Source organism: Papaver somniferum, unplaced genomic scaffold (assembly GCF_003573695.1).
Source record: "Papaver somniferum cultivar HN1 unplaced genomic scaffold, ASM357369v1 unplaced-scaffold_21, whole genome shotgun sequence".
In the NCBI taxonomy this organism is placed as follows: domain Eukaryota; kingdom Viridiplantae; phylum Streptophyta; class Magnoliopsida; order Ranunculales; family Papaveraceae; genus Papaver; species Papaver somniferum.
The window spans coordinates 8,491,054-8,563,142 of record NW_020631041.1 but is presented as its reverse complement, the minus strand read 5'-3'; the positions used below and the strand labels follow the sequence as shown (position 1 = coordinate 8,563,142).

Below are 72,089 nucleotides of genomic sequence, written 5' to 3'. Positions count from 1 at the left end.
GTTTGACATGACTATGGAAAATATGAAGGATAATACCCTTGCTCTTTCTAACTTATGCGAAGGTAGTCAGCTATAGTTGACTACCTCATTATTCTTTAGTCATTTCTTCGCATCTTGTTGATGTAGATTTTTTATTTAATATTGTTTATTACTCTTTGCAGATTATTAAAGATTGCATCAATCCATTGTTACCCAATTGAGATCTGATTTATCCAAGGCTCGCAAAGAATGTACGACCCTGGAGCTTTCTTTTTCTGCTTCTCGTGGCAGAGCGTGAAGAAGACTCGCATATCAACAAAAAAATTTGGAGATCAATGCTAGAAACCTTGAAAGAGGAGATATTCGCAAGGCTCATGCAAATTCTCAATCTGTAATCAATGAAATTCTTCTAAGCAACTCTCTTCCTGCTGTAAAGCTCCCTTCTCTTACAATAGGCGAAGATGAAGAATATCCCAAAGCAGGCAGTGATTATGAATTTGTGAGTGATGATGAAAGAGAGCAAGAGGGTGAAGGAGATCATCTTGAGAAGGACAAGCCTGTGAGCAAAACCAATGCTGAAATTGGGGATCCTAGGCCCAGTATGGATGCTGAAAAGTCCTTGGTTGAGCAAAATGTCGTTGTTGAGCATTCTTAATCTTCTTTTCATCCAGATTTCCCTTCTTTGTTTCGATGTATACTTCAATTCCCATACTTGCCTCTTATTATATTTCTTGTATGAAACAAGTGTGCAGTATTATGTCTTTGAATTACCTGCAAAACGATAATTAGCTTACATAATTTTTCTTATGAGGTCTTATTTTGCCTTCCTATGTAAAGGTCTTAGCTTGCCTTATTTCTGTGGGACGAGATCGCTGTCAGTCTTTACACTGTAGTGTATCGACCCATTGATCCCGTATTACCTTTTTCTTGTATGACAAGTCTTAATACTCTCGTGAGTAAAAAGTCTCATGACATTTACGTATTTTGACATAATTCAGCTCCCTAATGGAGGGTGTCGTCCTTATCTTCCCCTCTAATTTCCTCTTCAAGGAAGCTTACCTCTACCGGGTTAAGGTTATGGATATTCCCATCCGGTAATTCAACAACCAGTTGATTTCGCAGTCTCGCATACACTACCGATGAGGTTTATGGTTGCGAGACTGCACCCTAGGTGGGGTGTCTTCAGACCGAGTGCATCATAGTCAGGACTTGTCAAGAGTGGCAAGGTACGCTCCAGACGCCCCTGGCACTCTTGACTCAACCGGGTACCTCGGCGCCCTGATCGAGTTTCTTCACTCCTTGAGAGAGAGTTTCTCACCTGAGGCTCTCAATCTAAGATTATTATCTTACACTAAAAATTTAAGGTATCTCTCCCGGATGGGCATTTTCGTTTATTCTCACCCCAAATCTCCACAACTCAAGTTCCAGGGTCGGTGTTGATTTCCCTTGAGTCATGCTTTCTAGGTTTCTCCGACTATGACGTGCAATAGGTCTTATTTTTATATATTCTTTTGCCTCTTGCATGTATGATAGACACATTTTTGTGTCTAAGTTGTTCTCAATTTTCTCTATGTTGGTACTCGATTTTGTACTTATTACGGTGTTTTTTGTGTTTGTAGGTGTTTTTAGAGAAATAAACTTGTGTGGAAAAAGTCGCTCGAAAATTGCTATTTGTACCCTCGGAGGAGATTTGCTATTCGGACCCCTACTTTGGATAAGGGGCACCCACATGTTATTCGCACCCAAGCAGTTGGATAAGGGGCACTCTTTTCTTCCTCGTTTGGATGTTAGTTTTGGCGGGAAATCATTTTTTTTGAATATTTTCAACCTGCGTACATCCTGTTTTGAATTTGAAGGAACACTGGTGAGATTCAATCACCGAATCCAATTGGAATGGACTTGACAGGCCCAACAAATGCTGGTTTGGATGTTCGAAAAAGTTAAGTTGGGATGGATAATCGTTGGGAAGAAAACAGGACAATATATTCCCGTGAGTTATTCGATGAATTTTTTATCATCTGCGGAAGGTTATCTTGAGTCAACATCGTTCTTTTCTTCATATTAGGAAATTTTCCAACGCGTTGGAGTGTGCAGAGATAAAGTTAACGCGTGAAGGAGCTATAAAAGGGAATTATTTCCCGTGAATGGCAGAAGAGAATAACGAATTTATTGGAGGATTATTATCAGTTATGGGGAGTATTATCGGTTCTGGGAGGCTATATAAGTTGATAGGGTGAACATAGAAGGGAGAAGAACAAAGCGAAATTCAGAGTTGCAGAACATTTTTTTCTGTTGCTGCACAAGGAGGAAGAACACGAAGAAGAATGACGCCATAAGGCAGTCGCATAGCAACAGTAACAGCGACACATCCTACATATCGTTTCCTGTTACAGTTATTTGCAACAACTTTTGAGCAAATATTTGATGTCCCATGCTTTAGCATCCAAGTTTTATTATTTTACCTCCCTTTAATTATTTGTAAACACCCTTTGAGCAATGAAATCAATTTTTGAGCGTGTTTCCATAATGAGAAGCTAATCCCATCCTCTAGGGCGATGGAGGAAGCCGAGTTTCACAAATGTGGTAATTTTATCAATTCTTGTTACGACTATTTGCACTGTTATTCAATTAATTTATGAGTTTCATTGAATGGTTGTGATTACAATTGATGGGTCATGCTTAGATTAGATGTTTTGATGTCACATGCTTTAGTTTTACACCCATTACTTTCTAAATCTACCTTAGGCAATGAATTGGAGTCAATAAAATTTTATCGTTTGATCTTTTATTGTTTAGAATTGATATCTGAACCATATGAGTACGGAAATTGGTGGAATCCTAGCCCTAGTCTCTCCATAATATTCACAACACATTTTAATTGTGTTTGTTATTTATAAAAATTAAATCTAAAAAAAAAATCTGCTTTCACAAGTCTTGAACGAACCATCTTACTACAACATCATTGAAGAATATCATCAATTTTTGGCGCAGTCGACGCGGACTTGTCTTTAGGCTAGAGTTTTTAGATTTTTTTTAGGTTTTTATTTGTTCTTCTTTACGTTTTTGGGTTTTTGTCTTTTCCTTTCAGATTTGGAATTTGGAGCGAAGGAAAAAATTTCCAAAGCTTTTGGTGGATACTTAAAGATTTGGAGTAAAAGCAAAGAGAAAGGAGCGAAAGAAAAGAAGAAGAAAATCTAATAAAAAAAAAAAGAGAGAGACATTTTATTTTGTTTTTATTCTTTAGAGTTTTTTTTTATTTTTTTTTTAGACTTTCATTTTCTTTTGCACTATATTTTTGGACTGTAAACTTTGAGACTTTATTTATTTATTGTAACTCGGATTGATTCCAGAGGGGTTTTCTTAAATTGTAACGAATTTCCTTTCGAAGGATTAGAAGCTGGTCTAGAAACAATCTAAGTGGAGCCATCATGCTTTTTGTTTTCTAGAAATCAGTAGGTTTTCTGTGGTGGAGTCATCCTTGTTTGTGTTTGCATAGAACTTCCCTTCCTTTTAGGATTTCTTTCCTTTTCTTTTGTTTTTCTAGTGTATGCCCGAGGTTATTAGAGAGCGGGCTTGGAAAAGAAACACTCTAGGTCGTTTGATTAGTGATAAACCTAGTAGTTCTTCTTGTGAAGGCGGGGATCTCGAAGACTCTTCTTTTGAAAGCCTTGTCTTCGGAAATTTCAGCTTTGAAAACTTGACAATTAGTAAAGAAAGTACTCCTAGTCCTTTGGTAGTGCCAGAAATGGCAACTTTGAAAGCTTTATTAAACCCAGCTAGGACCTCTCGTCCGTCTTGTATCAAGTTAGCTGAAACCGAGGAAAATTATCAACTCAAACCTGGGACTTTACAAATTCTCCCAATCTTTTTAGAAAATAAAATGAGAACCTCTATTTTCATGTTAGGGAATTTGAGGAAGTTTGTAGTACTCTGAAAATTAAAAACCTTAGTGATGATGCGTTGAAACTTAGGTTATTCCCCTTTTCTTTAAAAGATAAAGCCAAATCTTGGCTGTATAGTTTGGATTCTGAGTCAATTAAAACCTATGACCAACTTCCATCTGCCTTTATACAAAAGTTTTTCCCAAGGAACAAAACATCGTCTATTAGGACACAAATCTGTACTTTTACTCAACAAGAGGGAGAATCTTTATATAGGTATTTAGAAAGGTTCAATGACTTAATATCTCAATGTCCTCATCATGGTTTAGAGATGGTTAAGTTAGTTCAGATCCTCTACGAGGGTTTAGATTATTCAAAAACAACCATGATTGAGTCTTTATGCATAGGTGGGCTTGAGAATAAAACTGTTGATGAGGCGATAACATTTTTTAATGAAATCGCCGATAAGACCCAACAATGGGAAAATAGTAGGGAACCCCAGAAAATAATTCTTATAAGTAAAGGAAATGTCAATAGGTTAGAAGGATCTTATGAGTCAGATGTTAAAATAGCAGCCATAGCCAAAAGGTTAGAAGCCTTAGAATTAGGTCATTCTAGTGGTAATAGTGGTAGAATAGACCCTTTTTGGGAAGGCCATATTTTTGAGGAGCAAGCCAATGCTCTTTATAACAACACTAGATAACCGTCAGAAGTTTGACCCATACTCAGAAACCTATAACCCTGGCTGGAGAAACCATCCCAACCTTTCTTGGTCTAAGGGCCAGAATCAAGGTCAGTCAAGTAACTCTCGGGTTCCCCCAAGTTTTGGCTATACTAAGAATCCGTCAGCTCCGGCACAATTTCAGATCCCTTCAGATAAGAAAATCATGAGTTTAGAAGAGTCTCTTGCCTTGTTAACTCAAAACTCTCAGGCTATTTCCGAGTTGAAAACCCAGGTTAGTCAGATAAATGAGACATTGAGAGAAAAAGGAAAGTTTCCTAGTCAACCACAACCCAACCCTAGGGGAGTCCATCAAATATCTTTAGCTGGTGAGAAATCATCAAACCATGTGAACTCGATAACAACCCTTAGGAGTGGTAAAACGGTATACAATAAGGTAGCCATGCCTAGTGGACATAATGTAGTTCCACCGTTTACTTCCCAAGAAGAGCCCGTATACGAGGAAACTGAAACAGTCTCTAAGGATTCCCAAGAAATTCCTGATAGGTCTATCTTTGTGCCTAGAGCCCCATATCCACATTTGTTAGCCTCAACAAAGAATGAGTCGACTTTCAACGAGATAATGGAAACATTTAAGCAGGTGAACATCAACATTTCGTTATTAGAAGCAATTAGGCAGATGCCTTCTTATGCCAAGTTCCTTAAAGATCTTTGTATACGAAAGCGTAAGCTTAATGTCCATAAGAAAGCCTTTTTAGCTGGTCAAGTAAGTTCCATCCTTCTGAACCAAACACCCCCTAAGTATAAGGACCCTGGATGCCCCACCATATCTTGTGCGATTGGTAATCACATGGTCGATAAAGCTTTACTTGACTTAGGAGCTAGTGTTAACTTACTCCTGTATCATGTATACACCCATCTAGGTCTTGGTAAGTTGAAACCGACTAAAATGACACTACACTCAGCTGATGGGTCTGTCAAAGTCCCTCGTGGTGTCATAGAGGATGTTCTGATTGAGGTTGATAAGTTTATTTATTTAGTGGATTTCATTGTTCTAGACACCCAGCCTGTTCAGGACTCAAGTGCTCAAATCCCAGTGATTTTAGGTCGCCCATTTTTAGCCACAGTTAACGTTGTCATCAACTTTAGGACTGGGCTTATGAACATACTCTTTGGTAATATGACCACTGAACTAAATGTCTTTAATGTTACTAGACAACCTTCTGAGAACGATGATTTAGAAGATGATTAGCACTTTAGTTCGGGATTTGGTTCAGGATAATTGGCTTGACACTTTACTGTTAAATTCTTTAGATGATTTTGAGGAAACCATTCTCTTAGATCAGATATGTGATCAATCTTTAGAAGAAGGTTCTTGAGTATTTTAAAGATTCTACCCAAAAATTCATGCAATAGTTTCAGGTTTTTCTAAGAATAATGATGACCCTAAGTTTGAGGGTAGATAACTAGAAGAATCTCTTGAGTATTTTAAGGAATCTGAAGATCCGGAAATTCAAGCAATAGTTAGAGGTTTGTCTCTGAACCCTAAGTTTGGGGGTAGTAATGGTTCTTGTGATTGTATCGTATTCCTAATTAGAGTCCCTAACTTGGGACTCGAGTCTTGTGCTTCTGAGATATTATTTGAGTCTTTTTAGACTCCGCAACCCGATCCTCCTGATACTGTCCAGGAGGTAACCCAGGTATTAGAGACCCGTTTATCGGATGAATTTACTTATCGAGACACACATATGAAGTTCAATTACGCGTCGGGGATAAACCCAGTTGTCTTGATAGAAACCTTAGATGAGGACGTGCTCATTCTTTTCATTTTTCTGAACCAGTGCAGTTGTCTCATACTGGTGTCAGCTCTATTTGGTCTTATGGACCCACAATTGTTTCGACTATTGATATATGATTTGGAAGGTGACAATACTTTTTGAGGTATTTGATGTCTAGCTAAAGACTTTAAATTTAGCATTTCCTGGGAGGCACCCACGCTCATGCTTATGGTAATATCCTTCCTTATTTCTTTTCCATCCATCAAGTGGTAACAGTTTCTTCTTGTTCATGCTTTTAATTTCATCTTTAGAACATTGAGGACAATGTTAGATTTAAGTTTGGGTGTGGGGAAGAAACTTTTTGTTAGCTCTTAGCTGCAATAAATAAACTCCAGAGCCTAGAAATTTATGTTTCTTAAGGTTGGCACTAATCAATATAAGTGGATGGGAACATCTTGGTTATAGGAGTTGAGGAACCAATCTGATTAGATGGAAACATCTAAAGAGTTTATTCATAAAAGCACAGAGCTCAGGTGTTAGAATTAAGAAAAAAAAATATGGTAGTTTTGCCATATCTCGTTGAATCCTAATCCTTCAGTTTTTATTTTTTTAAGTGATTTAGTGGGGCAAACGATTCAAGTTGTTACCATTGCTAGGGTGAAATTGAGTTATTGAGATACCAAAAAAAAAAAAGACCAGACCATCAGACCAACTGGAATAAAGTTAATAAAGTCGACCATTGGTGCCCTTGTATATGCCAGTTGTGTTGACCTAGAGTTAGGTTTATCGACCACTGGTTCCCTTATATTTGCCAGTTGTGTTGATATTAGTCAGACCTGTATCTCATTCCATTAGGATAGGCTCATCTTGGCAGAGGCCTTCAGACAGATATGGAAACACCGTTCACTTTAAACCATCTACTTTTCTCTTTATCCATCTTCTTAATCTTTCCATATGATTGGTTGACTCCGGTTATGATGTACAGAAACTATCTGAATAGAGCTCTGTCACTTATATGAATTTTAGTATGCTTGAGTGCGAACTCGTGTATAGCAATTGGAATTTCACATCAGGGTACTTCCTCCTGTAGTCAATGAGAGTATGCCAACCAAGGAGATTCTTTAGTGCCTTCTAAGGTTCTGCGTAGATAGCTAGGGTATGGAGTAAAGGTTTTGTGGGTACACATCTGTTAAACCCTCCGGACACACACTTCGCCGCTAGGGCCTCCTAGCGGTTTAACGGCTTGCTTCACGTGCTAAGTGTAGTCATTTTATTTTCTAGATTAGATTTGCTCGAGGACTAGAAAATAATAAGTTTGTGGGTATTTGAAAGACACCTTTTTGTGTCTAAGTTGTCTCAATTTTCTCTATGTTAGTACTCGATTTTGTACTTATTACGGTGTTTTGTGTGTTTGTAGGTGTTTTTAGAGAAATAAACTTGTGTGGAAAAAGTCGCTCGAAAAGTGCTATTTGTACCCCTGGGGGAGATTTGCTATTCGGACCCCTACTTTGGATAAGGGGCACCTCAATTGATAAGGGCACCCACATGTTATTCGCACCCAAGCATCTTGATAAGGGGCACTCTTTTCTTCCTCGTTTGAATGTTAGTTTTGGCGGGAAATCAGTTTTTTGAATATTTTCAACCTGCGTACATCGTGTTTTGAATTTGAAGGAACAGTGGTGAGATTCAATCACCAAATCCAATTGGAATGGACTTGATAGGCCCAACCAATGTTGGTTTGGATGTTCGAAAGAGTTTAGTTGGGATGGATAATCGCTGGGAAGAAAACAGGGAAATATATTCCCGTGAGTTATTTGATGAATTTTTTATCATCTGCGGAAGGTTATCTTGAGTCAACAGCGTTCTTTTCTTCATATAAGGAAATTTTCCAACGCGTTGGAGTGTGCAGAGCTGAAGTTAACGCGTGAAGGAGCTGTAAAAGGGAATTATTTCCCGTGAATGGCAGAAGAGAATAACGAATTTATTGGACGATTATTATTAGTTATGAGGAGTATTATCGGTTATGGGAGGCTATATAAGTTGATAAGGTGAAAATAGAAGGGCGACGAGGAGTGGGGAGAAGAACAGAGTGAAAATCAGAGATGCATAACATTTTTTTCTGCTGCTGCACAAGGAGGAAGAACACGAAGAACAATGACGCCATAAGGTAGTCGCATAGCTACAATAACAACGACACATCCTACATATCGTTTTCTGTTACAGTTATTTGCAACAATTATTAGGGTTACAGAATCCAAGTTTTATTATTTTTCCTCCCTTTCATTATTTGTAAACACCCTTTGAGCAATGAAATCAACTTTTGAGCGTGTTTCCATAATGAGAAGCTAATCCCATCCTCTAGGGCGACGGAGGAAGCCGATTTTCACAAATGTGGTAATTTTATCAATTCTTGTTACGACTATTTGCACTGTTATTCAACTGATTTATGAGTTTCATTGAATGGTTGTGATTACAATTGACGGGTCATGCTTAGCTTAGATGTTTTGATGTCCCATGCTTACCCATTACTTTCGAAATCTACCGTAGGCAATGAATTGGAGTGAATAAAACTTTATCGTTTGATCTTTTATTGTTTATAATTGATATCTGAACCATATGAGTACGGAAATTGGTAGAATCCTATCCCTAGTCTCTCTATAATATTCACAACACATTTTAATTGAGTTTGTTATTTATAAAAATTAAATCTAAAAAAAAATCTTCTTTCATAAGTCTTGAACGAACCATCTTACTGCAACATCATTGAAGAATATCATCAATGTATGCGAACTAGGTTGCATGCCACATTCGGATTCCTAGTCTATCTGATAATAAATATCATTTATGTTGCCTTACATCAAGGTCTTATTTTTCTTTTAAGAAAAATTTCTTAGTTTTGAATGAAATATGCGCATTCATTTATTAGATTCGACGTTATATCCTTGCTTAACTTTGTATCTGTGCGATTTATCTCGCAAGCTTCTATGGATAATACTTCTTTAAGTATAGCTTATTCCAAGGTCGATCTAGTTTACGACCTGTATCTCTTCCCTCTGGATCCATTAACTGGTAAGCTCCATTCCAACTACCCGTTTTATTATATAAGGTCTATCCCACTTCTTTTCTAACTTCCCATCTCCACCTTTCTGGTAAATTAGAATTTCGCGTAACACTAATTCACCTGGATGAAACTCTCTTATTTTAACACGCTTGTTGTATTCTCGGGCTAGTCTTCTATGATAATTTTCCATATGTTGTAAAGCGACTTCTCTTGTTTCTTCCAGATCATCCAATTTTGTTAAAATTAGATATGCGCTTAGATTCTTCTCCCAAGCTTCTTTCTTTGTGGTAGGCATAATGACTTATGTTGGAAACACTTCCTATACCCCATATGTCAAACAGAAAGGTGACATTCCTGTTGCTTCCCTCCTTGTTGTTCTGTAAGCCCATGCTACATTATGCACTTGTTCGCACCACCCTTTATTATGCCCATCTAACTTCTTCTTCAAAGTCTCTGCGATCGTTTTTGTTTGTTGGCTCTACTTGTCCGTTGCTTTGTGGGTATAAAGGAGTAGATTTTCCACTTTGAATTTTGAACGCATTAAGCAACATTTCTATATTTTCGCCCTCAAAATGTTTCCCGTTATCAGATACCAGTTGTGCAGGAATGCCAAATCTGCATATAATATTTTCAAAAATGAATGTGAATTTGTCCCTGTCTCGAATATGTTGAACCGCCTTTACCTCTACCCATTTTGTGAAGTAATTTGTTGCGACGATTAAGTAACTCTTTTGTCCTGTTCCTGGTATGAACGTTCCAACAATGTCTATTCCCCATTTTCCAAAGGGCCATACGTTTGTTGATGTATTTAACATTGCTCCGGGTGTATGTATCTTTTTGCCATGACGCTGACATTCTTCGCATCGTCTTGAGACTTGTTTTGCGTCTTCATGCATGTATGGCAAATAATATCCTTGAATCTTTGATTTGTATGCGAGTGACTTTCCTCCACTATGATTGCCAGCATCTCCATAGTATAATGCCTTTAAGATTTCCATGCCTTCTTTTCGCGTAAGACATCTGAGAGAAGGTCCAAGAAATGATCTTCTATAAAGCACACCATATCTTAATTCGTAATTTGTCGCACGACTTTTTAATTTATGTGCTTCTAATCTTTTTCTTGGTACTTCTCCCTTTTCTAAATATAAATGGATCTCAGTTCTCCAATCCTTATCTTCACTCACATTTTCCTCATCCGTATCTTCTACTAGCATCACATTTATTTGTTTTTCTTCACCTTTTTCTATAGATGGTAAAAGAAGTGTTTGTATTTTGATGTCCCTTGCAACCGGATCTACTAACATGGATGGTATGAAAGCCAATGCATCTGCGAGTCTATTGTCCTTTCTACCTATATGTGATGTAATTTTGTAGTGGTAAGTAAAGTGTTCGTTTCTCGGACTTGTTGAGACTGATTTTAGATTTAAAAATAGAAAACAATAAAAATGAAGAAAATATATACACAAGGTTTGTCACAATGTCGAGAGAATACTGAGACTCGGGATTCCACCAAATCTCATATCATGTGGTTCAAAAATCAATTCTTAGACAATTATAGCTCTTGTTTATTGACTCTAATTCTTTTCCAGGGTATATTTTAAAAAGATTAACTGAAAATCACTAGCATGATGCATCAAAATCACTTAGACCAAGCATACATCATCATACGACTTCACAACTAATTAAGAAAAATCATAAAACGATTAAATTAATGCAAAAAGTCATAAAAAGAATTAAATATAATTACCACACGCATGAAATATGGCTTTCTCCGTTATCCCAGTGTTGGGGTTTAGCTCCTCATATTATTCACTGATAGACACATTTTTGTGTCTAATTTGTCCTCAATGTCCGTATTATTAGTACTTGTTTTTGTCCTTATTATGGTGTTTTGTGTGTTTTTAGGTATTTTTTGGAAATAAACAATTTTGGAAAAATCAGCTCGAAAAGTTGCCCGGGGCAACCTTGAAGGACAATTGTTATTCGGACTCTCACTATTGGTTAAGGGGTACCTCAGTTGGACACCTGCTATTCGCACCCTAGTTCAGGATAGGGGGACACCCTTCCTTCTTCTCAAATTCAAATAAACTTTTTGCCGGTAAAATATTTTTACTCTCTGGAAGATTTTCAATCAACAAAATGAAGGTGTTATAGGGAGATTAAATCGCTGAAAATTTGTGGTATTGTTCCTGGGACATTTAGAAATCTATTGCGAGTGTTGTGGTCGATTAAATTTGGCTAGAATTGGCTAGGGAAGCCACGAACTGGAAACAGGGGAGAACGTGCAGAGAAGAATTATTCACGGGATTTCTTGTGTTTGCGTATGGCTGAGATGATCTGGGAGAGTTATAACTATTGTTTGATGCGTATAAAGTCTAAAAAAGGGAAGAATCAGAGCTGGAAACGCGTGGAGAAATAAAATATCTCAAAATATTCTCTCTTCACTGCCCGAGTAAAGAATAATTATTTGGAGTTATTGTGAGGGATTTCAGCGTGCATGTGAGTATATAAAGGATCCTTGGGTCGACTACCAGGGGGTCGAGAGTTGGGAGGAGAAGAGAGGAAGCTGCAGAGGAAGAATCACGAATTCTCTCTGCTGCTGCTGCTGTTCGTGATGAAGATGAAGAACATGAAGAACGGACCAGCAGAAGCAGTCGTTTATAAACAGTGAAACGACTCGCGAACGTGGGTCGTAGGTGTGGGTCTTAGAGATACAGCAACAATAGCACTTCTTTTGTGTCGTTCATTTTGGACGCTTTCTGTGGGTCGCACATCCACTGTTTTATTATTTCATCTCCATTTTCATCCTTGTAAAAACACTTTGAGCAATAAATAAATACTTTGAGCGTGTTTTTATCATGATGAGCTAAACCCAACACTGGGACGACGGAGGAGGTCGAGTTTCATCCATGTGGTAATTTCATTAATTCTTTTATTTACTTTTTGCACTAATTTTAATTGAATTAAGATTTTAAATTAATTACTTGTGATTTCATTTGATGGAGTATGCTTAGTCCTAGGGATTTTTGATATGCTATGCTTAAGAAATACAAGTAATATTTTATAAAATCTATCTTGGCAATAAACTAGAGTTAATATTTGTTTTGTTTTGAACTATAATCGCCTAGAATTAAATTCTGAACCACTTGAAAATGAAAAATGGCTGAATCTTTAGTCCCAGTACTCTTGCCCATATTGTTAATATTTTTTGTATATATTTTTGTTTTTAAAATCTTTTCAAGTCCGAGAAACGAATTCTTATTTACCGCAATCGAAATACTATAACATTCACGTTCTCAAAATAGGTGTTTATAACTCAAAAGTGTGAAAAACAAGAGAAAACTAATAAAACAGACAGTTTGCAACGCTAGAAGGCGTTACAAACAGACTGTTACAATGGGTTTTGAACTGTTACAGAGAAAAGATGACAAGCTTGTGATATATGAGATCTGTTGAACAACGATACTCCTGTTGTGTTGTTTGAATAAGACTGCCTCTGCGACTGTCCTCCTCTGTCCAATGTTCTTCAGCTTCTCTTTTTCACCAGCAGCAGGTGAATATTCCTGCAACTTCACCTGCGCTTCTCTTCTCCGATTCTATCGACCCAAAACTCTAGACAATCCCCAGAGAGTCCAATCGATGCTTTAATGTATATCACATGACCTAAAAGTCCGAGAATATTTTTTTCTCTTTCACAGGAAGTTACGGCCTAAATTCTTTCCTTCATTATCTCTTATACGCGTCCTCCAAGTTATCTGATCTTTCCATCCTCTCCGTAGATTACCTACGAACTCGATAGACTCAAATCTCCTCATAATATCTTCTTCCATGCCGAGTACTTCATGCCATGTTTTATCGAGGAACATATAAAAACTTCCCTTTTTTTCACGATTCTTACCCAACTACCAACCCTGTTCGGACATAACAACTCCATCAAATCAATACCAGTCCATATCCACGTAAAAATCCAAGTATAAACCAAACTAGCACCCGACAATATTTCACTTTCCCCTTTTTTCCAAGCCGGTGAATTATCCCTATTTTATCGAACATAAAACATTTATCTTTCATGTATTATCTCCAACAACTAACCCCAAGACAGTCCCATGAAAATCTCCAATTAAAACTCGACGAAAATCCTGCCAGAAATCAGTTTAAACGTGTGGAAGAAGCTATGCCCCCTATTCCAGCAGTGGGGTGCATATAGCCATAGGGTGCCCCTTAGTAACTGGGTGCCCCTTATCCAAACTCGAGGGTCCGTATAGCAGGTTCCTCCGGGTGCTTTTATCAACTTTTCGATCCACATTTCTCCGCACAAGTGTATTTCTCCAAAAACACCTACAAAGACATAAAATAACCAAATAAGCACAAAATCGAGCACTAACAATATATACAATTGTGATCAAAATAGACACATAAATGCGTCTATCAATATGTCTCCATCTTATTTTTGGAATTCGCACTGCTAACTCCATAACCAGATTCCTATATTTTTGTAAAGATAGTTCATTTGTACTATATGTACCTTCTATCTAACGAATTACCAATTGGGAATCACTAGTTATTCGTGCATCTTCTATCTTCATTTCAATGGCTAGTTTTAGTGCATGCACCACTGCTTCATATTCAGTTTCATTATTTGTGGATCGAATTCCAACCTGAATGAGTAAGCCATTTGTGCTCCTGTTGGTGAAATGAATACAATACCAATTTCATTCCCTTCTCCATTGGATGATACATCGACTAATATCTCCTATCTATTTGGATTTCGATCAGTTAATAACTCTTTAAGATTTCCATGTTCTTCAACCACTTCCATCATATCCTCTACATATTCATTTTATTCTATTGGAAACTCTGCGATAACTTGAGATTTTGATGAAGATAAAATTTCATAACCAATTTCATAGTTTCCTAATTGTGTATTCCACCTTTCAACTCTCCCTGATCTTTTTGAATTCTTCATTGTGGCTTCAATTGGTACTCTTGTTAATACCGTTATCTTATGAGCTTGGAAATAAATGCGAAGCTTGAATGATGCATACACCAGTGCGAGAATTAGTTTTTCAATTTATGAATAATTTTTCTCTGCTGAGTTGTATGTTTTACTTATATAATATATTGGTTTTTCTATTCCTTCATCCGAACATAACAATACTGCACTTAATGCATGCGATGTTGATGCTAAATAGAGTAACAATTCCTCTCCTGGCTTCGCCTTTTGCATAATGGATAAATTCACCAAGTAATTTTTTATGCTTTGTAATGCTTTATCACATTCTTCCATCCACTCAAATTTGGTTCCCTTCTTTAATATGTTGAAAAAGTGTTTACACTTATCCGAAGAACGCGAGATAAACCTTCCCAACGATGCTATCAACCCATTTAGTTTTTGAACATCCTTCACCGTTGCAGGGGGTGGCATATCTCTAACTTCCTGTACTTTTTCTGGATCAACTTCTATTCCTTTTTTGGATACTATGTAACCCAAAAAATTTCCTCATGATACGCCAAAGACACATTTTTATGGATTCACTTTGATATTGAATTGTCGCTTCTGTTCAAATATTTCTCGCAAATCGTCAACATGATCCTTCGTATCTTTACTCTTAATTAGCATGTCTTCCACATAGACCGCTAATGTTTTGTGTATCCATTTTTCAAATACTTTCTCTACCATTCTTTGATACGTCGCACCCGCATTATTCAATCCAAACGGCATTTTCGTATAGCAGTATAAACCTCTTGGTGCGAAGAAAGCAGTATGTTCTTGATTTTCTTCAGCCAAAGGGATTTGATTATAGCCTTTATACCCATCCAACATCGAGACTCTACCATTTCCCGATGCCGATTCTACCATTTGAGAGATGTTTAGTAAAGAAAAACTGTCTTTAGGACACGCTTTATTTAAATCGGTGAAGTCTATGCAGATCCTTATCCCCTTATTCTTTTTTGGTACGACTACCATGTTTACTATCCATTCTGGATATTTTACTGGCCTTATAATTCCTGCATCCAGCATCTTCTGCAACTCCGCTTGATAATCAATTTCAATATTCTGTATTCTTTGTTTGAACGACTTTACATTCTTATTAATGTCCAATTTATGGCATGCGACAGACGGATCTATTCCTGACATTTCTTCCAGACTCCATGTGAAGATATCGTTATATTCTCGCAAGATATTTGTCGTTTTTTCTTCTTCTTCTTCTTCTTCTTCTTCTTCTTCTTCTTCTTCTTCTTCCATTTTAGTTCCTATTCTTAATATCTTTTACTTGTCTTCGGATCCAACTTTTATCTCTTTCGTTGGTTCAACTGCAATAAAGTTTTCTTTTGGTTCTCCCATTGGTGTTGGTCCTTTAATTTCTTTAATCTGTTCACCTTCCTTCACTGGTAATTCACTTGGTATTCCTTTTCCCTCCTTCGCTCTGATCATATATGTCCGAAGCTCATCCTCCTTTTTTAGTTCTTTTTCTTTTCTCCATCGTTCTTTTCTCTTTTTTTCTCTTCCTTCATAATTTCGTACATCTGTGCGATTGCAAATCTTCGCACTTATAACATCTCCTTTAATTTCACCTATACCACTTGGAATTTGGAATCTGATGCATTGATGCAATGTTGATGCTACAGCCTTTATCACATGCACCCATGGCCTTCCCAATAACATGTTGTATGGTGATTCTATATCAATCACACATAGTGTTATCTTTGTTTCTATTTCTCCCGGTAATATTCGCATCACAATTTACCCTTTTGGTTTTGTGACTGCTTTATTGAATCCATGTATATTATAAGTTGGACGTGTCATATCTGCATCTTCGTATCCCATTGCTTTGAATGTGCGATAAAATAAGATATCAACTCCGCTTCCTGTATCTATCAGCGTTTTATAGATCATCCATTCCTCTGATTTCTTTTTGATCGCAATATTTTTTCCTCGTTCAACTGTAACTGTAATTACCAATGGATTTATTTGGTTTAGATTTTCTTCTGGAATTTCATCTGCTGCAAATGTAATCTCCACTTTTTCCCATTCTTTTAATGGAGACTCCTTTTCTACCGTTTCCACCTTCTTTCCTTCATGATTTCTCTTATCCTTCCAGTTATTCCCGCTTGAAAATCCGCATCAGAGATTGATTCTTTGGTAATAGAATTACACTGCATATCTCTACCTCTTCTTTGTATTGTTACGATTCTTGCTTTTTCCATAGATTCTTTATTGTTCTTTCTTAGTTTTTCTAAAATCTTCATATCTATCTTCTTTTTCAAGATTTTGTAAATTTTCTAACAGGATTTATCTCCCTGTTTCCAGCGCCAAAAATGTAGTTGCAAGTTTCCTCACAACCATATTCCACTATAACTATAATCAATATTAGGTAATCATCATTAAACTCTTCATTGATTATCAAGACTTAAGTCGGTTTACAAGACGGATACAAGTATTACAGCAATCTTATTTGCTCTTAGATTTACTTTCTCTCTCCTGATTTCTTAACTAACACTCACTAAAAGAATCCTCCCACAAGTAATAACCTCTCCTCTTTATATAAGATCTTACATAGTGGATGACAACTAAGAGATCCTTTATTTTTGGAATCTCTATGCGATACACTCGCTCATGTACAATCACTTGTTCTCGCACAGATCATACTTCGCACAGATATTCACATTTAATTCGTGACTTTGCTGATATCATCCACTACGTCATCTCAACCTTGCTGTGAGCGATCTCCCTCGTTTAAGTTATATAGTCTTCACTTCGCATACTTACTAACATGTGCGATATCTCACTCCTACACTCCTTGCTTCGCTGTTGTGTAAAAAGTTTCGTGAATCTAACAGTGTAATATATCTAGATAGAGAGATTTACAATCGAGGATATATGTGAAATGTATCGCAATATAAAGGTGTTCTCTTCTGCTTGATATCAAAGTTTATGGCGACTGTTAGCTCATCTATCATGATTGAGAAAAGTGGAAAACAACCCCCACTCTCCTATTTTTTGTACATATTTCTCTCTGTTTCTTGTTTGAAGCTCTATATTGATCTAGACTAGTTGTTTTGAACAAGTACAAGCAAGGGCCAATCAGTACACCAAATATTCAAATTTTCAAATGAGAGGCAGTTTTGGACGGTCCATCGGGTTGGTAAACATTATACTATTTCTTTCTCCAAAAAAGAGTTGATATCATTTTTTTTCATTTTAGTTAAAATAGGTGAAATGAAAAAGTGATATTAACTCTTCTGTAAAAATGGGAGTGAATTGCTTACAAGCGGAACTAAATCAAAGCAAACGCACCTATTTAGGTTCATGGTCTATTGTCAGAGAAAATCAAAATGAGTAAAAAAGGAAAAACCTATTCTTATTGAAAAATGGGAGAATGGAGATGCCCAAAAAAAATATCCGAAAACAATCAAGAATACATGAATAAAGAAGGCAATAAGCACAATGATTTGCGTCTTTAAGTAAAAAAAATTTAACCTCCTGAACCGATTTTCAAATCCCAATATTCCCCATTCTTTTGAATCGTAAATACTTGGTACGAACGGTAGCAACTAGTCAAAAAAACAAAAAAACAACAAAAAATGGTAGCAACCAGTCGTATGAAAGCAAAGGGTTTAAATTGGGTCGGGCCGAGCAGCCCGACCTGATTATTAAATGAGACGGTATAGGACGGGCCGGAACATCTCTTACCCATGAAATTAAATGGACCGAGTGGGAAGGGTTATTTTTCTACAGTTAGTACTAGAGGTGACCAGCACGCTAAAATCTGAACCCAGCCCAGTCCAGCACGTGATTTGGCCCAGCACGACCCAGCACGTTAGTTTCGTGGGCTGTTCTGGGTTAGCCTAATTGGCACAGTAGCACAGCACAACACACGGCATGGATAAGCACGTGGCCTAGTCCAGCACATCACATTAAGAAAGCACGTCATAGCATGCACAAGTACACCATATAACAAGGCATAATACATCATACTTTGTGCATATTTCACAAAAGAATCACTATTCTAGCTAGTTTTTGACATTTTATGCTTGCTTATTTTTATTATAACACATATAATACCTAAATATTTGGAAAAGATATTCCAATATCGTTGTTATAATGTCGTTACCTATATTTGACTAGAACATTAATTTACTAGATAATTATCCAATTTTATATTTGATGGGCTATTTTTTTTTATTGATTAAAATTGTTAATTTTACTTGAAATAATTTCAAATGTTATGTTGTCTATTTAGATTCTCGTGATAATTTCAAACTTAATGTATACCATTAAGTGATTTCAAATTATTTATAACACGTGTGCCAGCACGACACAGCATGGCACAACACGTTTATTCGTGTGATGTGTCCGTGGGTTGTGTTGTGCCTAGCTTTTGACTAGTAAAGCACAACACGACACAACACGTTTAAATCGTTGGCACAGCACAACACGGCACATGGAACGTGAAGCACGCGACTTCGTGTGCCGGGATGGTACATTTTACACCTCTAGTTAGTACCCATGATCTACCCAAACCTGTTTTGTAATTTGGGTTCGGACGGGTAGGGTAGGGAGGACCTTGAATATTACAAACAAACAAATATATACATATATATATATATATTATTAAAAATAAAAAGAAAGTAGTAATAATACACAAGTTTTACATAAAACTAATAATCAAATACGAGATTGAGATTGGAACAAGATAAACCAAACTTCCTATAATTTTTCCTTTTTCCTGAATTGAATCATCAGAAAAGGAGACCGCCTTAGATTTTGCTCGATATTTACTCATATGGTTAACACATTTAGATTCCTATGGAGTAAAAATTAAGAAATACATATGAGAACTACGGAGATTAGATTGATTGTATTAAGTATATGTACCAAGTATATTCTAGGATAAAACAAGTACCAAGTATATTCTAGGATAAAACAAATGAGAACAGTCACTTAGGCCAGGTAAATGGATAACATTGGCGGGCCAACTAGGGGTGTACATACCCTACCCATACCCGCCAACCCTACCCTACCCGCCAGTATTTTAACCGTATCCTACCCTATCCACTATTTTGCGGGTAGGATGGCGGGTGAAGATTTTCTTAACCGCCAATAAACGGGTAGGGTGGCGGGTAAAGCTCGAAATTATCCTACCCTACTGGTCTTCGAGCAATTCCTACTAGGGGTGCACATACCCTACCCATACCCGCCAACCCTACCCTACCCGCCAGTTTTTTAACCGTATCCTACCCTATCCACTATTTGGCGGGTAGGGTGACGGGTAAAGATTTTCTTAACCGCCAATAAACGGGTAGGGTGGCGGATATAGGCCATATCCTACCCACCCTACCCGTTGTGCAGCCCTAGTGCCAACAGGACGAGTAACATTGACGGGATAATAGGGAGGATATTAGACCGGACAAAAAAATTTGACTTGTAGTTTGTGCCCGTCCTCTTATTTAACTGGGCTAGGTCGGGCCACCCGTAGAGGTACACGGTCACCCATGATCTGTCATGAGACAGGGCGGACAGTGCTGGGCCTCACGCTGCCGGACAAAATTACACCCCTAATGAAAGCTAACACTACCCCAGTTTTTTTAATTAATATAATATGCATGAAAGATAACACTCAGCAAGACAGGCCCTATCTAGGTTGAACTAACGATGCTCTAAAAAGTAGATAAACCATGTATACCCATTGAAATATGATTGTTATTCGGATTCCGTAACTTGGATCCCTTACCCCTAGCGGTATGTCATGGTTCCCAGGTTCAGAAAACTAAAACTCTTAAAGAATTAGATAGAGCAGTCGGGTCCGGCCGTGATGTCTACGACTTCTCATGTATGTTGTAGCCAGCAACATCCTGTGTTTCATCTCCTTGCTCGAGTTGTGGTTGTGGTTTTCAGAAGAGAAGACCCTTTTGCATATATGCAATTCCAAGATGGGACAAGTAGCAAAATGCTCCAAAATCGAACCCATGTTTGTGAAAATGTCCCGGAAATTAAGGAAAAGATTAAAATGTCCCAAAATCTTATCAAAATGCCCAACAGTTACTTTTATCGTTAGAGATGACTAAGTGGTCAAAATTAGCACGCATGTGGACCCGCATTTGTGAGAAGATGACATTTATACCTTATGACAAATAAGCTGACATATATAAGGGGACTGTTTTGGACGGTCTCCACTACCAAACGAACAACCACCAACCACGATCGCTGCCACCACTGCCACCACCGCTACCACTAGAACAACCAACATCAACACCAACACCACCGCTAACGCCTCCACCACCATCCCCACCACCACCACCACTACCGTCGCCTCCACCACCACCACTACCACCGCCACCACCACCAACATCGCCGCCACCACCACCAACGTCACTATCACCACCGCTGCCACCACCAACACCACCACCGCCACCACTACCACCACCACCAACAACGCCACCGACTGAACCCTAAATCCTGAACCCTAAATCCTAAACCCCAAACCCTGAACTGAACCCTAAATCCTGAAACCATAGATTCTTTCGAAGAGCAAAAGAGACCATTCATAACACAGTTGACAAGTCAAAATCTGTCAAAATGCTCCATTTTGACTATTATAAGTAAAAGTAACAGAATGTGGCATTTTGATAAGATTTTGTGGCATTTTAATCTTTTCCCCAACGACATTTTCACAACCTTGGGATCGATTTTAGGACATTTTACCACTTAACCCTTACAAGATGTATTAGATCCCAGGAATTTAGATGAATGCGTTTAAAAATATGAGAATTTTTATCAATGTAACTCGCTGGTTGGACTTCGGTTGTAGAGACACGACGAACATTGGGTAAACTCATTCTCTGATTCCTAAAATCTTTTCCTTACTGTAATTTCACACTAAAACAACTTCAGTATTTGCATCTTATATAGTATTTGAACTCTGAAACTGAGCTACAAAATTACATCTACATGTGCCACCCAACATTGGCCATCACAACCACCGAAGAATTTTGAATCCCGCAAGAAAAGTTGTCGATCCACCAGTGCTGGCTCGAAACGTTAATGATGTTATACGTAATCGTGTCACATGATATCAAATATAAACAACAATATTACACATGTGCGAGCAGTTTCATAAACCGGACATTAACTTATGAAAACTCTCTCTCTCTCTCTCTCTCGCATATCTCCACTTTAGACACTAACATCAACAAATGTTTGAAAGTTTGAACAATCAAAGAGCCTTTTGGGTGTCTTCATCTAATTTTAGGAAGCTGGCACAAGGAGTAGAGACTCTCGGCAATGGAGTCGATAACAATATGGGAACCACTACTATTTCCTGCAAAGTGCAAGTGCTTTGGTGCTTTTGCTCTATCGAAATAAAAAGCGCCAGACACAAGTTTCTCCTTACACTGCAATGCTAACCATACTATTGTGTCTGCACCCTCGTCACTTGTTCGAAGCATCCATGACATGCTGCGATGCCAAATAGACGTCAACTAGTCATCAAACAAGCAACAAAATATAACAAAATAAGATATCAAGAGAATTTCTAGTCCTTGCCTTTTACAAAGCTCATGTAAGCCTTTGACAACACCTGGTGTCATAGCCCAACCAGGATGCATCGAATAGAATTCAATTCCTTTATCACCGTATAGTTTTGCCCATCTTTCAGTTAACGCCACCTTGAAAATAAAAGAATTCTACCATCTGGTGAGCCGGTTTTTTCATCGAGTGTTTGGTTCTAATTGTATGAGGCTGAAATATCAAGCATTCAAGCGCATGTATGAGCTAACCTGAACTCTCTTGGTTCGAGCATACTGCACATCCCCATCAAAAATTCTTTCGCTGAACTATAATAGAAGAATGAGATGGAGTTAAATCAAATTAACAAGGATGAATGCGGAGATGGTTATGACATTCACTCTCTCTAGCTCATCATATTCCTGACTTTGATGTGAATGAGGGAACTGTGAAAATATCTAACCAGTAAGTCATAAGATACCTGCAAATCTTCAGTCAAAGGAGCTGTATACATCCCATCAGAAGAGACTGTAATGACTCGAGCATCAGGTGCAGCTTTCTCCAATAATGGCACCATCAACTCTGTCAAAGAAAAAGTTCCTGCTACGTTTACCGCAAAGTTCAACTCTAATCTGGTAAGAATTACAAATAAACATAAGACGAGAGTTCATCAGTCTCTGGTGTAATCCTTTGTTTTCTAAGTCACTTCTCTGGTGATTTAAAAAAAAAAAGTACTCTAACATGTACGTAATAGTTCTGTTTCTTAAGATAGAAGGGTACATACCCTTCTGAAGTAGTAATTCGTTTTTTCTCAAGCAAGCCAGCATTGTTAACCTATCATTACCAAAATTCATCATCACTGATTGCTACGTAATTTGCACAGTCACTGATATTAAATACTAAATAAAAGGAGACGTACCAAGACATGAACTGGTTGTTTCCTGGAAATAAATCTGGATGCCCATGATTTAATATGACTGATAGAGGATAGATCACATAGCTACCAGTAAAATGCGACTTTAAATGGATGGGTAACGATCACCAATAAACGAAAGGAGAAATGGAAAGCGAGTATACGTACCTCCAAGTACACATTCTGATTACCGGTAACTGACTGAACTTTCGAAACAGCAATTTCCCCTCGTTCCTTATTTCGACAGACCATATACACATTTCCCCCACTGAATTTTAACAAGAAAATTGATTGGTTCTACATAAAGGCGTATCCAACCCATTCATTTATTGACTAAGAAACATCTAAATTCTTAAGTAGTATATACAAACCGGAAAGCAAGAGCTTCAGCAGCAGCATATCCAATGCCTGAATTAGCTCCGGTGACTACACAATTCTTTCCATCGAGTTGAATTTTCATATCTTCTTCATTAAACTTTTTCGAGTGTTCTCTATAAATTTACCAAAAAATAAATAAAATATGTTGTGAGAGAGATTAAAATCATAAAAAAGAACACTGAAACTAGAATTACGGTATGTTAATGCACGTACATGAAACCTGATCTGGTAAAGTTGAGATGTCCATGAACACCAAAAGCAGCTGCTTTCCATGCCTTGTGAGCAGAAGACATATTTGATTATCAGAAATCAATTGGAATTAGAATTCTTTACCAGGTTATTCGTAGACATACGCCATTACCCAATAATGGATGACCAATCAAAAAACTGTCTAGCTTTGGCGTACGGGTACGTCTGTCGTCATAGATTGAAAAATATATCATTCTATGCTGTCGTCGACCCACGGACTACTCGTGCATCAAGTAGCATTAGTACTCTTTTCGAAAAGCAGACCACCGCCGCCGGCGGCCGAAAGCTGATTAAACGTTGCTTTTGTCTTTTGTTGCAACAACTACTAGATGATGCCAAGTTGTTATTTATATTTAATTATGGAAACATCCCCTCTAGACATTTACTAGGACGGTGTATATGTGAACTTCCCATGAGGGACAATTAATACTATGTCATGCGTCATACAGTGCTTCAGATCCTTCAGTGCTTTAATCTACCATCACATGTTTCAGATCCTTTTATCTTGTAAAAAAACTTATATCCGGAAAACATATAGATTTCACCGTAGGAACTTTTTCATTAATTTCATTGTAGCACATTGGTAATGTCAGCAACTATAAAATTCGATATCGGATAGGCACCCCTTCTGCACAAAAAAAAAAAAACGTTTCAGTAACTAAATGGAACTTCTCAATCTCCTCCACTTACCAATTTCTCTAATAACGGCTCCTTTTTTGCTTGGTTTCCTTGTGCTATCTTGGAAGAACTATGGAAGGAAATCCAACAATGATCAAAAACAAGAAGCACCAGAGGCACCAGGGGGGAGACGAATAATGGGTCACCTTCATCTTTTCGACGAAATGGATTCGATGCATCGAAAACTTGGTTCCATGGCCGATGAATATGGTCCTGCTTTCACCATCCGACTCGGTTCTCACAAAACACTAGTTGTAAGTAACTGGGAATTGGTTAAAGAATGTTTTACTACAAATGATATATGCTTCTCAAATCATCCGGCTATTCTATCTGTTAAGCTCTTGTTTTACGGCGTTGTCTCAGTTGGCCCTGACTTATAACGAAGTGTGTAGACTTTTTTGAGTTAACGTATATAAAATTCAACATTTTTATGAACTTTTTTTTTTTTGTGTTGGCTTTGTCTTTCTATTTGATTCAAGATAGATGAAATTTGTTAGGATTTGGATTAGTTCTGCATGGTCTTTCATCCTTCTTCTATTGTGAAATTTGACTTCCTTCATATTTTCTTGAATCAACGTACATAGAAATGCAATTTTTACTAGACGTATTTCCTTAGAACATATTAATTGTAATTACAATAAATTTTTCAAATTTTTTCTGTTAAATATGAGTTTATCTAGTTTACAGATTAGTCTCATAAATCAATTTACGACTGGTTATGTTCCTTATGGAGCTTATTGGAGAGAACTAAGAAAATTTTCAGCTATAAAACTTCTTTCGAATTATCGTCTTGAAACGTTGAAGGATTTGAGAACTTCTGAAGTCGACTCGAGCTTTAAATCTTTGTGTAGTCACTGCAAGGGAAATGATGTAACATTTTCTTCGGTGAGGTTGGATAGTTGGTTGGGAGATTTGGCATTTAATGTGATAGCCAGAATTGTCATCGGAAAGAAGAATTTCGCAACAAATGGAGCGGAGAGATATAAGGCAGCTATGCAGGAAGCTATGAGACTAGTGACAGTTTTTGCATTTGCGGATGTGTTTCCGGCATTAAGTTGGTTAGACAATTTTACAGGTTTAACTAGAGACTTGAAAAAATGTGCATATGAGATCGACCAAATACTTTCCAGTTGGGTTGAAGAACACCGTTTGCAGAGAATTGACGGGATTACATCACCGGAACTTGAGCAGGATTTTATTGATTCTTGTTTGGATAATCTCCAAGAGATTTCTTCGCTGCCGGGTACTGATCCTGATATTGTCATCAAATCGACTTGTCTGGTATGCTTGTACATTTCTTTCACACTTTTCGTGTCTATTATAGTGAAAATCTTAACCACCTTCAAAACTTTGCTCTAAGCAGGATACGATAATGAATGGGAGCGACACTCTAGCCTTAACACTGACATGGGCAATTTCCTTGCTCTTAAACCATCCGGACGCGCTAAAGAAAGCACAGGAGGAGTTAGATGCACGCGTAGGAAAAGATCGAAAAGTGGAAGAATCTGATATCCAAAATCTTGCATTCATCCCGGCAATCATCAACGAGACGATGAGGTTGTATCCAGTCGGACCATTGTCTCGGAGCACGGTCGAGGACTGTGAAGTAGGTGGGTACCATGTTCCGGCTGGCACGCGTTTATTGGTCAATCTTTGGAAGATGCAAAGAGATGGGAACGTATACAAAGATGATCCATTAGAGTTTAGACCTGAGAGGTTCTTGACAAGTAATGCAGATGTGGATCTTAAGGGCCAACATTATGAATTGTTACCATTTGGAGCGGGTCGAAGGATATGCCCTGGCGTGTCGATGTCTGTTCAGTTGTTGCATTTGATTCTTGCTCGAGTGATTCATGAGTTTGAAATTACGACAGAAGGAAAAGTGGATATGAGTGAAAGAATAGGGTTTTTGTTTTATAAGAAAATGCCATTGGAAGTACTGATTAGACCTCGGCTCAGCGGAGTTGGGGAATAACTGATTAAGGATCACCGTAATTTATCCTTCTTACAGCAAATGTTACGATGGAAGAATTCCATGTTCCAAATTTCATGCCGCATCACCATTTGGAATAGATCATGGAAGTGCAAGTTTAATAGTGGAATCCAAAAAAATCCCTAATAGAATAGCATTTTACGCCAATCGTTTTAACGATTTTCAACTTTTGTGTATCACCATCAAATACGTATATTCTTTTACGAACTTGTGAAATGCGAAGTAATAATTAAGTAACAAGTAACAAATGATATCACTCCACGTCCACATTCTTTTATGTGCATGTCGTAAAAGTACTTGACACGTGTTTTTTCAATCACATTCTGTTCATAAGAAACCAAGTTAAAGTAGTATATGATAGTCTGATGACATCATGATACATATAAACGCCATTTTGATAAGCGTTATGCGCGATTTTCATTGTTGTTTTCAGTCTATTTTTGACGCAATTTTAAATAGGGTTTTACGCTAATTTGATTAGTGTTCAGATGGATTCCACGGGACCTCTCACGAAACTATGAAACACTGCTTGAATTTTTCATGAAAAGAAGCCACTAATGTTTGTACCATGAGTAAAAATGCCTCATAATGGGCCAAATTACTACTTGAATCATTTTTTGGCCCTCATCCAAGCCTGCCATTCAGCCAACCGACGTAGCTACCAGGTAGTCCAAGCGTTTCGTAAAGCTAACGACTGGTCAGTGGATAAAGTCAGCATCCGGTCAATGGTAAAAGTAAACCGTCGGTCTACTATCGAAGCCAAATTGTCAGTCGCAAATCTAGCCAGTTTCTGTCCATGTTACCAGCGATGGTGCCAACCAGTTACTGGCCATGTCCCCCGGCCATGTTGCTCAGCCATGTCCATAGGCGGAATCCTCCATCCATACTGCCATCCCGTTATACTTGTCAACTAGTCAGGCTATTCTTCCAGCAGGTCATACCATTCAAAGCTTGACAGTCACAATCAAACAGCAGAAAGGAAGCATGCAGCGCAGATTAATGCCAGGAGCATGGAGAAACCATGCAACTCAATAGACATGCAAGGCAGAATGATACAATTCATGTCAAGAGGCATGGAGGGAAAGTTAAGACCATTTATGCTTACCTCGCGATTAGGGTAAGAGCCAATTCACCACTGTATAAATAAGGGGGATTATAACCCTAAAAATGGGGGCTAGGCTAGCTAAGACAGAAAAATCCATTGTAATTTGTCGAACCACGTTAAATTTGTGTGTCTGTCATTCTTGATTATTTCCTGTTATTAACCATGTTTTCATCAACAACACCGGTTCAATCGTGTTCTGTGCCTGTAAATATTTCTGGGTACAAACAACTAGACTTGACATTCCATAATTTTTCCACACTAGGAATAGGATAGATTCCATCATAAAACTTTCTCTTATATGATGGATTCTTATGTCCTTCCCTATAGGGGAGGTTGGGGATCCATTAACTTGAGTTCCAAACTCACCGACACAAAGTTCTTACCGATCAAGAAAGAAAAACAAAAACACTTTACGGCAAAAGCAAACTTCATGTTCGATAAATTATCGGTATATTTAATCATTTTATTTTGTTTAAATAGGAACCTCTCATGAAACTCCTTACAGTGAGTTAATTAACCTTGAAAATCCCAAATTAAATATTAGACTCTTAACAACACGCATCCAGAGCCGATCCTGGGGGGCTGCGAAGTGTGCGATTCACAGGGCCTGGCTCTGTTTCTAGCCTTTTGTATTGCATCTTAGGCCTTGCTTCTATCAAGGCTGATCGAAGCCATTTAGGTTCAGGGCCTTTTTTCAACATAATATTTTGGGCCTTGCTTCTATCAAGCCTGATCGAAACCTATTCAGGTTCAAGGCCTTTTTTTTCTCTTTTAGGACGATATTCTAGGCACCACCGTTTTTTTGGGACCATGATTTGATTACGCCACCTTTCCTATAGTTATAAGGGGTGTCTTAAAAGGTGAAAATGACTCTCTTTAACCTAATTAAAATTATAACTAATATACAACTTCTTTCTCTATTCTACAATTTTTCTTCTTCCCTTCTTCATCAATTAATGATCATCTAAACCTGATCATATACAAATCTAATCAAAATCATCAAATTTTCATCATCGTCGATTCATTGAATTTTCATCGTCGATTAATCAATCTTTTGTAAACAAACCCGTCCATAAGTATTTTTCCACAAACCCATTACTTCTAATTTGTTTTCGATTGAAATTTTGAGCAGTAGTCATCAAAATAGGTTGAATATGGAGATTACAGTTGTAAGTTCGGTTAGGATAATTTTGAAAAAAAACCCTAATTTTACAACCAAACTTTTAAAGATAAAGACGAAGAACACTTCGGCTAAGAATGTTTTTTTGTTCCTAACCGAACTTACAACTGTTTTTTTAAGTGAACTGCCCGAATGAAATCATGTTAGGCCTTACACCACTCTGTATGGGAGGGGTTCACTTTATTCAAATATATGAAAATGAGTTAGACACTTGAACTAAATAAAGAACCTGCAGAGTCTCTATTGGTGAAGTTCATTACCAACTAAGCGTGCAAAGAGAACAAATTAAAATCTCTCCAAATATAAATCCATGGCAACAGTCGCGTAGAAACATGAAAATGCATATAGGATCTGAAACTTTTTTTAACATGTATCCATTCCCGTGCCGTAACGGCACGGGCTTCGTAGTGCTTTCTAGTTCATGTGCTTATGGAGTTTTTTTACCCATAAAATTTATCCCTAGAATTTACATTGATTTACCCCACCCAAATACCTCCGCCTGTAGCTTTTACTGGGGTTTACGTCTCTTTGTCACCTACCCTTTATATTCAACTAACTACCAAGGATGTAAGGTAATTAATAATCAGCCAATACACACCATACAAATTAAAACAACTCATCTACTCATCTTTCATCTTCCCATTATATTTGTGTATGACACACATACCGTGTATTCCATTTGATACAATGACGCATCACATTAAATATCATCTCTAAAATGTTAAAAATTCAAGGTTATTACGGATCCAATGAGGTCTTGTACATCAAAACTTTCAAGCTTCATTTATCTTCTAGAGAGGGTCAACTCTCCTTAAAGAATCTAGTTGTACCCATTTTCCCTATTATGGTGTACGTACATCAGGTCCTTGTACCTATTATGGTGTTGGTACCGCAAGCCCTCGTACTTCCTTTCGTCTTTAGCCTTCGCGCTGGAGTTTTGTTTCCGTTATGTGACTTTCATCTCAATTTAAAGATGCACTCTAACATTCCGATGTCAAATTATGAGTGGCGGAGCCAGAAATTTAAAATGAGGGGATAAAAAAATCTTGGGTCAGTCATACTTTAAACCTTGATGGCGGGGCAACGACACCTTCATGTACATCGAAAATTGTATAATCCCCTTCAATTGGTAGCTGCAACAGGGCTTTAGCTGGGATAGTAAAACCCAAAACAACAAAGTCTCCGAACTTAGTGTAGTTGCAATCGACCTATAACAGAACAAATGATATAACTCAGGCTAAAATTAGAAGCCTGGTAATGGAATTCAGATCAAAGCTAATGCATTGAATCATGCATTCCAACCCAACCATTACCATGGGATTGGTATTTGTCCATTAGTTTCGGTTTTGACTTTTGAGTACCTAAGAAAATTTGGATTGCAGAGACAGATTAACAACTCACAAACAGGAGTTGTATATATTATAGCAATTATGTAATAGTTAACAGTTTACAATTCCTTGTGATAAAAACATTTCTAAGGCGCATTTTACATTTTCTTTTTTTGTGAATGAACTACCTTATTTATAAAAAGTTATTTACCGAGGAAAAAAAAGAAAAGAAAACATGAGTTATTTATGAATACACATTGTGCAAAGTAGGAGTTTCAGATAATGAACACCCACAAACAAAAAACTAAATCAATCCTCAAGGTGAAAAGTTACCATGGAAGAAAGAAGGTAGCAATGACTTTTTCCGTAGAACTGGTTAACATTAAATTTTATTGGGGTGTAGAAGAGATAAAGATGGATTGACTACATATCTTTGTTTTCGGCCTTTCCGCTGTATCAGATGCGTCCGGTCCAGGTACTTTATAAAAGCACACATATTGCTATAAGAGCACTATTAAGATACTTGTAACACCAGCAGTTGAGCAAAAAGACTTGAAGAGTACAAAAATGAACATGCTAAATCCGATGGAAATCACATGTTTTAAAAAGATGTAAAATCTGTGATAGAACTTACAGAGGGTACATGGTAAGATTCACTGTGTTAAGTGATCTCCTGTGAAGCTGAGAGAGCCAGCGAGAAAATAAAAAAAAACCTAAAATGCCAGAGGAATAAAGACAATGAACTTCAAACAACGAATAACAATCACTGAAATTATCATGGTTGGGATGCCAAAATGATTACCAATTTACCATACTTTAAAGGCAGTAGCTAGTATACAAATTAGTGTCTGTACAACGTGTGGTGGTAGTGTAGCAATATTCAAATATTCAAGGAAATAAAAATTGGTAGAACACCTATATAATAAAGTATAAACAGTAGTTAACTCTATGAAATTTAATCACATAATATGTATTTAGAAGTTTTTGTACCAGAAAACCTCTCTTATTATATCCTTATGTCATCCTTGGAGTAATGAAGATCCTGCAAATGTTCGATTAATTATTTATATCAAGAAGAACAATGAGGAACAAATAACTCCACCCCCTAGAAACTAATCAAACCAAATGAGTAAAACTAAATTGGAAAACATTGTACCTTTGGGAAACTAAATTGGAAAACATTGTACCTTTGGGGAAGGTCGATGGTGAACACACGTGATAGGAATAGGGATTAAGTTATTTCACTAAGCAAGCTAAAAGAACCTATGAAATTGATGTGAAATCTCCGAAGCCTCTTATAGCTCGTTATGAGTTGCCTGGTCTGGCCTGACCTGTTTAGTTTTTTGGGCGGGCTCAGACTTTCACCTTCTTTTTACTGCCTAGCTTGATACCCTCCCGTGCATCCCAGCCTGGTACCCATCTTTAGTGCCCGACCTAATAACTTGTTTATGTTCACAGTCAAAACATATACGATTTTCATGTTATTACTAGTTTCGATTTCTAACTTAATTATAATTATCTAGTATATAACATTAATTCAGTTGATAATTTGAAAAAAGGACAATAACAGTAACTAGTGAGTAGGAAATCAAAGCATACTTTTCTTTTCTTGTAATATGATTTTATTGTATAACTCCCTAATCTTGCTCTTTTTTTAATTTGTATAGGTGAAGGAGCATAGAGTATCAAGTTGTTGAGTACACGAATAAAGAAGTTTTTCTGCACAGAGAAGCCTGAGAGCTCATGGATAATCTTTTTAAACTATGAACAAACGATTTTTGTAGAGTTTTAGTTATTATTTTGATAAGAATTTAATGCTTATTTTGTTTTTCTTTTTTTCGTATCTTCTAAGATTTTGGAGGAAGGTTTGAAAGACGGGTGCTTTTTCCGAGAAAACGACCGTTGAAACTGTCACGTCTATGTAGCGTGTCCGTGAGGGTCATCGATACCCATGTCAAAATAACATCGAAAAATAAGAAAAAAAAGGCTTTATTTAGACCCATTATAACCTTTCTCACGCATGTGATGACTGTTGTTCTTAGTTTAATTTTTACGTTTTTTCTTCTAAATAACATTTTAACATAAGTTTTGTACACCATTTTTTCCGTTTTCACACCCGTTGTACCCGTTTTTCAGGAAAAAATAAAGAATATAAGAATATTTTTTCCCAATTTTTTATTTCTAAAACATAAGATTAAAAAAAATAAAAATAAATGAATAAACAAGTAAAATAAAAAAAACGTGGTAACAACGTTATTTAGACTTGTTATAACAGTTTTCACGAATGTTAAAACCGTTAGATAGGAATTTCAGATCATAATTTTTTTCTTTCTATATAATAGTTATCACACCCATTATTCTTAAGAAACCAACACGTTATGTTTCCCCCCTAAACAATACGTTTTTCGCCCGAAACACACTCACACCCGTCAAAACACGTTATAACGGCGATGTCCTATGATAGTGACTTGATCTGTGACCCATTTTTCAAACCTTGATATAGAGTATTCGTTTCATTACATTGTTTTGATGTTCAAAAATGAGCTTGTTTAGTTATAATTTTTCAAACATGAATACGAATCTCACTTCAGTAATCAAATGGAAGATAGGAAAAAGGTATCCTTGCCTGTTTAAGATTTGGGCTTTGGGCGGGCTATGGGCTTGTAAATTAGTGTTGCTACCCGGCCCGACAGACTTTCTGGGTAGCTTAATTCCAAGCCCGTTTCGCACATGGCCTGATATAGAAAAGGGGAAATTAGGGGGAGACCCAAAAAAAAAATATTCTCATTCTCAGGCCCACAATTAATTTTAGGTACCGTGACACCCATAATTATATGAAATTATTAAAAATCTATGCATGACGGATTATGCATCCGCATGACGGGTTATGCATCAGGGGTATAATTGGCTACGCAACTTGGATATAACATATCTAAAAATCCGCGCCTTGGAATTTTACAAATTTTATATCGTTGGAAATCTTTTTAAGAGAACTACGCAATGAGTACAAACAACAATATTAAATTTTTGTTTTTCACGAAAAAATCGGAGGTGATCATCATTTTAGGCAAAATTTCGAAAACTGACTACATAACCATTATTCAGCCACCAAAAAAGATGCATAACACATTCTGCAGATGCATAACGAATTATGCAACCATTTTCTCGTCTGCATAACGAATTATGCATCTGCATAACAAATTTATGCATCTATAACAAGTTATGTAACCATTGTTTTGGTTTGATTTTAGTGCGTACATAAAAAATTGATGCATAATGCATTATGCAAACATAATTCGAATGCATAACAGGTTATGCATCTATTTTCTCGATGCATAAAAGATTGTGCAACAAATTTCTCGATGCATAATGCATTATGCAGCCATATTTTCGGATGCATTATGCAGCCATATTTTCGGATGCATAACAGGTTATGCATCAATTTTCACGACTGCATAACATGTTATGCAGATATTATTGTAGGTACATGACAAGTTGTGCAGTCTTTGTTTTTGTTGGTTTCAATAGTGACGAAAAAGTTGATGCATAACGTGCTATGCAACCGTTTTCTTGACTGCATAACAAGTTATGCAACAAATTTTGTAGATGCATAACAGGTTATGCATCCATTTTCGTAGCTGCATAACAACTTAAAACAACACCCAACAGACTAAAAACCAAATCTGATCTTGACATGTTATGCAGTCATAACAACGTGTCATGCATAACTAGCCACCAACTTCACAGCTCCCCATCTATATCTCGACAAAAATCAGACTCTTCAACATCGGAAAACAAGCACACCCTCATATCCATTGTTGTAGACGTAGAATAAAACATCATATATTCAAGTCAAATCCTGGCAGCAAACCAAGCTGTCGTTGATAATGCTTCTTCTGTCAAAAACTGATGTGCTAAACCCTTTAATGTCGCACCATAAAACGCCTCCAACAATCCTTGTTCGATACAAACACTAAACACCACCAATCTGCAGTCATTCATCTCATAAAACTGACGGCAGCTACACTCTTTCTTAGCTATTTTCAAGGACCCAAACTCTATCCGATGCTGAAACAAATTAGTACCCAAGTTAGCTCACCTACTGGATTCTAATTAACGCCACATCCGCTACAAACAACCCTTGTACTCATCCCACAAACGCACATCAAACTAGCAAGGAAACGGTGCGGTCAAGCAGCTGCAGCTGGTTATGTTCTTGTTGTTTATCCTTGACCAAATTAGTGGTTCCAACAATTTTGGATGGGTTGCTCAGAATCAATTTAATAGGTCTACGCTCTGGAGGTGTGTTAGAGGTGGTTTCTGCTGTTAATTGTAATTATTCATTACCTTTTCGAAACAACAAAATTCATTCCAAAAGTGATGAGAAAGAAAAAGAAAAACACGAAGTACAAGAATCATAATAGTTAAGCGATGGGATTACATGTTGTCTTTGAATTTTTCCCATCTACACATAAAGTTATCAAAATAAAAGATCCTAAGATCTTTATACATAGAAGCCCAAGTGTATAGAGTTGCTTTAATGTTAATGAGCGACTTCTCATAAGTGACTTATACTATCCTAAACACCATATTGTTCTTTTTGGTCCAAAGAATAAACCATATCGCGAACTATTTGCAGTACTTGATGAATATCGACCGTTTGAAACTAAATTAATCTTCCAATCGGTCAGAACGCGTATCACTGTATTGGAGGATACCATGTTGAATCAAGGAAACCTAAAAAATGTTTCCATAAATAGGATGCGACCTTGCAAGGAATAAAAAAATGGTTTTGCTGACCCATCCTTGTTGTTTTCACAAAACCTACGTCTAACATTCTCAATTTTCATTCTTCTTCTTTTCAGATTTTGTAGGAAGACTATTAATGGTAGCTGCCCACACTATGAAAGAAATTATGGTGGGAATAGTTTGTTCTATACATACTTGTGAGGGAAGGTGGTCATATCACTTGTTTCGTCGCCATTATTATGAAGAGCATAGTATGCTACTGCATCAGAGAATTTGGTCTTGCTTTTACTGCCATTTTTTTGCTCACGCTTGTCTTCTTCATTTTCTAATTCATTTGGCTCGCCGATTAAATGCAAGAGTTGTGATATTTTTGCATTTTCATCTTCTTTCAACCTTGTTTTTAAGCCCATATCCCAAGCCTCATGGTTGATATCACTTGTATTCACTATTTCTTTGAAAACAACATCTTTAAAGTCTGCTGGCATTCAACTCATTTATGTTTTTCGTTATTATGTCACTGATGTCCTTTCATATGCCCCCTCACGTGTAAGACCATTAACTCGCCCTAACACGTGGACCTACGTACGTAACGACCAAAGTCATATCATGGGTGCACAAGTAAGTGACATATTCGGTCACGATGGTCAAAATCGGGCCTACAACCCGCGTACGAGCCTAGCTCTGATACCTTGTTAAAGTCTGCGGGCATCCAACTCAAAACCAATTGCCAATAAATGGAGAGTCCCTTCAATATTATATTTAAGTAAATTAAGGAGATATTAACATTATTGGACTATTATCCTTTCACAATTTATCATCCTGAAAGATTTATCTCCCCAAGAAGTAATAATTTTCATCCCCTGTTTCATAAGCGGGAGTCTTTTCAGAATCCCTTTCCAGACCCCGCATCTGTGGTTTTTCGTTATATCATTTGGTACCCACGCTTTAGCATTTACTTCAAATTTCCTTATTTGTTGACGCTTTTTAGAAAACAATCCTTGCTTCCTTACCGATATATATGGGACAACTCACTATAATTTGAAAGAAGATTAGTGGGAGCCTGCATGTTAGGGGTATGTGGTCATCATTAGCTTGGGTTTGGGGAGGAAATTTTTTGGTTGCAGGAAGTGTTGATAGAAGAAATATTATAGATGAAGTACAAAAAGCATGCTTGATTTCAATGATTTTATCAACCATCATGAATTGATTGATGCTCAAAAATAAAATAAAATGACCATACCCGTAAAGGGAGAATGGCACTGAAAATACAACATTCTACCGGTTTGCTATATTTTTACGTGACACCGTACTTTTCGTATGACACGTGCTCAATAAGGTGTCATTGAACTCAAGCGTGTTTTGCACATTTAGGATATGTTTCTTAGAAGTTGCACTAAAATGGTGCATCAAGCCAGTAGGAAGTTGGCCGAGAGCGATATTGCACTACTATAGTCCAAATACTCAAGTTGGTTATCTTGTCGCATACTATTTTTAGACAATTGTCAAGTTAACAAAAGTATGACCAAACACTAACTTTGGACGAAATAAAAATACCACCGATTAAACCTAAAACCTAAGAGATAAATGTGGACTTAAAACTAAGGTCCTGACTCATGGAGAAACTCTAGATATTGATTTTCTGACTTTCTCTTTCACATTCGAACATATCATCTTTCCTAAAACCTGTGTAGTCAATTTCGGCCATCTCGGCCGAAATTCCGCCGAGTTTTCCCTTTTCGGCTCATAGCATTGTGAAACAAGCAATTTCGCGAGACAGGAAGTTACCGGAAAAATCGGTTATATCGGCCGAAATTCCGACGATTTTAGTCAACCGAGATAGGGTTATTCGTAAATTTAACCTAAATAATCCTATAATCCTATCACATTCACTCTTCTTCACTTCGTTTGCTTCTTCAGTCTCTGACTCTCTCTCACATAATCGAAGCAAGGTATGTAAATCGAAGCAAGATTATGGTTTGTGGTGTTAATCGAAGCTAGATTTGTATATTTTGAGAACTTTTCTATGCTTTTGTATCATATTGTGAGTTCTACTGAGATTTGGTTTTGTGGTTTAATCTGAGATTAGGGTTTTGAAATTCAATTGAAGTCTTCTTTGTTTAATTACGGAATTTCGGTATGGTTGGTGATAATTTGAATTTTCTCAGTGAATAAATTATAAGAACTGATGGTGATTGTGTTAGTTAAACAAAGACAACAACTTAGGGTTTTGAAATTCAATTTCGTATTCTCAATCTATGAATGATGGTTTGGTCGTCCTTAATCTAAGTTCTGGTGGGTTTGATTTGTGCTCGAGTTTGATTTGTGCTCGAGTTGTATACACGAATTTAGATGAGCATTTATTTTCTGTATACAAACGCACTTCTTAGAGGTTTTTTTTTTTTTAATTTTTTTTTAATTTTTTATTTAATTATATATATATATATATATTGGGAGAAAGTCTTCTACTAAAGGATTGCAGTTTCTTTCGTTGAAGGTTGATTCATTATGTAGGAAGTTGAGAACTTTTGAACCTTGAGGAGATAATGGTATGAATAGCATGCAAACCTTCCTCAAAGCAATTATGTTTCAGTTTCATCTTTCAATCATAACTGCGGTTCCTTGGGTAAACAAGGAATGTGATAGCTAGTTTGTTTTTCATGGCAGTGATTGTTATGACTCCTGGCATAACTATGAGATTACCCAATAACATTCTGCTGTGTTTGGACAATTTTTCATGAGTTCTTAATGAATATTTGTTTCTTTTGGATATTATTTCATTATATCTTAACATATCTGGAAATTATATATATAAAAGTTGGAACCGAAATTACATCGAGATTTGAAAACGGAATCTCCCCGAGATAATGTTGTACCAGTGTTTCGCTCGGGACCGATATAAACCAGAATCCGAGATTAACTACCTTTCCTAAAACATAAAACCTTAGCTTTAGAGAAAATATAGTGAAAATAGTAAACACCCCGAGAAGTATCCCAGAAGATAGTCTAGTGTGCCCGAAATAGTTTCAAATACTAACAAATCCCAACGGCCTATAAATTTGGATGATGAGCTAAAAACAAAGTATTACCGAATAGGATGTCCCAACTCCAAAGTATAAATAAGCATTGCCACGACATGCCTACTTCTTTGACAACTAAACAAAGTATCTAGTACCTTAATAACCTCTCCTCCTTTAAGTCATATGAGCTTCCACGTCGCATGGTGAGTGTGATACCCTCAAATTAAATTGGATAAAAGCTTTAAAGCAGAGCAATCCTGGAGACGACAAGTGGCAGGAGTTTATTAGTCGAGATATTAAAACATGAATTACACTCTGTTTACACTCTTTATTTAACTGACCGTTTATAACACCATTAGCCAAAACGTGGGTATACAACACTTACGTGTGGATTTACACTTAACTAATTACTTACACTTGGTTTACACCAAATACTTAACTGGACATTACTCACGTCCGTTAAGTAGACAATACATCCGTTAAAGTGAAGACCTAACTATTTTCTAACCGAAGTTTTCTTCTTCCTCCTTTCAGCTATGGTTCTTCCCGTGAGAAACGAAAGCAAATCTGTGAAAACAGTTCACCTAACTCAGAGGAGATTTTAGACAACGAAAGGAAATAGATCTGTTGGTTGAAGGAATTAGTAAAGAATTTGGCAGTGGTTTTGAGGCCGAGAAAACAAATTTCTCTGTGGATTTGAGAGCTGGATATGCTGCTGACTGAAATCAGTAACAAGAAGGGTTGGTTTTGAATTCGAATTCGGTTTGTTTATGGACAGTGGTTGTTTCCGTAAGTGAGATCTATGTCGTTGGTTTTAATCGATGAATGGTTTCAGAAGATATGGTTTATTTAGAATCGAATGTCTTGCAGGGATAGAGATGCAATGGCTTTAGTAATCAGCAGCAAGCTTAAATCTGCGTTACCAGTTTCACGTACAGATGGTGTTTGAGGAAATGCTTGAAGGACCAGTTAAACCTGTAGTCGGCTGCAAATGATGACACAAAAGTATCTCAGAATGGGGATGAGTTTGGAAGAAATGTTGCAGCAACTGGTATGTACAGATAACCCTCTCTTTTAACAGTCTTTTATTCATCCGTAGTAAATTATGGAATATAAGTATATATTATGAGTTTGGAAGCCTCCGAGCCTGAGATTTTTCTGTTTGCAAAGAAATTTTTGGTGGAAAATCCGATTGAGGGAGAATATATTTGTAGGTGTCATTCTATATCATGTGGAATCATTCTAGATTATTATGGTGCTTACCTTATTTGACAACTAAGATTCTGTAGTAAGATGTAATTAGTACATGGGATGGTATATAAAGCCATTGGTGATTAACTGATTATCATCGTTCAGCAAGGCACTCATCCCCTTGCCTAGGCTCGCATTCTGCAGATTTTTGTAGCAACCATTAAAATGGGCAAAGTTTAGTGAGAGATAGTTGGAAAGTGGTTGAATGTGAAACATCCTTGGTATATTGTAGTTTTTGTGCAGGGAAGATGGTGATGTTGCTGCTTTGGTTAGTCTGGTTCGATGGCTGTATGGCAGCTAGGACTCGATTAGAAACTGTAGATGGCTGCATGTTTCAGTGGTGCAGAGATTTATTCAAAGCAAGCAAGAAGTCTATCCAGACACTGCTTTGTTATTGTACTCATATTTTCATTATCATTCTCTTCACCTTTTTTTTCTCTAGAGAATGCACTTATTTTTTTCATGCAGTTCTGTTCTTTAGTAAATGTAATGAAATTTTGTTTTCTTGGTGATGTTGGCTCTGTTTTCATCTCAGCATAAGGTTAGTTCAATTAATTGATTCTCCAGATTTTGAAGAACCATGGTTACAGCATGAGGTAGTAAAATTAGGTAATTATGCCTGAACTGTAGTGTTTTATGTATTTTGCAATTGCTCAAGCAAAGAAAGAAAGAATTGAACAACAACAAGAGCAAAGAGAATGTAGTAAAATTATTACCCATTAGTTAATTCACCATCACCTTCACAAATACCTGGATGGAATCTTCCGTCTATTTTACCCATTAGTAAAACCTTCAGGTTTTGAGCTCCTTTTTTTTTTGATTAAAGAAGTCGATATTTTGAGGGTTTTTTCCGTAGGTTTGGGTGCTAATTTGTTTGGTTTGTGTGCAGGCCGCTACTGAACATTACTATTGGGATTACTGCGGAAGAGCTTGAAACTGCACTTATCGTGACAGTTTGACTTTCCGATCACCTGAAACTGTTCACCGGCAGCTTCCCTCCTAAATCTCGGCAAAGATTTCTACTATGTTATTTTCAAAGTGACAAGGCGAGGCGAAGCCGAGCCACACCAAATTAAAAATTCTAAAAAAGTATTGGGACGAGACGAAGCCACACCAAATCAAAGATCCTAAGCGACGGGCAAGACGAAGCCGAGTCACACTAAATCAAATATCCTAAACAATGGGGAGAGAAACAAAATATAATGGTGGATGGTTTGCGGAGCCGCCCGGTATGTAGCACGGAAAAAAATGTATTATTATATGAACTTGTTGAGATGACAACTTTAATTACTTTGGAATCATTTTCACTTTTTTGAGGCAAGGATTGTAATGCGGATGAATTTTGAATTTAGATCAAACGCTGGAATAATTTTACTGTTATATTAGTACATGCACCCCGTGGATTTGGACGAAGCCTCAGTCGAAAAAGTAACATTGTAATCTGAGCAAGACATGTCACGAGCATCCCGTGGTTTGAAGAGATTAGCTGCCTGAGTATGGAAAATCAAAGTTGAAATCGTCTCGGTCAAACAGAAAATCATTTAACAGTCAAAGTCAAAAATGGTGAACCGGAAAAAATTGTACAAACGTCACTACTGTGACAATGAGACCCAAATAAATGCCCAACTTACGAGTTCACTTCACTAATCAATGGATTTTCTTGATCTACTTCTCCAGTACTTGCAACCGACTTCCGTTGCACTTGTTGTGATTGCACTGGTTTGGAACTATGGAAGAAGAAACCCCACCAAGAAACTAGCACCAGAAGCCTCAGGGGGAAGGCCTATAATGGGTCATCTCCATCTTTTCAACGACGGTGAGTTAACTCATCGGAAACTCGGTGTCGTGGCGGATACTTACGGTCCTGTTTTCAATATCCGATTCGGTACCCATAAAACGCTAGTTGTTAGTGATTGGGAAATCGTTAAAGAATGTTTTACGACGAATGATAAGCTCTTCTCGAATCGCCCGGGTACGTTAGGTATTAAACTCATGTTTTACGACGCCGATTCGGTGGGTTATGCGCCTTATGGTGCTTACTGGAGAGATTTGCGAAAGATTTCCACGTTAAAACTTCTTTCGAATCATCGTATCGATACGATAAAACACCTCAGGAGCTCTGAAGTTGAGTCGTGTTTCGAGTCGCTTTATAATCAGTGGAAAAACGGAGAAAAGTGTGGCGAATTCGGTCCGGTGAGAATGGATAGTTGGTTAGGCGATTTGACGTTTAACGTCGTGGCGAGAATCGTTGCCGGGAAAAAGAATTTCTCGGCGAACCGTGACGTTGGAGCTCAGAGATATAAAGCAGCAATGGATGAAGCTATGAGATTAATGAGATTTTTCGCATTTTCCGATGTAATTCCGTCCCTAAGCTAGTTAGACAATCTAAGAGGTTTGGTTGGAGATATGAAAAAATGCGCATCTGAAATTGATTCAATTATGGCTAGCTGGGTTGAAGAACACCGCGTGAAAAGAAATTCAGGAGGTAATTCCCAACTCGAACATGATTTTATTGATGTCTGCTTGGATATTATGGAGCATTCTTCGTTACCCGGCGACGATCCTGACCTCGTCGTCAAATCTACGTGTCTGGTACGTATTTTTTAAATTTTATTACCTTCGAAAAGTGATATTTTAAGGATAAGAAATTGAGTGACTAAATGGAACTGCAGGACATGATATTGGGTGGAAGTGACACGACGACAGTTACCTTAACATGGGCAATGTCTTTACTCTTGAACCATCCCCAAGTACTACAAAAAGCAAAAGAAGAACTAGACACACAAGTAGGAAAGAACCCGCAGGTCGACGACTCTGATATCCCGAATCTTCCATACATCCAGGCGATCATCAAAGAGACGATGAGGTTGTACCCAGCCGGACCATTGATCGAACGGAGGACGATGGAGGATTGCGAAGTAGCCGGGTACCAAGTTCCAGCCGGCACGCGCTTATTGGTTAACGTCTGGAAGATGCAAAGAGATGGGAACGTATACAAAGGCGATCCATTGGAGTTTAGACCCGACAGGTTTTTAACTAGTAATGCGGATGTGGATCTAAAGGGCCAGCATTATGAACTGATACCATTTGGAGCGGGTCGACGGATATGCCCGGGAGTGTCGTTTGCGGTTCAGTTGATGCATTTGGTTCTTGCTCGATTACTTCATGAATTCGAAATCACGACGGTGGAGCCAGAAGCCAAGGTGGATATGGCTGAAAGTGGTGGTTTACTTTGTTACAAGATAATGCCATTGGAAGTACTGATCAAACCTCGACTCGAGATATGATCAAACGGGGAGCCCAACAAACAAATAATCTGTTATATGCAGACCAGTAGGTCATGTATTAGTTATGTACCAGTACTAGTGCTATACTTATCATTTTTTCTCTTCTTGTCTTGATTTTATGAGCTTTCTAAAGTTCTAAGAGGAGTCGAGACGAACTCGGCCTCCAACATAGTTGAAGGTCAAACAATTCCTTAGTCAACCATTTATGATCAGCGGCGGAACCAGAAAATGAGTGTTGGGGTGGTTTGAAAACCAATTGGTTTGACTTGGACCGGCTTAAACCTGTTGTTTAGGCTTAATTTTTTGTAATCAAATACAATTGCACTACAAAATGGAAGCTTTTTTTAGGACTTAGGGCTGGTGATAGATAGATTTTTGTGTCCGATTTGTCTCGATTCTATATTTTGTTAGGGCTCATTTTTGTACTTATTATGGTGTTTTATTCATTTGTAGGTATTTTTGGTGAATAAACATTTTTGGAAAAAATTGGCTCGAAAAGTTGTCGGAAAGTATCCGGAGGACACTTGCTATTCGGACCCCCGGTTTGGATAAGGGACACCCCCAGGACACCCCTTAAGGCAGCTGCTAAAGGCACCCCTACTCTGGATAGGGGGCGACCACCTTTCTTCCCAAACTCAAATTTCAAATTGGCGGGAAAATAGTGCAGATTCAGGCAGATTTAGGGTTAGAGTTTTGAGCGATTTCTATGGAGATTCAATGGTTTATTTTCGTTGGAATGGACCTGTTAGAGCCTGACAGGGTTGGTGTGTATGTTTGGATCGAGTATTTTGGGCTGGACAACCATGTTGGAGTGAAACAGAGGAGGTGGAAGTTTATCGAAGTTCTGTTGATGACTAGGAGAAGATTTAGTCGGAGTTTGACGTGGATATTTGTTGGGACTCACTAGATTCATCAAAACAGGGATGGTAATCCCTCTAGATTCGAAAATAGAGGAGGAAATCATCGAGTTGTCTAAAACAGGGAGGTGAAGTTTTTCACGGGATTTTGGCTGATATATGGAAACTGTCAGAAAGATAAGGAAATTGGATTCTCTGTTAAAGTTTAGACTATCTTTGAGATAGTCTGGGACGTTGGATTATACTTGGAAGACGCGTGATAAGCAAAACAGGGAGTGTTTGAAGCCGCGTATGAGGATATGGAAAGAATAGATAAAACCCGTAACTTTGGCAAAAAGAAAAAGGAGATTTCTTGGAGATTAAATCGACCTGTGGGCTATAAAAGGAGTTGGGATAGCTCATAGAAGAGGGACGCAACCTTAAGAGAAGTTTAGAACCCAACAGAGAAGAATCAGTCGAGTTGCAGAGCGAGTTACACCAGCAGGAGAAGAAGAAGAAGCTGAAGAACAAACACCATTCAAAACAGTCGTTTTTTCATTCTTAATATCTCAACACTTAGGCGTCTCAATTTGTAACACTGCTTAAGTAACCAACAGGTCTCTGTAACAGTTCGTCGTTTGTAACAGCTTCTTTGTAGCGCCAATACAGCGTTGCAAACTGTCTGTTTTATTGTCTTCCTTCCTTTTAATCAACTTTTGAACCATAAACCAATATTTTAAGCAAGTGATTAATATGAGGAGCTAAACCCCATTGCTGAGGCGATATAGGAAGCTATTTTTCCAACAAAAAGTGGTATATTCTATTTTATCTTTTTATTTGCAATAATTATATGATTATTTGCCTTGAACTATTATTGAATATGATTTTTATTTGAGTGATTGTGATCTATTTTGATGGAGTATGCTTAGTTTTAATACTTTTGATGCTTCATACTTGGTATTTACAATTACTACTTTTGAAAATCTACTTGTTGCAATATTTTAGAATCAAATTAAACGAGAAAATTGCATAAATATAAGTTTTGGTTTAATCACTTTGAACTTGGAAAATAGTGCAATCTTAGCTTCAGTGTTCTTTTAATATTGATATCAACTTTGATTGAGTTTGCTAAAATTTTTAGTGAGTTTTCTATTTTAATATTAGAATTTAAGTCTAATTAATATCCTTCGCAAGTCTGAGAATCGAACCACTTTTACCACTATCTACAAATCACATCAGCTGGCTTAAGCCAGCCCAGTCACAACATAGATCCGCCCCTGTTTATGATGGTTGATGTCACACCTGCAAATGCTCCAAGCAATTTTTTGTATTGGGACTGGTCATAGATACCTATGATTCTTTTCCTCGTTGAATTTAGCACTTAAATCATTCAAGAAAATTCACATTCAAGTCTGATCCCAATTTTTCGAACTGAGGAAATGGACCGAGACTGCTGCTGCTTAGGCAACCAGGTACCCGTCGCTGATAGACGCATTTATGTGCCTAATTTATTCTCAATGTTTCGTATTGTTAGTACTTGTTTTCGTCCTTATTATGGTGTTTTGTGTGTTTGTAAGTATTTTTGGAAAATAATTATTGTTGGAAAATTCGGCTCGAAAAGTTGCACGGAGCACCCCCGGAGGACATTTGTTATTCGGAATCTCATCATTGGTTAAGGGGCACTCAATTACTAAGGGGCAACCCAGGTCACCCCAAAAAGGCAGATGTTATTCGCACCCAGGATCGGATAGGGGGACAACATCTTCAAAAATTTGAATTTTCATTTTGGCGGGAAATTTTCTTCTTCAACTGGCAGATGTTTCGATCGATTTTTGGACGTGATTTTGTGCGATTCAATCGCTGAAACTTTGTGTAAAGATGTGATATAACCATATTAAGTTATTTCAGGTGTTATCTCGGGCCATAATTGGCTGAATCAAATTGTGGAGCAAAACATGGAGCACGTCATTGTATGGAGACTGTCACGGGATTTGCATGAGTTGGAATGAGTTTGTGTATGCTAGGATGACTCTAACAACCATCTGGAGTGTGAAGGAGATAAATATAGTAATTTGGCATCTTCAGAACTCGTGGAGAAATCAATTATCTAAATTATTTCCTAAACAGACAGTGAAGAATAATGGAAGGTTATATGAAGTTATGGCGAGATATTTTGGCCCAGTGGAGTATATATAGGGTGTTGGGAACTCAGAGATAGGCTGTCGAGACTTAGGGAGGTTTAGGGAAGCTCAGAAACAAAGAAAAAAATTTACGGAGAAACTGCCGAGTTGCAGTCGGGGAAGAAGGTGAATAGTGAACTTGATAGTTGAAAACAGTCGCAGAAACCGTGGCCTAAACTTTCGAATCCAAACTCTTTGTAACAGTTTTGTAACAATTATTCCAACAATTAATAAAGTTTGCAACAGTTCTCTTTCGTTCTTCCGTTACAACGAATTTTGTAACACTTATAATTGTTACAAACTCACAATTTCATACCTTTTCACTCTTTTGATCATCTTTTGAGCCATAGACCAATCTTTTGAGACCATGATTGATATGAGGAGCTAAACCCACCCTCTGGGGAGACGGAGGAAGCTATTCTGACAAAGAAAAAGTGGTAATTTCTATTTTAAATAATTTATGCAATTTAAATTATGATTTTTTGTGTAGAACAAAAGAGTTTTTCCAATGATTTTTATTAAGCAATTGTTATTTTAATTGATGGTATATGCTTAACTTTGAGTTCTTGATATTCCATGCTTTCAAATTACAATTTCTCTTTCATAAAATCTATTTTTGCAATAATTAGAATCACTTAAATGGGAAATTGCATAATAATAATAATAATAGTATCACTTTGGAATTGATAGAATAGTGGAACCCTTAGCCCCAGTTTCTCCAAAATCTTGACATCACTTTTTGAATCAAATTTGCAATATTTATTTAAATCTAAAAATTCTTTCCTTCACAAGTCTGAAAAGAACCTATTATTTACCACTATTACAACAACTTTTGGAAAACCATCAATTTTTGGCGCCGCCGACGCGGACTTGTGTTTAGGATAGATTTTTAGATTTTTTTTTTTTATTTGTTCTCTTTACGTTTTTGGGTTTTGTGTCTTTGATTTGGGAATTTGAAATTTTTGAAGTTGGGATATTAAAGACTTGAAGTAAAAGGCAAAGCGAAAGGAGAAAGAAGAAGAATTTTTTTTTTATATAAAAAGAGAGAAAAAAAAAAAAGAGAGTTTATTTATTTTTTTTTATTTTTTTTTTTTTTTTTTTTTGATTTCTTTTTTTTGGACTTTTTGGACTTTGGACATTTGGACATTAATTTTTTTTAAACCCTACGGAAGGGTAGATTAAATATTAAACTGTTTGCAGAAGGAAGGACGATTACGATATCTCGGCCCCTCGGGTTCACAACATAGGAGTTGTGGCCCGAGTCGACGACAACGGTTCATCCCCCGTCTGGAACGGGAGGTAAGTCTGTCGAAACACTCGCGAATCCCCTGTCAGCGAGTTACTGTATTCCTTCGTTTGCATATTGAGGAACTGAAAACGGTTGTTTTAAATTCCTAGTAAAGGGCAAGGACTGGCCATACAAGATAAGGGTTCGGATTTCATCACCGTTCTCTTCTTGCCCGCCTTAGGAAAACGAAACCAAACGCGAACCTAAGCTTTAAAATTTGGAATAGAACGAGACCTATAGGGTAACGAGCTTAGTAGGAAAGTCGTTCGAAAAATATTGGTTACTCTTTTAGCATACTTCGAAGTTCATGATGGTTTCTGTGAGTTGAATGCGTGACTGCGCCGCCTTGTGATAGCGGTGAGGCCTTGGGTATCAAAGCTCCACTGAGCTTCCCTCGCCTCAATTCAACTTACTTTGACTTGGATTGATTCCAGAGGGGTTTGCTTAAATTGTAACGAATTCCCTTTCGAAGGATTAGAAGCTGGTCTAGAAACAATCTAAGTGGAACCATCATGCTTTTTGTTTGCTAGAAATCAGTAGGTTTGCTGTGGTGGAGTCAGCCTTGTTTGTGTTTGCATAGAACTTCCCTTCCTTTTAGGACTTTTTTTCTTTTTTTTTTTTAGTGTATGCCCGAAAGGGCTTGGAAAAGAAATACTTTTGGCCGTTTGATTAGTGACGAGCCTAGAAGTTCTTCTTGTGAAAGCGGGGAGCTCGAAGACTCTTCTTTTGAGAGCCCCGTTTTTGGAAACTTCAGTTTTGAAAATCTGTCTCTTCGTGAGGAAGGTACCCCTAGTACTTCAGCTGTGCCAGCGATGGCAACTTTGAAAGATTACATGTTCCCAACTAGGACCAACCGAGCTTCGTGCATTAAATTGCCAGCCAGTACGGCTAATTTCGAGATAAAACCTAGTATTCTTCAGATGATCCCTATGTTCTTAGGAAAAGATGATGAGAACCCTTATTTTCATATTAGGGACTTTGAGGAAATCTGTGGGACAGTTAGAATAAAAGACCTCACTGATGAAGTTTTGAAACTTAAGATGTTTCCCTTTTCCTTGAGAGATAAAGCCAAGACCTGGCTGAACACTACCACCTGAGTCCATTGAAACATGGCAGGAACTTGTTGCTGCTTTCTATATGAAATTCTACCCTAAGCATAAAACTGCAGCTGTTAGGCAGAAATTAGTGCTAGTGTGCAACAAGAGGGAGAGTCTCTTTATAGGTTTTTAGAGAGATTCAATGATCTCCTATCCCAGTGTCCCCACCATGGATTTGATAAAATGAAACTTGTTGAGATTATTTATAATGGTTTAGACTATTCGACCAAAGCCATGGTCGAGTCTATGTGCGCTGGTGAGTTCACCAGTAAAAATGCTGATGATGCTTTTACCTTCTTAGGAGCTATCGCTGAAAAATCCCAACAGTGGGAGTCTTGTGTTGAACCCCCTAAAAGACTCTTGGTCAATAGAAGTAGCACCAATGTGGTAGATACAAGCTTCGAGTCAGATGCTAAGTTTGCTGCTTTGTCTAGAAGGTTAGAAGCTTTGGAATTGAATCAGCCTAATTATAGGTCTCTTGTTGAACCTGATGATAGGATTAGAGCGCTCAAGTCTCTAGTTGTGGAGTAGAGCCCAATAACTCGTTTTGGGAAGGTCATGTTAGTGAAGAACAAGCCCATGCTGTCTATAACAACGCTAGGTTTGAGAACCGTCAGAAGTTTGACCCATACTCAGAAACCTACAACCCTGGTTGGAGAAACCATCCTAATTTTTCTTGGTCTAAGGGCCAGAATCAAGGTCAGTCTAGTAATTCTCAGCCTCCCCCAGGTTTTGGTTATGCTAAGAACTCTTCAGGTCAACCCCAGTTTCAGAACCCTTCGGATAAAAAGATCACAAGTTTAGAAGACACTCTAGCCTCGTTTATTAAAAACTCTGATAAGATCAACCTAATGGTTGCTCAAGGGATAGAAGAAAGTAAAAATATAGGTTATGCTAACTCCCAAGCTATTTCTGAGTTAAAAAACCAGGTTAGTCAGATAAATGAATCTTTGAGGGAAAAAGGTAAGTTTCCTAGTCAAACTCAACCCAATCCTAAAGCAGAGAAATCGTACAATCATGTGAACTCTATTACAACCCTTAGGAGTGGAAAGAAAGTTGACAATAAGGTTGCCATGCCTGATAGTGAACATGTTGTAGTTCACCCTTCTGAGCCAGAAAATGAGGAGACTGATAGAGTCTCTAAAAAGACCAATGAGGGTCCTGATGAGCCCGGCTTTGTTCCCAGAGCCCCGTTCCCCCAGCTGCTAGTTCCGACTAAGAGGGAGTCCAACTTTAATGATATATTGGAGGTTTTTAAGCAGGTAACTATCAACCTTCCACTACTAGATGCAATTAGGCAGATTCCCTCTTATGCCAAGTTCCTTAAGGACTTGTGTACGCGAAAGCGTAAGCTCAGTGTCCAGAAGAAAGCCTTCATAGCTAGTCATGTGAGTTCTATTATTCAGAATACCACTACTCCTAAGTATAAAGACCCAGGGTCCCCTACCATTGCTTGTACAATAGGTAAATACCGTGTTGAGAAAGCGTTGCTTGACTTAGGAGCCAGTGTGAACTTACTTCCGTACCATGTGTACCTTAAGCTAGGACTTGGTGAGATGAAACCTACCCAGGTAACACTTCAGTTAGCTGATAGGTCCGTTAAAGTTCCTCGTGGTGTGATCGAGGATGTTCTCATAGAGGTTGACAAGTTTATTTATCCAGTGGATTTTATTATCCTAGATACCCAACCTGTCCCTGACCCAGAGAACCAAATACCAGTGATTTTAGGTCGCCCGTTTTTAGCCACGTCTAATGCGATCATAAACTGTCGAAATGGTATTATGAATCTATCTTTTGGTAATATGACTATTGAGTTGAATATTTTTAATGTCAATAAGCTACATTCTGAGCTAGATGACACGTGCATTGAAGAGGTCAACATGATAGGAACCTTAGTTCCGAAGTCTGTACCAAACACCGAATCGGAAGATCCATTAGAGAGTTGTCTAGCCCGTTTTAGCATGGATTTCGACGATGATAGCAACATTGAACAAGTAAATGCTCTGTTGGATTCCATTCCTATGTTAGATACCGATAGATGGAAATCTAGTTTTGAACCATTACTAGCTACCGAATCTACCTTAAGCCCTTATTTCGAAGAGCCTAAAGATCCTCCTAAGTTGGACCCCAATTATGCATTTGTAGGCCCATCTGAGATTTTCCTATAACTTCCGATTTGGATAGTGATCATGAGATTAGGCCAGTAACCGTGCTTCAACACAATAAGGAAACTCTAGGGATGACCATAGAGGATATGAAACATATAAGTCCTATAGCTAGTATACCTCAAAAGAATTTAGAGGATGAACCACCTGATTATAACTCAGAGAAAGCAATTGACCTTTTTCAGGAACCGGATGGTCTAGAAATTAGGAATATTGTGACTAGTTTATCTAGAGACACCCAAAACTCTAAGTTTGGGGGTAGTGAACTAGAAGAAGCTCTAGAGTATTTTAAATACTCTCCGGATCCGGAAATTCAAGCCATAGTTAAAGGTCTTACGGAGAATAGTGATTACCCTAAATTTGGGGGTAGAGATTGTCAATTATCCCCAGTAGAAGTCCCTAACTTGGGACTCAAGCCTAGTGCATCTGAGGTATCGCTTGAGTCTATTCAGACTCCACAACCTGATCCGCCTGATACTGTTCAGGAGGAAATCCATATATTAGAAACCCGTTTTTCGGATGAATCTATTTTTCAAGACACTCTTATGAAGCCCAACTGGAGGCTCTGGATAGATCCGGTTGTCTTGCAAGAAACCTTAGATGAGGATGTGCTCCTTCTGTTCATTTTTCTGAACCAGTGCAGTTGTCTCATATTGGTGTTAGCTCTATTTGGTATTATGGACCCACAACTTTTTCGGCTATTGGTATATGACTTTGGAAGGTGAAGATCCTTTTTGAGGTATTTGATGTCTGGATGAAGACTTTAAACTTAGCACTTCTTGGGAGGTAACCCAATCTCACGCAACACGGTAATATCTTTCCTCAACCCTTTTTGCTTCAAGTGGTAACAATTTCTCCTCGTTCATGCTGTTAATTTTATCATTGGAAACATTGAGGACAATGTTAGATTTAAGTTTGGGGTATGGGAAAATCGTTTAGTTGCAATAAATAAATACGCTCTAGAGACTAGAGATTTATGTGTATTCAGGATGGCACTAACTAATCTAAGTGGATGGAAGCATCTTGGTTGTAGGAGTTGAGAAACCAATCTGATTAGATGGAAACATCTATAGAGTCTATTCATAAAAGCACAGAGATCAGGTGTTAGAAATAACATGATAGTTGCACCATATCTCGTTGAGTCCTTTTCATTTCTTTTTTTTATTTTATTTTTTCATTTTAAACTATGTTTCTCTAAGTGATTAGGTGGGGCACACGATTCAAGTTGTTACCATTGCTAGGGTGAATTAGAGTGACTGAGTTACTAAAAAAAAAGAAAAGACCGGACCAGTTAGACCAATCGGAATAAGTATTAACACTTGGATAGCAATATGCGTGTGTTCACCCTGTTTCCGTCGCCTAAGCAAGCGTGGAATGCAGGACCCGTGGGAACTATCGTGTAATCTGCTGACAAGAAGCATGCGCTTGGATCAAAAAGATCTATTCATGTCGTTAAGTTAAAAAAAATGGTTATTGTTCTGTGTAGTCAACTGCTGGTTCCCTTGTATTTGCCAGTTTGTTGATCTATATTTAAGTTATTGATCACTGGTTCCCTTGTATATGCCAGTTGTGTTGATATTAGTCAGACTGGTATCTCAGTCCATTAGGATAGGTTCATTCTGGCAGTGGCCTTCAGACAGATATGTGAAACATCGATCATTTGGTTAACATCAAAACCATCTACATTTTTCAATTTCCATCTCCTTTTTCTATCCATATGATTATTTTGACTCCGAATATGATGTCCATAGTCCAACTATCTGAGTAGAGCTCTGTCACTTTATATGAATTTTAGTATGCTTGAGTGTAAACTCGTGTACAACAATTGGAATTTCGCATCAGGGTACTTCCTCCTGTAGTCAGTGATTGTAAGCAAACCAAGGAGATTCTTTACTGCCTTCCAAGGTTAGACATAGATAGCTAGGGTCTAGAGTAATGGTTTTGTGGGTACACCTCTGGTAAACCCTCCCGAGATTAACTCGGTTTTATTTTTTATTTTTGCTCGAGGACTAGCAAATAATACGTTTGGGGGTATTTGATAGACGCATTTATATGTCTAATTTGTCCTCAATGTTTCGTATTGTCAGTACTTGTTTTCGTCCTTATTATGGTGTTTTGTGTGTTTGTAGGTATTTTTGGAAAATAATTATTGTTGGAAAATTCGGCTCGAAAAGTTGCACGGAGCACCCCCGGAGGACATTTGTTATTCGGACTCTCATCATTGGTTAAGGGGCACTCAATTACTAAGGGGCAACCCAGGTCACCCCAAAAAGGCAGATGTTATTCGCACCCAGGATCGGATAGGGGGACAACATCTTCAAAAATTTGAATTTTCATTTTGGCGGGAAATTTTCTTCTTCAACTGGCAGATGTTTCGATCGATTTTTGGACGTGATTTTGTGCGATTCAATCGCTGAAACTTTGTGGAAATATGTGATATAACCATATTAAGATATTTCAGGTGTTATCTCGGGCCAGAAATGGCTGAATCAAATTGTGGAGCAAAACAGGGAGCACGTCATTGTATGGAGACTGTCACGGGATTTGCATGAGTTGGAATGAGTTTGTGTATGCTAGGATGACTCTAACAACCATCTGGAGTGTGAAGGAGATAAATATAGTAATTTGGCATCTTCAGAACTCGTGGAGAAATCAATTATCTAAATTATTTCCTAAACAGACAGTGAAGAATAATGGAAGGTTATATGAAGTTATGGCGAGATATTTTGGCCCAGTGGAGTATATATAGGGTGTTGGGAACTCAGAGATAGGCTGTCGAGACTTAGGGAGGTTTAGGGAAGCTCAGAAACAAAGAAAAAAATTTACGGAGAAACTGCCGAGTTGCAGTCGGGGAAGAAGGTGAATAGTGAACTTGATAGTTGAAAACAGTCGTAGAAACTGTGGCCTAAACTTTCAAATCCAAACTCTTTGTAACAGTTTTGTAACAATTATTCCAACAATTAATAAAGTTTGCAACAGTTCACTTTCGTTCTTCCGTTACAACGAGTTTTGTTACAATTATAACTGTTACAAACTCACAGTTTCATACCTTTTCATTCTTTTGATCATCTTTTGAGCCATAGACCAATCTTTTGAGACCATGATTAATATGAGGAGCTAAACCCACCCTCTGGGATGACGGAGGAAGCTATTCTGACAATGAAAAATGGTAATTTCTATTTTAAATAATTTATGCAATTTAAATTATGATTTTTTGCCTAGAACAAAAGAGTTTTTCCAATGATTTTTATTAAGCAATTGTTATTTTAATTGATGGTATATGCTTAACTTTGAGTTCTTCATATTTCATGCTTTCAACTTACAATTGCTCTTTTATAAAATCTATTTTTGCAATAATTAGAATCACTTAAATGGGAAATTGCATAATAATAATAATAATAATAATAATAATAATATCACTTTGGAATTGATAGAATAGAGGAACCCTTAGCCCCAGTTTCTCCAAAATCTTGACATCACTTTTTGAATCAAATTTGCAATATTTATTTAAATCCTAAATTTTTTTCCTTCACAAGTCTGAAAAGAACCTATTATTTGCCACTATTACAACAACTTTTGGAAAACCATCAGTCGCCTATCAGTGGATGACCATTAATTGTGACCGATTCGGTTCGCTTCAGGGGTCCATAAACCGATTCTTAAATTAAGTGTTTCGCATTGTATTGGTATCTGGGGTCAGAAACAGGTGGTTGTTGCGACATAGACTACTAACAAGGACTCATTACTGTCTCTTGTTGGATAATTACAATAATATCACTAAGTCACCCAGCCGGTTGTTTTATAAAAAGCCCAGATCTTCTTACCCAGCAGTTTCTATTACGAAACGAAAGGACCTTCTTACCTGGCAGATTCTTTTATAAAACGGCTGGACTTGATTTGAATTCAAAACAGTTTGAATTCTAACTGGAGATTTTTTTCCCAAAGGCCATCATTGATACTGGTTGGAAGTATTTGTTGGTGATGAACAAGCATCTTGAAAAGGTGCAAATACCCTACCAATAGTGGTGATTGTTCTCCTTTTAAGATCATCTCAAAACAACATTAAAATCTCTTTATTTCTAAGTATCATCATATTCAATTAGTGTGTGTTCTTGGTTGGGTCAAGGGAGTACAACCCTTGGATTCAACAACGTTATTAGGGATCCGTTGTATCCTAGCAGCAATATTTCACTGATCGATTGTACTCTCCAATTTTTTGGGAAGGGTCGAAATAATTGCTGAAAAGAATCGTAAGACCTTGAAGCTTAGTGATACAAAATTCTTTTCTGTTCCCTGAATTCATCCTCTGATTAACCATTTTCCAACAGTTTTGAGCAATTAGTTTTTCAATAATGGAGGGTGAACCTTCAAACGCAACTGCTCAATCCATGCAAGTATTGTACCAGATTCTGAATTGCTTAGAACGTTTTGATGGTGAGAATTTTACCCGATGGCAAGAGACCGTGAAATTTTTCCTGATCACCATCAAGTGGTGGTATATCCTTGAAGATGGATTGGAGGAAATTCTCACCCCAAAAGATGATGACGCTTCTGATTTGAAGGCCAGACGTAAGAAACGTCAGGAAGATGATTTTATGTGCCGTGGTCATATTTTGAATTCCCTGGAAACTAATGTTTACAATTCTCATTGAAGTATTGCGTCTGCAAAGGAATTATGGACAGCACTTGACAACAAATACAAGAATTTTGAAGCAAGCAATAATAAATTCCTGATTTGCAACTTCATGGACTTCAAAATGGTTGACACCAAGTCAATCATTTTCCAGGTAAGTGAACTTTTAATCATCTTAAGTATATGCTGGAATCGAACTTGCTTATGCCTTTATTGTTGGCGTTATTATTTCCCGTCTTCCCCCTTCTTGGAATGGTTACAAAGAGAAACTTAAGAATGCTGAGACTCACTATGAGTTAGAAGGACAACGTCATCTTCGTATAGAAGACGACTCTCGTAAACGAGAAATTAAGTATAGTCAACAAACTGAAAACTATTCTAAGATAAAGCAGAAGTGAATGCCTCATCAAATTCAACACTAAATAAAAACCTGTCTAGCCTGCAAAGAAGAGGATCAGTTTGATTATTAGACCAAGTATCTGCACCTCCTACCAAAGATTGATCCACCAATTCTTGTTGAAGAATGAAGCTGTTTAGAAAGCCAGAATTCCTACTGTCTGCTTCACCCTTATTTCTTTCATCATCTGGTCTAACTGCATTAAAGTCACCTGCAAAGCAAATTGGACCAGCCCACCAATGTATAATCTCTTGCAAATCATCCCAAAACTATGCTCTAGCATTATATTCACGTGGACTGTAAACTAGTTATAGCCCACTTAAAGCCATTGACGTTGTTAATTAACAAAGCAGAGATGTTATTATACCCAATTCTTTCATCTTCCTTTGTGAATCTATTATTGTCCCATATAGATAAGATGCCACCACTAGCACCCACAGAAGGAATATATGACCAATCAAAAGAGTCATCATACCAAAACTGTCTTATGAACCAGTTAGAAAATCTCATAATTTTAGTTTCTTGGACTAGGCATACAACACACTTTTGACTACTAATGATATTTTTAAGAGAAGTTATCTTATAAAAATCATTAAGACTTCTTATGTTGTAGCTCCAGATTTTAAAATCCATCACCAATTCTCCTCCCTTGAACTTCAGAGCACCCAATCAATTCCTCCTTCTGTGGCAGACAGTTTTGGTCTGAAACTTCCTTCTCCACACTATCATGTTCCAATTCCTTACCGATGTTCTCCTCCTCCTGACTATTGAACCTTTCTTTATATTTAAGAACAAGTTGAGTCATATTCTTCCTTAGAGACGTGACATTGTCATTACTGATGTGCCCATAACTACAAGCCAGGGTTACAAAAGAATTAACAGTCTTGTTAATATTTTATTCTTCTTCATTTTTAATATTCTTCGTCGAGTGTAGATGCTGAACAACTTCATCTTCCATCTCTTTTCTTGCACTCCCATCGGTTAATTAAATTTTTGCAATTCTCAAGTTCCTTTATTATCTAACGCTTTACTTGGATTCTTTGATACGGTGTCATCCATTGAACGAATCTTACTATGACAATAATAATTTGCAATGGAATAAGGTGTATTGGTTCATTTTTTTTTTTAGAATTAAACAATTCTTTGATAAACTAATCAATTCTTTGATAGACGTTTTTCGCAGTTGGAGAGAGACTCTCTGGAGATTTCACAGGCGACAGAAAACATGTGTTACCTTAATCAATTATTATACATCCAACCTTCAACAGATCCGGTTCATACTACACCTCCATCGATTCTACTTTCTTTTCTGCATCTTTTAATACCATTTGCTGCCCCACCCAAACCCATCCACGTGGGTATCCGTTCCTATTGGGTAGGGTTTTACCCGTACAAATGGGGTTGGGATTGGGTATGGGTAATACCCGAAATTAGTGAACCGGTGATGGGGCGGGGATGAGATTCTAGGTCCACGCCCCATACCCGTCCCGTACGTTCCCATTTAGGATTTTATATTTTTATTAATTATTTATATTATATTTAAACTAAGATATTATATTATATTATATTATAAAAAAAAAGGTAAAAGTATAAGATATCATTAATTATTTATTTTATATTTAAACTAAAAAATTATATTATATTATATTATAAAAGAAAAGGTAAAAGTATAAGATATCATTAATTATTTATATTATATTTAAATAAGAAATTATATTATATTATATTATATTATATTATAAAATAAAACATAAAAGTATAAGATATCATTAATTATTTATATTATATTTAAACTAAGAAATTATATTATATTATATTATATTATTTAATTATTGTATTGATTATATTATATTATTTAAGCTTTCTTTATTATATATATTATATTACTTTATGTGTATATTACACAGTGATCCCAAAATGACAACTATATCCACACGAGGTGAATCCGAACAGTCTGAACACCATGTCGAGACAATTCCAAGTTCTCCAATGGATGATGACCATGGTGAAACTGCCGAGGCAAACATTACAGGTGATTGTGATAATGCCGAAGGTGAAATTGTTATAGTTTCAGGGAAGAAAAGATCCATAGTGTGGAACCACTTTGAAAATAAAAAGATAAAAGGGGAAGACAAAGCAGTTTGCAAATATTGTCATAAACCATTAGGAGGAAAAAGCACAAATGGGACTAAGCATCTACACGCACACATGAAAAGATGTCCTCGACGTAAACAGCAAGACATAAGACAATCAATAATCACTCCGAGTAAAAAAAGTGACGGAAGAAGTCAGCTTAACACGTACAGTTTTGATCAATCGTTCGCTAGGAAGGAACTTGCTTATATGATAATCATACACGAGTATCCGCTTTCCATCGTTGAACATGCCGGATTTAGACGATATTCAAATGCGCTTCAACCGTTTTTTAAGGTGGTATCTCGGAGCACAATTAAAAGGGATATCCTTAAAATCTATGATGAAGAAAAAACTAAAACAATGGAGGTGCTACAAAAACATCAAGGTAAAATTGCGTTGACTACTGATATGTGGACTAGTAAGCAAAACAAAGGATACATGGTTATTACGGCTCATTTCATCGATGAATCGTGGATCTTGCAAAGCCGAATTATCAGGTACGCGTATTCATTTAATGATTTCAAGCATTGGATATGCACGTCATAAATGAAAAATCACTACCATTAATTTTGTTACTGATTAATTACTAGTTGCTACGTAGTACGGTCTAATCAACCATCTGAATTTTATTTTGTATTAGGTTTATGTATGTGCCATGTCCGCACACGGCTGAAGTCCTGTCAGCCGCATTGATGGAGTGTCTGCTAGACTGGAATATCGATGGTAAAGTATCCACTCTTACTGTAGATAATTGTTCCACTAATGATCTTATGATCCAACTTCTCCTAGAAAAATTATCAAGTAACTTAATGTCGGGTGGAGATATTTTTCATATGCGTTGTTGTGCACACATATTAGCTCTTATAGTCAAGAAAGGATTAGAGGGGATCAAAGGAGCAATCGAATTGATTCGTAATAGTGTTGCTTACTGGAAAGCAACACCAAAACGAGTTGAGAAATTTGAAGAGGCCGCCCGTCAACTAAATATTTCGAGTATAAATAAGTTAGTTCTTGATTGTGAGACAAGATGTAACTCAACATACCTGATGCTTAATACTGCTATTAAGTATCATAAGGTTTTTGCTCGACTAAAGCAACGTGAGCCACAGTATGATTGTTTGCCAGATGATGAAGATTGGTTGTTGGCAAAGGAAATGTGCGACAAACTTAAGATATTTTATACCTTCACAGAGAAATTTTCCGGAGTAAAATATCCTACCACCAACCTTTTCTTTCCAAGTTTTTTTGATATTAGATTGTCATTAAATGAGTGGAAAAAATCTAAAGTTGGTGTGATTAAGGAAATGGCATATGAAATGATAGAGAATTTTGAAGAGTATTGGTTTGTGATCAATGGAGTAATGGCCGTAGCAATTATGTTAGATCCAAGGTTTAAGATGAAATTGATTGAGTTTTATTTTCCACAAATTTATGGTCAAGCTTTTTCAAAAATCGAAATTGATCGAGTACGCGATTTATGCGTTGATTTGGCGACGGAGTATGAACTGAAAGTAAAATTTGCTGAAACATTTGTTAGCCAAAATGATTTGTCTTTCACTTCAGAGATGCATGGTTTTAACGATGACGTAGATCTTTTGGAAAAGTTTTATATGTTTGTCTCTAATACTGCTCCTACTAGTACTGTTAAGTCAGAATTAACCAATTACTTAGAAGAAGATCTTTTACCTAGGATTGGTAATTTTGACATGCTAGCATGGTGGAAGACAAATGGGATTAAATATCCAGTCTTGCAGTGTATGGCTAGAGATATTTTAGCGATTCCAGTTTCAACGGTAGCTTCCGAATCAGCTTTTAGTACCGGAGGTAGATTTGTGAGTGTCCAACGTAATAGACTTCATCCAAAAACGTTGGAAGCTTTGATGTGCGCTCAAGACTGGCTATGGGATATGCTGAATGGTAATGAAATTCTCTTTTTATTGAAATGTTTTTTTTTTTACATTTAATACATCATTATGGTTATATGATACACTTTCTTATTTTGGCTAGGTGGATCAAAATTCGATGGTGAAACATTTTGGGAAGAAACTGAAGCAGACGATGAGGTGATCAACATGGAGGAAGATACTTGATAAGAAATAATTAAGAACTAAAATGAGTGATGCTCGTTTATAGACCAATTTGTTTTTCTTTGCTTGTTTTACGATGAATTTATGAGTTTGAAATTTTAAATTATTATTATTATTAGGTTGAACTTAGGTATTGATTATTAAATTAATTCATCATATTTGAGCTTAATGTCATGGGTAACCCGTAAAAAACCCGCCCCGTACGGGTATTTCCCATACCCGCCCCGTCCCAGATCAAGCGGGTAATGGGGAGGGTGTGGTTTTTTTTTTGAACGGGGTAGTGACTGGATCCCGCCCATAGCCGCCGCATGACCATCCCTACATCAAATCCCTAAGATACGGTTTAGGTAGTTATTTTATTTCCAAAAGATGCCGAAAAAAAGATCATCATCAGGCAGGACTTCATCGTCTCCCAGATTGCCATCAAACACGTCGACTTCCTCTACAGAGCCCTCTTCTCAACAATCTGAATGTAGTGACTCCGATGATGATACATGGTGTCATCGTCCCTACAAATTTTTTGAAGACTGTCAGGATAATAATGGTCGAGGTTATGTCAGAAGTTTAATCTTCAGACATATACAAGATCGTCATTTATCCACTGCACAGGGTACATTAATCTGCCAGGAACGAATTCACACCGTATGGAGTGTTCACAGAGCATGGGAAAAAATGTTGAAGCAGTTACAGATGTGGCTCTGTTTTCCTTGCATGCAATGGTATTCTTGGAAACGGCCATGTAGAGATCATCCAGGGGGAGTTTTAAAAGGACCGTATAATGGTCGCAGTGCAGACTTTTTAATATATGGGATTGCTAGACCTTCTCAGGACAATGCTCCCCCTATTATAATCACTGCAGACAATGAAAGGCCACGGCCTACGAATGTAATGCCTGATGATAATTCTAGAGACCTATCACTGGAATTGCTTAACCTGGTTTACCAGAAACACATAGCTACTACTTCCAACATTCCTCCTCAATGCCGGCTCAGTTTTTCTAGAAATCTCAAATTGGCTTTAGAAAAAGTTGTGGCTCACCCTCGGGATTTAAATGCATGGTTGCAATTGCTTCTTCTGCCTGTCTGTACCCTCAATCTTTATACCCCAAAGAGCTCTAATGAGAAGAGATCGAGTAACAGGAAACGATTGCAAACTATAGCTATTAATGTTGCCTTGACAACATGGAGATAGCCCAATGGATGTCGCATCTTGGTTACTCGGATCCTGCAACAACAAAAAGATATTCAGCGGCAGAGGAAACGTGCCAAAAAGAAGCGGAAAACCAATGTAGAAGCATGCCGAAAGAAGATCAGTGATGGTCATTACACTGCATCCATCAGAATTTTGTCCTCAGACAGGGTGGCAGAATCTACACCCGATACACTTTATTTGCTAGAACAAGAACATCCGCCTGCACCTGCTCCTATTATCCATGCAGAGGCCATCACAGCTGCACCGTTTTCCATTACTAGTAATCAAGTCCTAGAAGCCATTAGGAGCTTCCCTAAAGGCACTGCATGTGGACGTGATGGCTTAAGAGCGCAAAACTTATTGGATGCAATTAGAGGACAGGCTGCAGCAGTTTCAGATGAGTTGATAAAATCCATTGCCGAGGTGGTGAGTTTATGGCTGTCAGGTACCTTCCCTGCTGCTCTGGGGAAGTATATTGCTAGCGCCCCCTGACTCTGCTTCTCAAGCCTGATGGCGGTCTCCGGCCAATCGCAGTTAGCACAATTTGGAGGAGATTATGCTCCAAACTTTCGGCTACCTCAGTAGGCAAAGAGATGGCCAACTACTTAGGGAACTATCAGTTCGGTGTTGGGATCCCATGCGTAGGTGAAAGCATACTACACGCATCCAACAGGATGCTAGAATTGAAAGGTATGGATAGCAATCTTACCATGTTATTGGTGGATTTTTCCAATGCCTTCAATTTGGTAGATAAAACGACCTTAATTGCTGAAGTTACAACTAGATGTCCTAAAATTTCCAAATGGGTCGAGTTTTGTTATGCTCAACCAGCAAAACTATATTACAACGAGCATGTACTATCATCTGCCCAAGGGGTTCAACAAGGAGACCCCCTTGGCCCTCTCTTGTTCTCACTGGTGCTTCACCCCTTGGCTTGCAAGATTGCGTCTCAGTGCACGCTGGATATGCACTCTTGGTATCTCTACGATGGGACAATCATCGGAGATACTTTAGAAGTTGCTAAAGCTCTTGCTATCATACAGGCAAAAGGAAAGTCGCGTGGTTTGCATTTAAATATCCAGAAGACAGAGATTTTTTGGCCCTCAACAGATCTAAGAAGCCTAATGGATGGAGTTTTCCCTTCAACAATAGGCAGACCGGATAGAGGTGTGAAAGTTCTCGGAGGCCTGTCAGTCTAGATAATCAATACAAGAGTGATATGATCCTCCAGAGAGCTGACAAAACAATCCACCTTATGGAGTCAGTTAAGAAGTTGAAGGACCCTCAAAGTGAACTTTTCCTCTTACGCAACTGCACTAGAGTATCTCGCCTTACTTTACGTTGCGTACTACATCCTACCAAGCGCTACAGGCAGCAACAGAAAGGTACGACCATCACCTGCTTCATTATCTGAGACATTTGGTTACTAGGGACGGGGCGGGTTTTGGCCCCCTTCAACAACGATTGGTCACTTTGCCCATCAATTCAGGGGGATTTGGTATCTATAAAATGGCTGACACCAGCCAGTACTGTTACTTAGCCTCACATCTCCAGACGCAACGTTTACAAACCACTATTCTGAGCTCCGTAGACACTTCAACTCCGAGCACCAACTATCAACTTGCTCTTGACAGATATATGCATGCTTGTAGTCTCTCTACTTTCTACGTCAGTACTACTGCCCCCCATCCTATGAAAAAGTTGGCAGCACAGTTTTTTGACGTTGTTAAACGAGAGTTACCAAAAAAGTTTGCCTTGACGAACAGAGATGCAGTACTGTGGCAGTGCAATCAGCTTCCTCATGCAATGGATTACTTGAAAGCCATTCCCATTCCTGGGCTAAATCAGATGCTAGGACCAAGACAGTTCTGTGTTGTAGCTCAATACCAGATGGGTATACCTTTATTCCCTGACGAATACATATGCCCATGTTGTGACCAGCCAATGGATATCTTCGGCGATCATGCTCTCCACTGTGCGAGTGAGGTTGGCCTAAAGTTTCGGCGTGACTTAGTTAGAGATATCATTTTGGACATTTGCTACCGCGCTGGGATTACTGCTAGAAAGGAAGCATCACTGGGGTTTCCCTGGCCAATGATAGTGGCCGCAAACCAGCTGACATCCTCATTTGCAACTTGGAAAACGGCCGTGATATCTGCTTCGACGTTACTGGAGTATCACCCTTTGCTGGAAGGGGTATTAATAGCTTTGTTCCGGGACAAGCCATTGCTGCTGCACTTAGACGTACATACCAAATATTTCGACAAATGTGCATCCCAAGGATATGGCTTTTATGCTTTGGCCTTCTCAACCTTGGGAGAACTTGCAGATGACTTTACGGTACTGTTGAAGAGATTAAAGAATTTCCTCGCCAATTATGATGCTAATAACGAAATAGACAATTCTCTTTTTCTTAGGATAGGATTGGCTATCCAGAAAGGTTTCGGTGCTTAGATTGTAGCCCGGCTACCTACCAATCCTGTCTAAATATAACTCTTTTATTTTCGAAAATAAAGGCCTTGCTGGCTCCCTTTCATAATTAATATATAATTTAATAATTATTAATTTATGTGATTAATTAATATTGCGATAAATTGATAAATTTTGCAAGTCCCGGTGCTATTATTTTATTGGGGTTATACTTTAAAAAGCCGACGAAACAATCGGTTTGAGAGGAGTTTTGAGGGCCAAGAGCCGACTTTTTTTTTTATAGGAAAGACTTTTATTTAATTATAGAAGGAAGTTTACATTACATATGATAGAATCTAATATGAGATTAGACCTTTCTAAGAAAACCAATTTCTCACGAATAGACATATTCTCATTAGAGGAGCAAATAATTTTCCTAGCTCTCACTTCCTTAGCAAGTCTATCTTTAAAATCAACAAACTTTCTATCTTTAAACATAAAGGAAATCGAATTACATAATTTAAAAGAAAATTTGCGTCTGTCGATGCTAATATGAGATCTCCAAGGTTGGTCCTCAGGATTTATTTCCCCGTTAATAGTCTTCACCAAGATTTGACAGTCGTTGATTAAGCAACAGTTGCTAAGATTAAAATCCATCATCCATCTAATAGCCCCAATTCCTGCTTTAGCTTCTAAGGGACAGGATGCCCAACTGCTACCTGCTCTCCAGTCCCTCCTATTTACTGTTTTATCCTGAATAGAGATTGCATATCCCACAGTGAAGTCGGATTCCATAAAGGATGCATCAAAGTGGACTAACCAATCAATCAAATTCTCTATTGTCATCAACATTAGTAGCATTGCATACTTCTCTGTCAGAAATAGATGAGCTCTTAACGGAGGAAGTCATATTAGTAGAGTAATTCTGGTGAGTAGCTTTAATGGTTTTAAGCAACTTTTGTGGCTCTGGAAAAATCTTATCAAAGTTAACACGATTTCTGAATTTCCAAATGGACCAAATAATGAAAGAAATTTTGTCATGACTATTTTTAAAAGATTTATTATTCATCCAAAAATTGAACCAATGCAAAATATCGTTTTGACTCTTGTAATCATAAATCTTATTTAAACCAAATGAATCCCAAAAGTTTTTTGTAAAAGGACAGTTAACAAACAAATGCATTTCATTCTCCAGAGTATGACAATCGCAAAGTAAACAGAAATGGTTTGCATCTTTAACATATCTAGACATTTTACGACCTAAAGAAAGAGCACCAGAAACAATTTTCCAACAAAACATGTTAACTTTAGGCATGATATTTAAACCCCAAATTTATTTACAAAATGAAGCTTCATCCTTATCAATTTTAAGTTTAGTAAGGGAATTATAAGCAGACTTTGTAGTAAGCTTTCCAGATCTAGTAGAAAGCCATCTGATCCTGTCAGCTTTTTCTAGGTTGATAGTTATATATTAATAGCATTATGAGCAGAGTTATTTATAGACTTAGAAGTAATAGTCATGTCCCAATTTCCATTGGTGTTAATCAGGTCATTAACTGTTTTAGGAATTTTTTTCATCTAGAGTAGCAGAGGTAAAAAGGACAGACTGGTTAGGGAGCCAAAGGTCAGACCAGATATTTATGTCAAGACCATTATTCACCTGCTAAACACTGTTAGATTTTATGACCTCCAAGCCTTTCCTAATACTTGACCAAATCCAATAAATTTTTATATTTTCTGGTTTTCCTTAAAGGGTTATGATTTCTGAAATACTTATGTTTAAGAATTTTATCCCAAAGATGATCCTGGTTGTGAATCAATCTCCAGGCCAATTTGGTGATTAAAGCAAGGTTGTGCTTATGAGGTATTCTAATTCCTAGACCTCTCTGCCTAATGTCTTTTGTTATACTAGGCCAAGCTTTAGAATAATGAAATTTCTATTTTTTTCTATCTTTTTCCACCAGAAATCTCTTTCAATTTTGTCTAAATTATCTAAAGTTTGTTTGGGAAAAGCTAAGCATTGCATTTGGTGATTAGGGTGAGCATTGGGAACAGTTTTAATTAAAACAACGCGGCCAGCGTGATTAAACATCTTTCCAATCTAACCCTGAAGGGAGGCATAGTATTTATTAAGTAAAGGTTCAAAGTTATTAACTTTGTTTCTGCCAAAAAAAAGAGGTGTTCCAAGATATTGATCGTTCATTGAGATTTTCCTAACTTTAAGAATTTTTGAAATGATTTTACAATGTTTGTTGTGGATTTTATGAATAAAGTAGATCCCATATTTCTGAAAGTTAATGACTTGCCCAGTCATTTCTCCAAAAAAATTGAGAATATTCACGATATTTATTGCTTCAGACAAACCAGCTTTAGAGAATAGAAACAATCGTGGGCGAAAAATAAGTAAGAAACAGAGAGGGTTGTCTTAGTGATTTTAATCCATGAAATTTTGATTATCATTTTCAGTTTTTAAAAGAAGTTTGGAGAGAACCTCCATGCAGATAATAAAAAGATATAGTGAAAGTGGGTCACCCTGTCGGAGACCCTGGACACGATGTTTTCACCAGGCACACCATTTAAAAGGACTGAAAAGGAAGTGGTGGTTATACATTTCATAATAAGTTGGCACCATTCATTGCAAAAGCCAAAAGATAGAAGAGTCTGATTAAGAAAATCTCATTTGATTCTGTCAAAAGCTTTTGACCAATCGATTTTTAGAGCCATATGTCCATTCTTGTTTTTAGAAATATTCATGGAATGTAAAATTTCATGAGCCACAATGATATTGTCAGTTATTTGACGACCAGGAATAAAATCAGACTGATTTTGAGAAATGAGTTTAGGAAGCAAAGGCTTTAGTCTGTTAGTTAGAATTTTCGAGATGATTTTATATGTAGTATTACTAAGACTAATAGGGCGAAAATCACTAGACGTGGAAGGGTTTTGAACTTTAGGAATTAGAGTGATATAAGTATAATTTATTTCTTTGAGTTTATATTTCTTTTTGAAAAAGTCCTGAACAAGATTGATAATATCGTTTTTAACAATATCCCAGTGAGCTTTAAAAAAACCAGGAGGATAACCATCTGGTCCAGGGGAGCCACACTGGTTCATATTAAAAAGGGTATCTTTTATTTTTGTTTCATCAGGGATTCTAATGAGCAAATTATTGTCATCCTCATTAATACAAGGATGAATAAGATTTTTGAGAGTGTCAAGATGTTGTGCGTTATTGGAAGTACTTATGCTTTTAAAGTGTTTTATCAGCATGTTATGAATTTGGGATGCATCATCAATCCAAATACTAGTATCATCTCTAGGAGAATGTATATGATTTATTCTTCTTCTGTTATTAGCATCTTGGTGAAAGAAAGTAGCGTTTTTTTTATCAAAATCCTTAATTTTTTTTATTTTTTATTTTTTGAATCTTTAGAAAAAAGGAGAAAAAGTTTACATGGAAGCAAGCGAGCAACAAGCTGCGGCGCAAGCCCTTTTTGAAATGCAAAACCTATCATATTAAAAACAAAATCTCTCGAACCGGGGGTCATGACATTACTGTGCATGACTTTCTGAACTCTCTTGAGAAGTCCAACCGCCTCTAGAGCTAGGTAACAAAAAATATCAAAAGCAAAAGAAATAAAAACATGTCCATTATCAATACATGCTTTCTCATGCTTCTATATCTTACATGAGGCAGCCCTCAGAGCTGCTTTTCCAACCGTAAAGGTACCATGTCCAATGACTACTAAAGGCGAGACCCCAGTAACTTCAACACATGCGTTTTTTCCGTTAGCCCACCCAAAAATAAGAACATGCGCTGGCCTGAGTGTTGATCTCCCCTCAAGGGGGTCTGTCAAAAAATTGACAGGGGCTTCTTTTTTTGCTGAGATACCAGCTCTCCATAGTACATCATATAAAGTATCCCTCACATGATCATGTCTATACTTAAACTCCGGGTCTACCTTACAACAAACTGCATGTCTATATTTAAATCCTTAATGAATTTATCTTTTGAAAGATGATTCCAATAATCATTCTTTCTATCATACCAAGTATTAAGTTTTTTATTCTGTATATTTAATTTCTAGGATTGGTAAAGGATTTATAGTGTGTAGGTATTCCATTTTCTTATTAAGATTATCGATATTTTGGAAGATATTGCCAAAGACTGTTTTATTCCACTTGGTTTGAATGTAGGAAAGATTTTTAAGATTCCCTTGAAGTTTAAAAGCATAAGAACCATTGAGATTACAGTTCAAATTTCTAGCAATAAGACTACTAAAATTTTCATGACTTAACCAAGTTTTGATGATTTTAAACGGTTTATGAGAGTGCCGATTCAAAGGCTTACAGATTAACAGGATTGGAGTGTGGTCAGAACCAACTCTAGGCAGATGACTAATGATAGCATTAGGGTAAAGATTAGACCAACAAGAGGAAATTAAAACTCCATCAATACGTTCTTTAATGTTTTCATGTTCTTCTCTATTATTAGACCACGTAAAAGGAATGCCCTGGTATCTAAGGTCCATTAATCCTAGAGACTGGATATTATCATGAATAAACTTATTAACATTAGAATTATTGTTCCCTCCTTGTTTATCATTAACATGGAGAATGAAATTTAAATCACCTATAATGATCCAAGGAAAACTAGAATTCATATGATAAAAGAATTTGATTTTTCCCACTGGAGTTTTTTCCCTTGAGAATTTAGGGATCCATGCATGCAAACAACATTCCAAATATTGTTAAAACAATCATGAATTTCAAAAAAGCAAATATTAAAAAATTCAGCAATGCATTTCACTCTGATATTATTATGTCAGGCAATAAGAAAGCCACCAGAAAGATGAAATCGGGGTTATTCTTCTTGAGGAAGTATAAAGGTTATGCTTATACTTCCTAGGAACAACAAACCAATCATGAAATTTTAAGTTTCTTGCCAAGATATTCATACTGTCTTTAAGGGCCTTAGCTTCTGCCAGAAAGATGAAATCATGGCTATGCTTCTTTGAGGAAGTATTTAAGATGATTTTTTGTGAGGGGTTTCTCAACACCTGCACATTCCATGACATGAATTTCATTATAAAAGGATTAAATAGACGCAACAAAAACGGAAAATAAAAAGAGTAAAAAAGCAATTAAATTGCAATACAAACAGGGATAATAGAAAGCAGACAGGATATTAACAATAAATTTCAGAATCTAAAAAGATTGAAAACAGGAAATTTGTGGAAGCTGATTTGCGAATTCAGAAGAAAAATATTTCAAAGAAAGGAAGAAGAATAAAGGGATCAGAAGTATAGGAAACTGACTTGATTGGTAAATTCACAAAGGCTTCAGCAAGAGCAACAAGAACATTGGCTATATAGGTGTTTGAAAGTAAACAATAAATTAATCTCCAAGCTTGAAGAAAAAACACGAACCCATGATTAGGGGATATAAAAATCAATTGGGGATATAGGAAAAGATAAAAACGGGATCCAAATATCAAATCAGGGTCATCCATTATCTAAGTATTTTAAGTAATTTCTAATCTACCCCTCACTAATCAGGATTAGGGATTAATAGTAATTAGTAAAATCTTAAGATTATTTGGTGAATGATTAGTGTGTATTATTATTTGTGCTTGGGTGAGTGAGGTGAGAGTAGAAGGAGGGAAAGAAAATTTGAAAGGGAAATTATTTTGGTGAAAATGGAGGATGATGTGAAGAGAGAATTGTTACTAAGAGGTTGAAAATTTGATTTTTTTTCTTTGAATCCACCATTTTTATAGCTGAAAAAGCTTGGTGACGGCATGGATGTGGTATGAATACCATGCCGGAAGCATCCATACCGGCATGGTATTCATACCACGTCCATGTCGGCACCAAGCTTATCCAGGGGGTCCGGGCGTATCCCCTCCCGACAGAGTGCGAGACAGCGTCTCGTAGAAATTTTTTCTGGTTTTGAAATTCAAAACCTATTCTGTTTTGAATTTTTTCTGGTTTTCATCACTTCCGGCACAGTTAGTTAATTCTCGAGCATGCCAGCACCGTTTTCCGGCATGGTATGTTGCTTAAATTTATATGCCGGCACATGATGTAAAGTATTCACAGAATTGAATTTTTTTCACTTGACTGCGGGCATTGATAGATTTCTATCGAGCATGCCGGCATTTAGTTACGGCATTGAATGTTAGTTACCAAGCATGCCGGCATCGTTTTCCGGCATGGTTTTCATCGATTCTGGCATGGTCTTCATCACTTCCTGCGATGTAAAAAAAATATTTCCGTCATGGGCTTCATCACTACCGGCATGGTTTTCATCACTTCCTAATGTAAAAAAAAAAACGTTTTCAAAGTGAGGAGCCGGCAGAGAAGGAGAAGAGAATTTGAAAAGGAGTGGGAAATTTATAATTTGAAAGGGAATGTGGAATATTTGGGTTTAAAATCCCTAACCCTAAAAGAGATTGATAAGAAGTGAAGATGGAAATGGGGGATATGATTTTATTTTTTTTGATTTTAGGTTTTTAGATTTTTATTTTGAGGGAAGGATATTTTAGTATTTTCATATCCAAAAATCACTCCTTAACAGACACTACTGGCTGGAGGAAGTAATTTATATCCCCCAATTGATTTTTATATCCCCAATCGCGCGTTCAAAAACACCGGCTTCACACTAGATAAATAAATTCTTCAACTGTAAAATCCTTCAACTAAACAACCAACTATGATGTCTTTATATAATTTCTTATCTCTTCATAAAATGAAAAACTTCTTTAAATTTCTGGTTTTAAAGATCCAAAAATTAATTGAGATTATCTTATGTTGCACCTCCACTAAGATTCCAAGAATCGGAAAGGATTATGTCTTCTCAAATTGGATATGACAAATTAATCACTAAGAATAAAACTTGATCTTCAAATTAGAATAAACCACCAATGCCAGATTTTTCTTAAATTGAATATGATAATCTCTTCAATAATTTAAAATACGAAACTTTTTTCTTAAATTGAATATGATAATCGCTTCAATGATTTAAAATATTTGCCTTTGGATTTAATATGAGACACCAAATTCGGGATTAGAGGTTAGCCCTTCGATCTAAAGAGAACACCAACCAGAACCGGTGAAGGACACCGTAGCCTCCGTGTGTTTTGTCAAAACCTTAGCTCCCACCAATCAGGCTTGGAAAGAAGATTAGAGAAAAGTCCTGTAAACAGGAGAAATAAAAGATTCATTGAAAACGAGGTATTAATCAAACATTCAAAATAGCTAAATAAAATTTACAAAGAGAAATCAAAAATTTTGAAAGGAGGAGATAAATCTAAAATTAAGAGTGACAATAAGATGAAAAAAACAGAGATTAAAGCTATTAAGGTATAAAACATTAGTTTAGAAGGAGATTTAGGTCTGAATCATGGACATGCAGAGGGTTTGGACTCCAAAAATGGTGGAGATCGGAGGAAGGTGAGTCGGAACGGCGGTCTCCCGATTCGCAGAGCCTCCTTCCTATGTTGACTTGACCATGCACAGAGCTATAACTGTATACCATCTTGGATTAGACTGAATTTGGAGTTGGACTCATATTTTGGTCTACTATTGTCTTTAATAAAAGAAGATAAAATACAAATAAAATGAAGAAGGTTAGAAGGTGAACCCAAAACAGTATATTTTAGATATTTTTTTTTTTATTTTTATTTTTGTAATGGAAAGCTAGCTCTCTATTGAGGCCAAGGAGAAAGTCAATAAATCGTATAACAAACTTTAGTAATTTTTAAATAAATATAGTTTTGGAGTTCAAATGTTTTAATTAATTTCTCTTCATATTTATCTTCATTTTAATTACTTTGGATAGTCTTCGACTATCAATATTTTATAAACGTAGGAGGTTATACTGTCTTGGTACAACATAAAATTATAATATTTGTTTTAATCGTTATATGTTCTGAGACATAAGATTGGGTTTGATACTGTCTCGAGTTATATCAAGAATATTTTTAAGGAGAATGATTAGTTTACACAATTGATATATGGAATCCGAAACCCTAATCCATTTCTCTCTTTATCTTATTACCATATTTTGCACATTTTCTAGTTTTTAGTGTCTTCTTTTATTAAGTCTAAAGTTAATAACTTCTCAAATCCGAGTATCAAATTCTCTTTCTTACCACCGTTAAAACTACATCTCTCTCCGTGCATATTAGTTTCATAAAATAATGTGTCATGTAGCTTAGCATGTTGAATTTTCATGTGCTTATATCCTTAATTTGTGAGTCTTCTTTAGATAATGTTCTTATTCTATTAGGAAACGACATTCCATACTCATATAAGCAAGTCTCTTAAGATGTTCCTGCGAGATACTTGTAAACAACAATAGACTCATTAAGGATTAATATCCATCCTTATTATTGCAGAATCGCATTACTAAACAAAAACGGGAAGTTTTGACTTAATGCACCACAATCACTTCCATAACTTGTTGGCACCCATCTATTCTTATTTATCTTTTTCAAAACATAGGATGGGTTTCTATTATATATGGGTGGTCTATCTTCTTAATTTGTTAGATCTTAACCCCATTTTCGTATACATCATTGAAATCATTTGCTTTGGGAGAATCTTCATAAGTAGGTCTACCAAGTTCTTTTTTATTTTAATGGTTTGAGGCAATTAATCTTTTCTTAAGTAATTTGATTATTGTTCAATGTATAAGAGTTGTGTGTTTTGATCCTTCACTATAATTTAGTTGGAGGCGTCATAAATCGTAGCATGATTCTCACAACTAGTGAAGAATGATTGAAATGGCTTCTTCTACAGTGGGGTCTCTACAAATTAAGTTTTAAGCTATTCTACCTCGTTACATACTTCTACTAATGAATCAATTCTAGATAATAACATTACTAAAAAATGTTTTTCATTGATTTTACAAAATAAAGTGTAACTTCTCTAGTGATCATAACTGACATTTACAGTTAATGCACTAAAACTCATTGTAGACTTGAATTCACTACCGGCAAATGTAATTTGAAGGCCCCTTATATATACTTGTTATATGACCTAGTATATTATGACGAATAACTCATGTGCTTATACATGCAATTATATAAACTATAATGTATGTTTGACATGTTACACAATGAAATGCAATCATTCAAAATATTATGCTTTGGTAATATTGCAAAACCTCATCATTGGATATTTGGTTGGCTACCTTAATCTTCCGATATGTTACATATATATATTAACTGGCATCCTATATACTTTTTGATATCATTTAAGGCATTCAATTGAATGATATTTTGGTGTCTTCATACGGATATTGCGTTTGTTTCATTTAGACATTCTTTCATTTTCTTTTATAGGCATTGAATTTCGAGAAAATGAATTTCGTAATGTTCTTTCATTTTTTAGTAATGTTCTTTCATTTCTCGCATTGAATTTCGATAAAATGCCTTTCCTTGCGGCTGCTTTTATATCAGGAAGGATTCCATGTATAGTGTTTACCAAGCTTGTACATTTAATCACCTAGTAAGGAAATTAAGTTTAAAGTTGTGTCATTTGTGTACACCAAGTGGATAAATGACTAAAATACCTACACATCCTTTGAGATGAGATAATATAAGAAACATGCATGGAAAAGGATATGTAGTCGTCAACTTTTCGAAA

The 72,089-nt window shown here is 37.0% G+C and overlaps 5 protein-coding genes and 1 long non-coding RNA gene across 7 annotated transcripts; 5 read left to right on the top strand and 1 right to left on the bottom strand.

Moving 5' to 3' along the window:
* Window positions 1-21,272: 21,272 nt before the first annotated feature.
* LOC113340274 (dehydrogenase/reductase SDR family member 12-like) lies at window positions 21,273-23,606 on the bottom strand. Of its 2 annotated transcripts, none has more exons than XM_026585478.1 (9): window positions 23,394-23,606; window positions 23,174-23,293; window positions 22,971-23,070; window positions 22,809-22,889; window positions 22,674-22,723; window positions 22,371-22,521; window positions 22,162-22,218; window positions 21,929-22,050; window positions 21,273-21,841 (listed from the first exon to the last, which is right to left on the bottom strand). In XM_026585478.1, the coding sequence occupies exons 1-9, from the start codon at window positions 23,471-23,473 to the stop codon at window positions 21,622-21,624; spliced, it is 981 nt and encodes a 326-aa protein (XP_026441263.1). In that variant the 5' UTR covers window positions 23,474-23,606; the 3' UTR covers window positions 21,273-21,621. The 2 variants fall into 2 exon arrangements, with proteins under 2 accessions (XP_026441263.1, XP_026441264.1); XM_026585479.1 differs by having other exon boundaries at window positions 22,809-22,866; window positions 23,394-23,601.
* A 217-nt stretch (window positions 23,607-23,823) lies between these two features.
* LOC113340275 (methyltetrahydroprotoberberine 14-monooxygenase-like) lies at window positions 23,824-26,346 on the top strand. Its single transcript, XM_026585480.1, has 3 exons — window positions 23,824-24,469; window positions 24,795-25,388; window positions 25,471-26,346. The coding sequence occupies exons 1-3, from the start codon at window positions 24,092-24,094 to the stop codon at window positions 26,080-26,082; spliced, it is 1,584 nt and encodes a 527-aa protein (XP_026441265.1). The 5' UTR covers window positions 23,824-24,091; the 3' UTR covers window positions 26,083-26,346.
* Window positions 26,347-38,035: 11,689 nt separating this feature from the next.
* LOC113339432 lies at window positions 38,036-39,908 on the top strand. Its single transcript, XR_003355084.1, has 3 exons — window positions 38,036-38,268; window positions 38,350-38,530; window positions 39,620-39,908. It is a non-coding gene; the product is annotated as an uncharacterized LOC113339432 (long non-coding RNA).
* A 472-nt stretch (window positions 39,909-40,380) lies between these two features.
* LOC113339546 (methyltetrahydroprotoberberine 14-monooxygenase-like) lies at window positions 40,381-41,106 on the top strand. Its single transcript, XM_026584795.1, has one exon. It carries the CDS (start codon window positions 40,381-40,383, stop codon window positions 41,104-41,106), a length of 726 nt encoding a protein of 241 aa, XP_026440580.1.
* Window positions 40,387-42,190, top strand: LOC113339868 (methyltetrahydroprotoberberine 14-monooxygenase-like). The gene is made up of 2 exons (XM_026585090.1): window positions 40,387-41,322; window positions 41,403-42,190. Exons 1-2 carry the CDS (start codon window positions 41,137-41,139, stop codon window positions 42,015-42,017), a joined length of 801 nt encoding a protein of 266 aa, XP_026440875.1. The 5' UTR covers window positions 40,387-41,136; the 3' UTR covers window positions 42,018-42,190.
* A 14,340-nt stretch (window positions 42,191-56,530) lies between these two features.
* Window positions 56,531-58,514, top strand: LOC113339545 (zinc finger BED domain-containing protein RICESLEEPER 2-like). Its single transcript, XM_026584794.1, has 3 exons — window positions 56,531-57,246; window positions 57,390-58,444; window positions 58,504-58,514. Exons 1-3 carry the CDS (start codon window positions 56,531-56,533, stop codon window positions 58,512-58,514), a joined length of 1,782 nt encoding a protein of 593 aa, XP_026440579.1.
* Window positions 58,515-72,089: the final 13,575 nt, after the last annotated feature.

What these genes read in the sequence shown, in the direction of transcription:
- LOC113339868 (XM_026585090.1), top strand. Translation starts at nt 41,137, where the DNA reads ATGAAAAAATGCGCATCTGAAATTGATTCAATTATGGCTAGCTGGGTT. An exon ending in TCGTCAAATCTACGTGTCTG is followed by an intron (nt 41,323 to 41,402) that starts GTACGTATTTTT and finishes ATGGAACTGCAG; the next exon opens with GACATGATATTGGGTGGAAG.
- LOC113340275 (XM_026585480.1), top strand. Translation starts at nt 24,092, where the DNA reads ATGGAACTTCTCAATCTCCTCCACTTACCAATTTCTCTAATAACGGCT. An exon ending in TGTTTTACGGCGTTGTCTCA is followed by an intron (nt 24,470 to 24,794) that starts GTTGGCCCTGAC and finishes TCTAGTTTACAG; the next exon opens with ATTAGTCTCATAAATCAATT. An exon ending in TCATCAAATCGACTTGTCTG is followed by an intron (nt 25,389 to 25,470) that starts GTATGCTTGTAC and finishes TGCTCTAAGCAG; the next exon opens with GATACGATAATGAATGGGAG.
- LOC113339545 (XM_026584794.1), top strand. Translation starts at nt 56,531, where the DNA reads ATGACAACTATATCCACACGAGGTGAATCCGAACAGTCTGAACACCAT. An exon ending in TTGCAAAGCCGAATTATCAG is followed by an intron (nt 57,247 to 57,389) that starts GTACGCGTATTC and finishes ATTTTGTATTAG; the next exon opens with GTTTATGTATGTGCCATGTC.
- LOC113340274 (XM_026585478.1), bottom strand. Translation starts at nt 23,473, where the DNA reads ATGTCTTCTGCTCACAAGGCATGGAAAGCAGCTGCTTTTGGTGTTCAT. An exon ending in AACAACCAGTTCATGTCTTG is followed by an intron (nt 22,724 to 22,808) that starts GTACGTCTCCTT and finishes TGGTAATGATAG; the next exon opens with GTTAACAATGCTGGCTTGCT. An exon ending in CTCGAACCAAGAGAGTTCAG is followed by an intron (nt 22,051 to 22,161) that starts GTTAGCTCATAC and finishes TTTATTTTCAAG; the next exon opens with GTGGCGTTAACTGAAAGATG.
- LOC113339546 (XM_026584795.1), top strand. Translation starts at nt 40,381, where the DNA reads ATGGATTTTCTTGATCTACTTCTCCAGTACTTGCAACCGACTTCCGTT.